Source organism: Diadema antillarum, unplaced genomic scaffold (genome assembly GCF_040938485.1).
Source record: "Diadema antillarum isolate AM-2024a unplaced genomic scaffold, OU_Dant_1.0 seq00000693_RagTag, whole genome shotgun sequence".
Taxonomy (NCBI): domain Eukaryota; kingdom Metazoa; phylum Echinodermata; class Echinoidea; order Diadematoida; family Diadematidae; genus Diadema; species Diadema antillarum.
Window position 1 is genome coordinate 1,080,975 of NW_027271598.1, and position 72,089 is coordinate 1,153,063.

General features: G+C 38.9%; 3 protein-coding genes across 3 annotated transcripts; 2 read left to right on the plus strand and 1 right to left on the minus strand.

Moving 5' to 3' along the window:
- Positions 1-11,459: 11,459 nt before the first annotated feature.
- On the plus strand, positions 11,460-16,446 carry LOC139737469 (esterase OVCA2-like). The gene is made up of 7 exons (XM_071648145.1): positions 11,460-11,564; positions 11,869-11,939; positions 12,805-12,996; positions 13,662-13,727; positions 14,654-14,794; positions 15,375-15,434; positions 16,339-16,446. The coding sequence occupies exons 1-7, from the start codon at positions 11,482-11,484 to the stop codon at positions 16,437-16,439; spliced, it is 714 nt and encodes a 237-aa protein (XP_071504246.1). The 5' UTR covers positions 11,460-11,481; the 3' UTR covers positions 16,440-16,446.
- Positions 16,447-20,630: 4,184 nt separating this feature from the next.
- On the minus strand, positions 20,631-36,212 carry LOC139737468 (3-oxoacyl-[acyl-carrier-protein] reductase FabG-like). Its single transcript, XM_071648144.1, has 9 exons — positions 36,136-36,212; positions 32,281-32,420; positions 28,020-28,112; positions 27,008-27,149; positions 26,534-26,574; positions 25,715-25,784; positions 24,982-25,018; positions 23,862-23,925; positions 20,631-21,160 (listed from the first exon to the last, which is right to left on the minus strand). The coding sequence occupies exons 1-9, from the start codon at positions 36,170-36,172 to the stop codon at positions 21,011-21,013; spliced, it is 774 nt and encodes a 257-aa protein (XP_071504245.1). The 5' UTR covers positions 36,173-36,212; the 3' UTR covers positions 20,631-21,010.
- A 7,579-nt stretch (positions 36,213-43,791) lies between these two features.
- On the plus strand, positions 43,792-55,506 carry LOC139737470 (PAT complex subunit CCDC47-like). Its single transcript, XM_071648146.1, has 12 exons — positions 43,792-44,148; positions 45,075-45,182; positions 45,796-45,970; positions 46,999-47,117; positions 48,015-48,080; positions 48,763-48,864; positions 49,464-49,571; positions 50,477-50,562; positions 51,257-51,315; positions 51,676-51,785; positions 52,405-52,572; positions 54,287-55,506. The coding sequence occupies exons 1-12, from the start codon at positions 43,882-43,884 to the stop codon at positions 54,359-54,361; spliced, it is 1,443 nt and encodes a 480-aa protein (XP_071504247.1). The 5' UTR covers positions 43,792-43,881; the 3' UTR covers positions 54,362-55,506.
- Positions 55,507-72,089: the final 16,583 nt, after the last annotated feature.

Below are 72,089 nucleotides of genomic sequence, written 5' to 3' on the forward strand. Positions count from 1 at the left end.
CGGGAAGATGTCACCAGTTTCTGCAGCTCAGTATCATCTAAGATTCTGTAAAATTGATTTTTAAAAAATAAGATAGAGTATTAATCATGGTACCCAGGTACCCTCTCCCTTCCTGCAAATTAATATCCTACTGACAGAACCCTTTAATAGAACATGTCGGGCATGTTTGTAGGAATTCTTGTTTGCTTTTAAGTTTCTTTGTTTTTTGTTTGTTTAAGTTTTCTTTACTAGTCTGGCATCCATCTTGCGTCCTTATAATTGCAAGATGGTTTGTTTAGAGATCAGGGATCCAGAGATTTAATCAAATACCTCATGGCCTCATGAAACAATATCCACTTGCCATATATTGACATTCAGGAACGGATCCCGGAATTCCATAAAGGGGAGGCACCCTGACAAAATTAAAGGGGGTGCACGCATCCCCCCCCCCCCCCACACACACACACATTTGTTGTCAATGGTATTGTTGTTGTTGATGATGATGTTGTTGTTGTTGTGGTTGATTTTGTTGCTGTTGTTGTTGCTGCTGCTGCTGTTGTTGCTAGGTTTATTTTCTGGTATTCAGAGATATAAGGATTCATAGAATGTTGCATGGTGCATTCTAAAATACAGCCAACCCAATGGGCACACACTTTATGAAATCAACAGGATTTGTTGCTGTTGCTGTTCTTGCTTCTGAACTATTGCAATCAGGGATCCTGAATTGAAAGTGAGTGCTTGATGGGAATCCTTCTGTAGGGAAAAGCAGTTAGCATGAGACACAGAAATTTTTTGTTTACCTGTTTGTGTTTGGCCCTGGATTCATTTCAGTATCTCCTGCCCTGAGAAGAGGACTGGCCATGATGCTCACAAGATGAGACTCAATCATGAATCATGACGAAAAATGGAGACTGGTGGGCAAATATACAGGTGTGCCATTCTGTAAATTCTATAAATAGCAGATGAAACATTGCTTTGATGTATAATACAAGCCATATGCCCATGCAGATCCTCATCTTTGTGCATAGAGTAACATTGTAAATAAAGTTACAAATTTCAAGCATGTTCTATGAAAATATTTGCTTTTAAGAGTGAAATCCTAGCTCTTATGCATGATTACTATAATATGTCATTTCACACAAAGTTAACAATCTCAAAACAGTCATTCAAATTATCTAATTAGGCCTACATCAATGAAATAATTTACAATAATATTTCTTTAGTTTATACAGGTCAGTCATTTTTTAATATCAAATTAACATTTTCACAAATAAGGCAATTTAAGGCATATCTTGTTACCGAAGAGTAAACTAGAAATGTTACACTTACAATGTACCGGTACTGTTTCTAACTCACACTAACTGTATAAATGTTCATACATACCAGACCAAATAAAAAAAAATGAATAAACCATCATGTGCAATAATGATACCAAATTCACACAACTCTGAGAATGAAACTGTAAGAAAAAAAAAGAAGAGCATAAAAAGTATTTTGGAATGTTGTCCATAATTTTGCAATAGTAACCAACCATTTAATGGATGGTGTGAGTGAAAGTCATTTGATACAGTAAAGATGAGACATCCTTGATGGGAGTAAGGGCAGATGGCAGTGCCTGGTCTTTTTACAGACAAGAAGTGAAGTTTCCCATGGTAGAGGATGAGTGCCCCATGCCATGCCGCCACTTGCTTTATTCTGCATAAATGCTACACACTTTTGCCCATCACCAGCATTATCTCCAGAAAACTTGGTAGCTTAATCAATGGTGAATCCAAAGGTGAATCCAAACTAAAATCCAGCAAAATCCTGGTAATCCCATATGTATTGTGGCGTGGGTTTTCCATAAAACATACACGATTGCTAAAGATTCACAAAAGCCGACTTTGTCTTTACTTAGCAAATGTATGTCAGTCAGCAAAAATGGATACATAATAACAGAAAGAAAACTGAAATTTAAGAACAAACTCCCCCTAAAACAGAGACAGGTCAAGCAGGCAGGTCATGCAGTCCAGCACACTGCCTCGGGATCGCAGTTCAGCACCCGTACCTGTTTGATAATACAATTTAATATGTGTATCATGCAGAAATTTGTAGCATAGCAGCAGCAATGAGCTTAATATGCCCAAACAGGGCACAGTTCAAATGGAGCCCATCCCACCACATGGCATAAGGATCACTTAGCTGGGATGTTTCCATCTCTCAACACCTCCCTTTCTATTCGATCTTTCTGACTGGCTTCAGGAGCTCATGCAAGCACCCTGTGCTGGCTGGCGCTGGAACAGGCATCCAATCGCGGCCGATCACACTCTCTCCCTCACCGCATGCCCGACCGACCAGCCACGACGAGGCGACACTCTGTATGGCATGGGTGTATTTGTATCAGCAAAGTGATTTTCCGTGAAAAATCTCATTTAAAAGGAAACACTCACCTGATGAATTAAGCGTCCTGCGCAGTAGAATTGAGAAAGAAAAAAAAACACATTTTCCCACCCACTGCACTGGACCAGCTCCTACCTCTCTTCTAGCTCTTCCTACGAATCCTAGATCTACCGAAGTAGTGGAGCGTGGGACGTTGAAGAGCGCTGTAAATATGGCGCAATTGCGTGCAAGTTCAGTGCAGCAAAGAGCAGCTGCACAGGGAAGAGGGACTGAGTTCTGTGGAACACTCTCTCGCACACGCTCGCTCGTGAGCGAAGAGCGTAGAGGTAGAAACCTCAAGAGGGTGCGCTCTCGAGATTTTGCGTTCAGTAGGGGCAGGTGCAAGCGCCATTTTAGGAAGCACAGCGATCGATAGCTGGCGGACTTTTAAATGGAGCGGTATCTGCCTCCCTTTGGATGGTTTGTATAGGTAGACATATCATGATAAGATGTGAACTTTTTCGCTGTGTTGTACTTTTACAATTTGTGAATAATTGTGTGTCTCTTTTTTAGTACTGATCATAATTACAGACATGAACATGTTAATATTCCTGCATATATGACCGGGTCGCTGTGTTTACTTTCAACGACACCCATGTCAAATTTCATATTATATACATTCCTAGTACATTTTGTTGAAAAAGTTAAAATAAAATCTAAATTTGAATGTGAATTGGAATTGGAATTAACATGGACCCAACGGATGCAGTATTATCATTATTATTATCATCATCATTATTATCATTATCATTATTATTATTATTATTATTATCATCATTATTATCATTATGTCATTGTTAATGATGCACAGACATGAGGAACAGCCCTTTTGGCTGAATCATGTGCCGTCCTGGAGTAAATAGAATTAAGAAATTAAATGAAAAATTATTCTTATCAATCATGGCAATCATGGAATTGATACGATTTGGTGCACAATTTGTGGAACATTTGCAATTCTTAATTAAAAAAAGGAGGAAATGTATATAGGGCCAATGAGGCTAAATTTGTTATTACTCTTTATCCGGGATCGACACATAGCAATACGCAGCTTCATTGTGTAAGAGGAGACTGAAGTGGCCTGGGAGGGAGCCTATATATATATGCATTTTCAAAATTAAGATTCAAGCAGATGATGCACATGACACCTTTGGTGGAATTTTTGAGAACTTTCAATTAAATATCAGTAATCTTCAACATGATTATGTTCGCATTGCAGATCAGATTGTGCCGACAAAGGTCTACTCTCTCTAAAAAAAAAAAAAAAAAAAATCGAGTTAAAATATTCACTCTTTTTCATTCATTCATTCATTTATTTTTCATTTCCAACAGAAACATTGAATATTACAGAAACTGAATACTAGATTTAATCATCATACAAAATAAAGGATAAGTTTACAGAAAATTGCAAGTATTAACGAAAATGTTGGAAATGGGGAGGAATGCTAAAAAGCTGACCTTGTAGTGTGCATTCCCCCCCCCCCCACACACACACACACGTAATACAAGAAATTATATGATCTTGAAGGAGTGAATACAAACAAGAGTGCATTTAGAGTGAAATTAGAGTGAATTTTGTATGAAAATGTTAATTTTCACTCGTTTTAGAGTGACCTATAGGGATCACTCGAAGAGTCTGGAGTGATCCCTGAGGTTACTCCAAAACGAGTGAAAAATGAACATTTTCACTCAAAATTCACTCTAAAATGACCGCTGTTGGGCTCCATGGAGCGAACAATTGACATAAGTAGGCTGAATTCGTAATTTCCAGGAGTCTGTGAATAAATGGTGTTATTTTTAGCCGAAATTTCATCCTCTGAGTACGGAATTCAAAGCCACGGGAAAAAAAAAGCGTCACAAAGATGAAATCTGATACGATTATACCATGCTTAGTGCCGTACAAAACACGAAATGAAAGTTACCTGTGGCATCACTGTTTGAATGCTACGTGATGAAATAAGATCAAAGGAATGATAATGCTAACAAGTCTTAACATTAACCTTTTAAGGCAACAGCTATGGTATCCCTCGTGTTGCTTTAGTTATACTCTTTTTCAAATCCTATAGGCCTACTGACGAATTATAAAAATACAGCAAACTTCATATTCACAGTAAGAATGGAAATAGATATTATACCCTCTTTACAAATCATATTGAAAAACATGAAAAAGTACCACTCATAGGCATAATGCCCAACATCATTATGAAATAAAAAAAAACCACCTGAAAAATGAACAGAGTGACGCTGACAGATCATGAGGCAGTCCCTTTTTGGCTGCGAAATCATACATGAGGAATAAACTGTTAATACACAACCCAATTATCAAAATAAGAAATAATACGAGAAACTTCATAAGATTAAAAGTCTAAGAAAGAAACTTGAATTGAAAAAGAAAATTGAATAGAAAACTGTTGCAGGGGCGTCACCACCTTTTTTTCAAGGGGGGTGCGTTTTGACACTAAATGTTTACGAAATTTTTTGGACAGACATTTGGAATATAGGAAGCTCTCAATCCCTAGACTTTTACTGTGTTTTGAGGGAAACCAAGCGGGGAAAGGGCACCGGCGTAGCTAGGATTTCATCTTCGGGCGGGGGGGGGGGGGGGGGGGGGGGTTAGTATGCGAGGGAGCGAGCAAGGGTGGGGGGAGGGTGCGGAAGTGCCGGAGGGGGTTGTACCCCCTATAAATGGATTATGGAATGACGGTGTGAAACGACAAATTACTGGCAGCGATATCAGGAGAATGGCATCACGACTACAATATGCGAGCGAGGGGAGCGAGCGAGCTTGAAAATTTTGACATTTTACAGTCCAAAAACTGCCGTTTGTAGCCACATTTCATTGCTTTGTAAATTAAGGGGGGCGCAGCGGGCGCAACTGCTGGCAGTTACTGGCAGCAACATCAGGTGAATGGCATAATAATTAGATGCGAGCGAGCGAAGAGAGCGAGCTTGAAAAATTTGACATTTTACAGTCCAAAAACTGCCATTTGGAGCCATACTTTTTCGCTTTGGAAATAAAGGAGGGGTGGGGGCGCAACGGGCGCAACTGCCGGTAATTACTGGTAGCAACATCAGGAGAATTGCATAACAATGAAATGCGAGCGAGCGAGCGAGCGAGCTTGAAAATTTTGACATTTTACAGTCCAAAAACTGCCGTTTGTAGCCATATTTATATGCTTTGGAAATTAAGGGGGGGGGGCGCACCGGGCGCAACTGCTGGCAATTACTGGCAGCAACATCAGGTGAATGGCATAGCAATTAAATGCGAGCGAGCGAAGAGAGCGAGCTTGAAAATTTTGACATTTTACAGTCAAAAAACTGCCATTTGGAGCCATGTTTTTTCGCTTTGGAAATAAAGGAGGGGTGGGGGCGCAACGGGCGCAACTGCCATTAATTACTGGCAGCAACATCAGGAGAATTGCATAACGATTAAATGCGAGCGAACGAGCGAGCGAGCTTGAAAATTTTGACATTTTACAGTCCCAAAACTGCCATTTGTAGCCATATTTTTTTGCTTTGGAAATTAAGGGGGGGCGCACCGGGCGCAACTGCTGGCAATTACTGGCAGCAACATCAGGTGAATGGCATAACAATTAAATGCGAGCGAGCGAGCGAGCGAGCTTGAAAATTTTGACATTTTACAGTAAAAAACAAACAAACTGCCGTTTGTACAGCTATATTTCTTCGCTTTAGAATTTAAGGGGGCGCATCGGGCGCAACTGCTGGCAAATACTGCCAGCAATATCAGGAGAGCATAATGATTACATTCGAGCAAGCGGAACGAGCGAGCTTGAAAATTTTACATTTTACAGTCCAAAAACTGCCGTTCTTAGCCATATTTTTTCGCTTTGGAAATTAAGGGGAGGGGCACCGGGCGCAACTGCAGGCAATTACTGGCAGCAACATCAGAAGAATGGCATAAAGATTAAATGCGAGCGAATGGAGCGAGCGAGCTTGAAAATTTTGACATTTTACAGTCCCAAAACTGCCGTTTGTAGCTATATTTTTTCGCTTTGGAAATTAAGGGGGGGGGAGGCGCTCCAGGCGCAACTGCCGGCAATTACTGGCAGCAACTTCAGGAGAATGGCATTGCGACTAAATGCGAGCGAGAGGAGCGAGCGAGCTTGAAAATTTTGACATTTTACTGTCCCAAAACTGCCGTTTGCAGCTATTTTATTTTTTTTTTTGGAAAGTAAAGGGGGGAGGGGGGACGCCCGGTGCGCCCCTCCCCTTGGATCCGCCACTGGTAGTCAAGGGTGTGGGTTTATGTACATAACTGGGGGAGGTATGACCAGCGAGGTGGCGTCGAAGTGACCAAGCGGGAAAGGATGTCCAAAATCTGCACTTTAGAGCATCCCCTAAACTAATTGTGCGTGTTTGTTCGTGTGTGTATGGAAAAGTTAGGAATTAGCCCAGGTCAAGTCTTTTTATTGGCAATGCAAGACATTTTATATAGACTAGTATGTAAAGCAACACTGCAAAATCAATGATCTAGCTTTGATATAACGAAGCATAAGGTACAAAGGTGTACATTCTACATCACATTGCGCAACATTGTAGCGACTCTTCGTTCGGATGGACTGAGTACACTGCGCACATCCTGCTTATATGCAGAATGCCAACCAGGAATCACAATCTTTTGTCGGGTCCGGGCTTTTTGAACAATGTTTCACACTATATACCTATCTAATTATGGTTAAAAGAAATCATAGAAAAATATCTTATTTTTGGATCACCCTTTCATACAAAAGCAGTTTACTAACACTTGAACTACTATTTCGGTAAATCTTTTTTTTTTTTTTACCAGCGGATTGGGAGGGGGGCGCACCCCCCCCCCCCCCCCCCCGTGGTTACGCCACTGCTTTTGGGTGAAATAATTGGACGGATTTCTCGAATTCTAACAAAAAAGCAAGAAAATCTTTTCATCGCGGGAATTATGATTATGTGGGGTGGGGCAAATGGTGCGCTTGCCTTCCAATATTTTTTTGGGGGCAACATGTTTGTTTTCTTTCAAAAGCAAGAAAATCTTCTCATTTCGAGAATTATTAATTATGGGGGGGGGGCAAAACTAGAATATGCTTGCCCCTCCATTTTCCCCCTTTTTTTAATGAGGCTAAGGCTCGCTCTTGGGCTGGCAATATGGATTGGTCAGAAGTAACGTACAAGGGGACCCTACATACTTGTATATTGTAGCACACGTACATGCAAACGTGTATAAGTGCTCCGTATCGTACGGATGTACAGTACGGTCGATAAATAGTAAACACTGTAGAATACTAATAGATATGTATAAAATCAGTGCTGCCAGAACCAGGGGTGCGAATTGTTTTTGCCGACGATTTTTTTTTTTTTGTGTGTGCGTTTGTGTGTGTGTGTGTGTGTCCCTGGTGCAAAATATTAAAAAAAAATAGAAAAGAATAATTATTTAGCGTCCGGCGTTGAGGTCGCTGGCTGACTGATTTTTTTTTTTTTTTTTGATCTGAAGGGGGGTGCGTTCGCACCCAACGCACCCCCCCTGGTGACGCCCATGTGTTGATAAAACTGACAAAAAATCCCTGCCTCCTCAGAATTCCCGAGATATGAAGATTTTCTTTCTTTTCTTGATAGAAAATTGTCCAAATGTTTCACCATGTCATGAGGAATAAACTGCACGTAATACACAACCAAATTATCAAAATACATGTATGAAAATAATTCGAGAAACTTCATAAAATTGCAAGCCTAGGTAAGAAAGAGAGAATATAATAGAAAACTGTTGATAAAGTTTTAAATAAGAAATGAAGAAAATTAAGAGGCAAATAGATGCTCGCGATAATCCAGCAGTTTGCTTCCTAAAATGGCCGCTGTTTGTCTCCATGGCTTACTGCACTTGCTTACGTGTTATGAGAGAGTAGACCACACACAGACCCTCTTGGCGCCGCGCACTTCAAGAGTGTGTTGTACATTATTGTGTTCGGTTTAGTTATGTGAGCTCTGTACTGTGGGTTACCAGATTTTTGCGGCTCTCCTGTAACAAATAGAAGTTCATACATTTGTCGACAACATGGCAACGACTGAAAATACCCCACAGTTACTCAGAGTGAGTACAGAGTGACGTTAGACTGGGTCGAGGCACGGTCAAGTGTCATTCAACAGCACTGTTGCGCTCGATGTACCTCCAGCGCTGTACCGCACGGCGTCTGGTACGTGTCGGTCTATGGTCGGGATAGTCGACCAGTCATGGACGGACATCCTTACCGGTGCCTACCGGGGCGGCGTGGTGCATGGTGCTGACTCTCCCGGCTGCAGCTGCAGCTGCAGCTGCATGTCATCGATATGTAGAATTTAGAAACTGTAACAGAAGTTACCCGATAGTGAATACGCCTAGGTCCTACTGTAAATTTTACTTCTAAATGCCCGATTAGTTATGCTTCTGCATGTTTGATAGAGCCTCAACATTTGATCGTCATCGTGGTCATGGGGGTCATTGGGGACATGTGATGTAGCTCCGGAGGCCGTGCCACACTTCGTGTGGCGGCTGTCGCAGTTAGGAGGGGCATGGTGCATGCAAAGTCGTCCCCCTTCAACAGGGAAATATTTCCCTTCTGCAGGGAAATCTTGAAGTTGAATATTTTGAATAATCTTAATTATCTTATTGTTTTGGATTTGGCCTTGCCCTGGGCCTGGGCTTAGACATGTTAAACGTTTGGAATATCAGGGATTAGGTCTACAGAGACATTTTGCTTGATTTCAGCATGAGACTTTGTTAAATCAGAGTGAAACATCGGTTTAGAATTAGATAGAGGTATGCCTACCCTACTATAAAACTGGTCATCATGATCACTGCAACAGGGAATTTCGAGTACATATGTATTGTACGGTAGACTGTTCTATTGACACCTAGACTCTAGTCGGTAGAGATCAAGTAAAGTGTCACTCTCAGTCTGTCAAACAATTTTGGTTTAGATGGACTGCAGGTTTCCATCTCTTAATTTTTATTTTGTATGTGTGTGTGTGTCTGTGTTTGTGAATAGATCTACATTGTAAAATGAGAAACTGATTATGAAATGTGAGAGAACATGCAATTCTTAAAGGATTTCAAAGTTCATTTGATGAAAATTGTCTTGAAATGGCACAAATATCCAATCAAAGTGTTTATTATGAAATTCTCTGTGACAGACCACAAATTTTATGAGGATCGCTTCATTTTACCTTGTTTTGGATATTTATATCACAGTTATTTCAAAAACCAGTTTTCATCAAATCATTTTCAGTTCCCCTGAGAATGGTAGGCCTAGATCTATATAGTTGTAATGAAATTATGTGTTTATGATGAATGTTTTTATTAAAAAATGAAATGCGACGGGCCACAAATTTTTTGAGGATCACTTCGTTTTACCTTGTTTTGGATATATTGTATCTCGGTCATTTCAAAACCTATTTTAATCAAATAATTAATTTTCAGTTCCCCTTAGAACGGTATGATCTTCAACATTTCATAGAGTATGTGTTTTTTTAATATCTTGCAAAGCATTAAAAGCTAAATCCATCACCTCAACCAATACTATACCATACCTTTAAGTGCTTCCTCTTCTTATTTTGGTTGCCTGGATTAACTAGGTGTAATAGCTGCAAATTAGGTCTACTACTCGGGGAGTAATTTTTGCTATGCATTTTGTTATGACTGCTATACAAAATGTCATTTGCATAGCAGTTTCATTACATAGACTTGTATACCATTTTGTTGAAAATGTATGTCCATGAACAAAAATTACTATTCAATTTCAAGAAGGAAAATTATTCCCTGCTACTCATAGACCACCTATAGATCGACCACCCTCATGCAATGGCCTTCTTGTATATGAATTGAAAAGTGCGTGTGGGACGGGGAGGGGGGGGGGGTGGGCAATATGCTGGAACTTCGAACATGAATACGTACACTGTATTTGCCATTGACTCAATTTACCTGCTTTATCCATCGAGAACAGGTGGTCGATTAGAATGATGAGCTTGCACTGGCGCACAGCAAAAAAATGTTACTTGCATTTGTCGCTGAGAATTCCACGCATACGATATGAATCAACAATCTGAGCCTGTGGTATGAAACTGTGGTATTTTCTATACCATGGTGAAATTACATTAAAGGGAAGATAAACCCCAAGAGCAATGTGGATTGAGTGAAAGCAGCAACATTAGTAGAACGCATCAGTGAAAGTTTGAGGAAAATCGGACAATCGATACAAAAGTTATGAATTTTTAAAGTTTTGGTGTTGGAACCGCTGGATTAGGAGACTACTAGAGGATATGACGTATGAGTGGACAACAATACCAAGAAAATATAAAGGAAATTCAACAAAAATTCACTTTTCTAGAATTATGAAAGAGCAATGGACCAACCGCTTTCAGAAAGCAGGGGGAATAATTGCTACCCTTAACATAATGTCAATATCAAGTTGATGGAATTTGTAATTTTCATGAAAAATGGATTTTTGTAGAATTTTCTTTATATTTTCTTGGTATTGTTGTCCACTCATACGGCATAACTTCTAGTAGTCTCCTTGTCCAGCGGTTCCAACACCAAAATTTTAAAAATTCATAACTTTTGCATCGATTGTCCGATTTTCTTCAAACTTTCACTGATGCGTTCTACTAATGTTGCTGCTTTCACTCAATCTACATTGCTCTTGGGGTTTATCTTCCCTTTAAGGTGAAACTGAGGAACATTTTTTGAGATACTAGTACAAGGTATTTAATAAAAAAGCAGTTAATGAGTAGTAGGTCCATCCCCTAGAGTGGTATATACTGTAGTCACGGTATTACTCTATGGTACAACCATTGTTTTCAGTGTGTATTCACTGTGTAGTTGGTACCGGTATTCAAATTGTGTATTACAGTCAACCTCGCATTCAAGTCAAATCTATTTGGACTAAAAAAAATAGCTTCGACTTGGAGAAAATTTGACATATGAGGGATTACAGTCAATGGAATATGAAGAGAAGAGGACTTGAAAAGACCTTTGACTTGGACGATTAATCCACCTATGTGAGGTCGACTTAAGCAAGGTTGACTGTATACGGCTGTAATGTGTTTGTGGCCATAAGTGAATTTATGATTGGACTGTTGCTTCTCTGTCACAGTTGCTTTTTGTTCTTTTTCTTTGTTTTGCAGATCCTGTGCATCCATGGTTATAGGTAAGTGTCATATATGCTGCATGAGGGCATAAACATCTCCCTTGTGTTCTTAGACTTCCTGTATTAACAACAAGCAGTTGTTCAAATCATGGGCCCTGGCATTCTGTATATCTCTTGTGGTCCATTTAATTTTTCAAAGTGTCAAAATGGGATGCTGTAGAAATAAGTGTGTATTCTACTTGTCAATATTGATGCTTAATGTAATGAGAAAAATTAATTCCAAAAAAGCTTTGTGGTGCTTACTTGTTATGCTTTTCTTTGATAATATGGTCATGAGTCATTTGGTTGTCTTTTAATTTTACAGGCAGACAGGACAGACGTTCAGAGAGAAAACTGGATCCCTGCGCAAGATTTTGAAGAAACATGCACAATTTGGTAAGAAGTGCAGAAGCGAAGGGACATACCGGTATGATATTTTAATGATAAAATTTATGTGATACATGTGCTGCATATGTATGTGAATGGTAAGAAAAAAAGAAGTACTGTAAAATGAGGAATGTTCAGATGCATTTTAATGTCGCAAATTTTGCGAGCGCCAAGATTCGCGAAATTAAAATGCATGCGAAATTTCTTGTCTACACTATATGCATTGAATGCCAGTGGCAATTCACGAAAATGTCATGCCATGAAAAAGGCCTTCGGTTCCAATTCGCGAAAAATTTCGTGTCACGAATATATCATGTTTTACAGTTTATGAAAAGACTTACAAAACCTATGGAGGTTCCTTCACTTCACACCATAGACCATAATGGGGGGGGGGGGGGGGCTGATTAGTATACTGCCAAATAGAAATTTAGTTTGATATTAACTTCAATTCTGCTATAACTTTAAAGTGATTTAATGTGGGCAAATTGTGTCCAGTTGGTATATCTTGTTTGGTAACTCAATATTGAGTGCTATTTGAGTGAATGGATAGACTGTATATTTGTTTCATTGGAAATCTTTTATAAAGTAATACAATTCCTCTTCCTTTATAACAATGTAACTGAAGACAGAGATAAAATACAAGTTTTCTTCACAGGTTTGCAATAACGAATATAATGCCCCCCCCCCCCCCCCCCAAAAAAAAAAAAAAAAAAAAAAATCTTCAAAACTGTACATCTCATGGAAATGATTATTACTCTTTGAGAAAGAGAGCAACATGTAGATATATTGCAGTCATTGACATGACTGATACAATGCATGTAGATGAGGCAAGAAATTGTAATGTCGATGCTCCCATTTTTTTCTCTCTCTTCAGTGTACATTGATGCACCAAATATCGTGAAGAGCGGTAAAGAGGATGGCAGTCAAAGTGGCGAGGAGAGAGGCTGGTGGTTTTCTGACAAAGAGGGCGGCTTTCTCGCGTCGCAGCACACCAGTGTGAATCCGGGCTACGAGGAGTCCCTCGATACGATTGCCACTGCTCTCAGGGAACAAGGACCATTCGATGGTGAGAGAACAGACCTCTGAATGTCAGGGTCCTCTTCAGCTAGCTCCTTCAATCTCCTTCAATTCTCTGACAGAGTTGTCAATAAGGATGCCTGTCCTGAGATCAGGAGGTCATAGGTTCGAATCCTGCTCTAGTACATACTCCCATGATTTCTTTGATCATGGCTACTACTAAAACACTGATCAATTCAGTGCTTATTTATGTCGATGTAGGGCAATTCGTCAATCAGTTACAATGAAAACATCTCGACGGAAGAATTTTATGAAATTGAATAAGGACAAAAATGTTATCAAAAACTCACACACACCGAACCTTTATCTGCTTCTACTAATTTGTACATTTAATTTCCAAGAAATGTATGCATTCCAAGGATTTCATATTTCATGATACATGTATTTAAATTCAACAGATCTTTTGCCAAATATTTCTATTTTGCCATAAAGAAAAATGGTATGTTTTCTCTGTCTTGACTTGGATCATAAGGAAGAGGAATTATCTTTCTTTTTTATATTTTTTACTACAGTAGTTGGTATCTTTCTTTTTTTATATTTTGTACTAGTTGATGTCTACGATCTGATTCTGCTGAAGTTCCAAAGACCAGTGCATATAGACAAAACATGTGAGGCGCATTTATGCGTGATATATATATTTATATTCCTCTGAAGGTATTCTGGCCTTCAGCCAGGGAGCAGCCCTGTTGGCTCTGATCTGTGGTCTAAGAGAGCAAGGAGGTATGAGTCTACATTATATTTAGCAGCCATCTACATGAAGTAAATCTTTGTCTATATACTGTGCATCTGCAACTGTCATGGGCTATGTGCAGAACTCAAATACAATGTATAATGGAAGCCCTATTAAGTTATCACAATACAAAATGATACATGTAAGTGTTTCTCAGTAAATGAGAACTGTGGAATTATAGTATTTTCTTTTTTTTTCATAAGTTATGCAATTTAAACAAAGAATTCCATGAATGGACTTTTTGAATACCTGGTACTTTGAAATGACTGAGGTGAGACTGGGGAACAATTCAGGTTTCTGCTCATCTTTTTACTGCCATGACATGTTAAGGAAATCCTGATAGCAGGACTGGATAAAACATTCTTTAATCAGATTGAATACACAAGAAAGTTTTAGTTGGCCTTAGCGCTAAATTTTTGTGCAGTGGCTTTCATGTTAGCTTATTTGTTATCAACATTATTTTTTACATCCTGAGAATACCCAAAGAATACAAATATTTACATTAATTAGGTATGTACATGTATTCATAAATTCATGCTAACAATACCAACAACAGTAATAATAACAGTGCAGATAATCATAGAAGTAATGTTATAACATAAATATTATAATACCGATGATGTTACATTTATAGTGTCAAAATGAAAAGAAGGAGTGATTTCTGTTCAATTTTAAGATTTCCATTTACTTCTTCATTCACCTGGCAGATTCCAGATTCATATTCAACTTTGCCATTCTGGTGGATGGATTCAGAAGCCTGATAATAACAATGCAGATAATCATAGAAACAATGTTATAACAGAAAGAGTATGATACTAATGATGTTACTTTTATGGTGTCAAAATGTAAGGGAGGAGTAAGTAATTTCTGTTCAATCTGTAAAGATTGCTGTAATACTTTTTTGTTCACCTGACAGATTCCAGATTCATATTCAACTTTGCCATTCTGGTGGCTGGATTCAGAAGCCTAAGCTCAGGTCACGACAGCTGCTTTACACAGAAGGTCACCTGCCCAACACTGCATGTTTTTGGCAACACAGACCAGGTTATACCAAAAGGTATGCAGATCTGCTCCATTCTGGTGTATTATATTCATTGAATTCTTATGCCTCTCTTGAAGGGTGCCAGAGGCATTCAGTGGCGGATCCAGAGGGGGACGCACCCGGCGCACCCCCCCCCCCTTTATTTTTCGTTAGAGACGAAAGAAATAAAAAGAAACAATTAAATGAAACCTGGAAGTGTCACCAGGAATATTAGTTGCCCCCCCTTCCTTTACAGAATTACTGGATCCGCCCCTGGCATTGTTTTTTCAGGTTCTTCTGTTTGTCTGTATGTCCAGGCATCACTCTTCTCATGGCCTTGATGTACCATAAGAAAAAAAAAAAATCGCTGTTATATATTATAGTCTTTCGTCTATTTTATAATTGATTGCCTGAAATGACATATAGAATGTACAAGATCAAAGTCGGTGGCCAACAAATTTAAGAAATGTCTCTTTCTTCCCATAAACTGCACTAGATATGAACAGTGATAATGTTATTTGGCATCATGGATGGAAGTAGATGTGAGACCTAATAATTAGATAATTTTATTAATCTTGCTTATCTTCTGATTCTTTCTTCCTGTTTTCTTATAAAGAATCCAGTGAAGATATGCTGCAGTACTTTGTGGACCCTACCATCATAAATCACAATGGAGGTAAGAGACCTGAGTTTGCCCTGATATTCTCTGTCAGCCGTGTTTAATATACCAGTTTTAATTTGTTTCATTGTACATTTTCTGTTGTTTGGGCTTATGCGTCAAATATGTTCAAATATGTTGGTGATGATGATAAATGATTTGTTGTGGTAGAGACTTTGCTCTCAATGTCAGAGATGTATACAGTGTATACACAATCTTTATGTACATGTAGTTGACAAATTTCCCTTAATATACACACTATGATGCAATACAGGTCACTTTGCATGCACTTGCATGCAATTTGGTACAATTCAAATGTCCATAGACTTGGTGAACAACATGATGACATCACACAGCCAAAAGGCTACATTTCCTGAATTGTATAGCCTTCCACTTTGGTAATGTCGGTGGACAAGGCGTAGTGCTTTTTTCTCTCCCTTGTAATCAAGAAACTTCAAGTCATAATTAATTGCCAGTGCTCAGAAAAAAAAAATGCATATGCTGTTTATACTCTTTAAATAGATGAATTAAATGGAATCAATATTTAATGTTAAAAATTAGTGCATTTCAAAAACATAAAATCAATGCTTTGTCGAAATCTGTCAGAGGTATTCCGTATCATTATTTGTCTTGCACTCGTATTGAAATATAATGCAGCAAAGTAATTCCCTCTCCCAAGTTACAAAACAGCAATAACACAACACACACACACACACACACACACACACAAACCAGAAGTGAAGAATTTTGCCACTTTCTTGCTTCCTTGAGATGTCTAGTGAAGTTGCACTACCTTTCAGGTTCAATGCAGTGATTTATCACAGGAAACTTGGCAGCTGTTGTGTTCAAAGTAAAACATACCATTGTTTTTAAAGCGCTGATAAATGTGTGTAAGTGCATTTTTATGTCATTTTTACTCCAGGTCATTATGTTCCTGCTACATCGGCAGAAAAGAAAGTCTACTTATCTTTTCTGGAAGCGCAAAAGGAGAAGAAGCAGAAAATGGGAGAATCGACCTCATGACAAAGACCAAATTCCTTGTTAGTTTAACTGACTTTGAAACACTATTTAAACACTTTTTAACATTTGCATTTGTAGTGGCGCAGACACTGACCAGTGTCGTTACTGGTCTGCCAAGTTTTTCATATTTTTAATTACCGTATTCTGGAAATCTTCATTTTTCTTGTGTGCCTGAGATGATCTCCAAATTGTCTTTTTTTTATCATTTGGTGACTTTTGCAAAGTTCTTCTGACTGCCTTCCAACCCAGTTGAGGTCCTGGCCTATAAATGGGAGTGATGGGATTACTGAGAGATTGATGGCACTAGCAATTTATTTGTTTATTTATTTACATGTATTTATTTTTCAGTTTAGGTGAAATCTCACTATTGACATAAAATGATACACTATATCCACTGATCAACAGGACCAGCTAGTGTATGTATACACCAGGGTATGCATACACCATACGTACAAATTGCAGGGGTTTTGTTTTCGCAAATTTATGAGGTGCCATTTGTGAATTTGAATATACAAGTACTTGAAGATATTGTCTCTAATCCTGACAAAAATGTGATGTCCTCAGGTACATGTATGTACTTGAACACAATACACAGTACGTGAGCAAGGTGTGTGATAACATTGTGTAATACATTGTATAATTCATTTCCAATGCAGGATTGTTAATTTTGCTTCCTGAAAATAAGTTAGAGAATGATACATGTACTGATTTCTCTGTCTATTGCTGTACTCCACAACTGTGAGTTTAACCACTTACGAAATCGTCCGATTGGGGTCCTGATTGGTGACGAGTAAGAATTATTATGTTGTAGGCCCTGATATGATATGCTGTACCATTTGTTGTCTGCAAAGTTCCCCAAAACATCTAAAGGATAAACATATGGCGGTAATTAATTCACAAATGCATTACATGACTGTGGACTGAGATACAACAACCTATTTCAAAAAGCAAAAGCTGTACTGCTCCATACAAATTGGTGGGAACAAGGGTTTATGGGTCTAATACAGAGACTCCAACTCTCCCGTTTTCGACGGGAGATCTCCCGCCGAAAACTCATTTTTGCAAAATCTCCCGTTCTCCCGCTTGAGATTTAATTTCTCCCGCCCTGGCTCTGTGTCTCCCGTTGGAAAGGATTTCTTACATATTGCTATTGTATGTTGAAAAAAACAAGCCTTAGATAGCACCAGAGAGCATCTAGAACCCTAGGAATTTCGCGCTTCGCACACATCAACTTGGAGCCTCCCGTTTGCTCGGGGTTTCAGGCCGGAGAATCTCCAGATCAGAAGGTGCTGTGGGTTGGAGTCTCTGCTAATAGTGGGATCAGGCTTGCAGCAATAAATAAACTGTAAGGACTTGTGTACAGTTTGCATGTGTACACATGTTATATAATCTTCATGCTTCCACTAATTGGAAATTTCAATGTGATCTCCTCTGAGCACAATCATTCAATTTTCTTGTCCAACGACAACTATCAAAATCCATTGGTACTGCGAGGTTTATTACACAAATAACACGAACAGTATTCAAGCACTGACATTTCTTATCCAGAAATGTCTGCTGAATGTTTCATTTGGATTTGATATTTATAGGATTTCATTGTATTATTCCTTGATACTATTCCTTGGTACTTATGACAAACACTGTTACGTTTTGTTTTGTTTTTAGTAGACAAATTAAGTTATTCATAAACACTCTGCTCAAATGAAGTCAGTGATAGCTAAATTTATATCAATTGCATTACAATGCACTCTGGTTATAATCAAATTCCAGTTACACTGTGTACAGTGAAGTAAAATTTGAGCCACAACATTATTTGCTCTCTTTTTAAAAATCATTTATTTGTTCGGTTGTAACAAAATTTTGATGTAACAAAAGAAAACTTCTGATCCTGAGGACTTTGTTATAACGGGAGTCCCGTACATTTGCATGTTCAGTATGAATTATGTGCCATATATAGTGTAATATATTTTTCTTAGCCAGCAATGTGTCACTCCTGGGTGAAATAAATTGTAAATACAGTGTTTCACTTTAAAATACAAGTGTTTGAGTGTTTCCTGTTTGTGTGCAATGTGGTGGAGCCTTGAAGTACATTTGTATTCTCCTACACTATACATGTACGGCCTTGTACTTGCTAATGGGTCATAGTTCATTTAACTGCATGTTCATGTGGAAGGTTATAGATAAAGCCAATTCACTTTCACAGAGTTGGACAATCTTAATTAGAATTGGTCTTAACATCACGCATTTATGATTACATGTATAATACAGGTATCACCTCATCCAATTTGCACGTATAGCTTATAATATACTGTACTGTATTTACTCATACATGTGTATATTTCAACTCCTATAATTGCCTTATTCTCTGTCCAAATTCTGATAAACTTCTCTACTATTCAACTTGTTTTATTTCACATTAGTTATTGGTACATGTATAATGAACATGGTTACAATGTATTGCATAAATCTTGATACAAAAAAGTAACGACTTAACACATTCTACATTTGTATAACTCAGTTTTGTTCATTATGTTAGTTATAATTTCCACATAACATAATTATGCATCTTGTACTTTAACTCGGCTTTGATGGCTTTAACACCATAGGCACCGACATGTATAATGAGTTTTACATTGAAATTTGCAAGCATGATCTCTGCAGTGAATGGGTCGCATCATGGACAATTTGTAGACTTGTGTTGCATGAAGTGAGATCATGATGAATTACTGGGAGCACTTTTGCATGAGGCACAGTGCATCATGGAATATGGACAGCTGTTAAGTTCTTGCAATCACAAACTGTCAGACACAGAGAAACACATGCTGGGTAAGACATCGTGACTTGGGTCTTGTTTGAATATTTATAAGCATCCATTCCTTTATTTCAAACATGAAATTACACATCACAACATGCTTGGCATGATCACAATTACAAAGCATTTAACAAGTACAAATGCACATGGATCACATTTAGGGCCTACCAGTTTATAACCCTGCTACATAGCTATTTGGCCTTGACACCATCTGAATGCACACCAGTTTGACTTAAATGTCATCTGTTCACATTTAATGATTCCACCCCAGAATGAGAAGGCATTGTCATTTTGTCATTGTCATTTTATGAAAACCAAATAGAAAATGAAGCTTAGCTATCTATATCAAAGATACATACAAACATTTTCAACTTATCATTCTAGTGATAGTGTAATTGTGCATTTGGACCATGATGATCCCTTTGAGAACTCCTACAGGCCTGCAAAGATGTCATATACACATGTGCAACATACACATACAACAAATCATCCCTGCATAACACTCCCCGATATCACCACTCTGAAATATTGTTCTTGGTGTAGTTAGAAGTTGTAATGACAATTGAGATGCTACAAGAAAAACAATCTGTCTCTCCCCACCCCCCCCCCCCCCCATCAACTTGATATACAATGTATTTTGTGCAGTCCAATAAAACACTAAACCTCCATCAACTTTGATGGATGCAAAATACAACTTAGTATGGGTCCCTGAGATAAAAGATAAGTATCCATTTTACTTCACATGATTGAAAAGTATGTCATGTCATGTCATATGTAATCTGTCATAAGAAATAAAGTGCCTTATACGCACTTTATAGTCCAATCATGTGACTTTAACTACAAATAAGTGATAGCAGTTATACATTTTATCATTTGCATCAAGCCTAATTCATTGGTTATACAGTACAAGTGCATGTATTGCTAGCACCTACACTTATACAGTATGTGCTCTCTGAAAAAAAAAAAAAAAAAAAAAAGTTCACTGGGAGTTCACACAATGTTACATTTTCATCTCGCACAGTTGAATACCAATATTTGTTTGCATACTTTTGGTAATAAAACCAAATTTCTGAAGCTGCTTTGTGGTAGTGTAGATGACCTTTCTGGACCACCAAAATCACATCACTATACACTGTATTGATAATTGCTGTATCAGGGCATTTGGGACAGTAAAATACAAATAAGAAACTTTGAACCTGTGGCAAGAAAGTTAAGGGGTTTTATGATTAAAGTCCATTGTATTTCAACAGATGACTTTGTAATGCAATTGACAATGTACATGTACTGTAGTTCTAGCAATAATAGTTATGACTAGAAGCAAAACGGGAAATCAGTGCCAGTTATAGAAATGATAATCATTATCATATCATTATGAATATAATGCTTCCAATCAATGTATAAGTTCAATTACTTCAAGGCTGAAATATGCATGCCACATTAACAATTATGCATTAAAATGTCATAATGGGATCACAGATGAAAATTTCCCCTTTTCTTCCCAACTACTTCTTTGGCTAGAGTACTCTAAATTCATTTACATAGTCACCTCTCACTTGCTCTATTGGTATTCAAGCTTTGTTCCACTTGCCTTTTTATTATGGTACTAAAAAATACACACAATAATCCATCATTGAAAAGGACAGTAGTGTATGCAAAGAAACAAAAGAACCCTTGCATCCTAGAGGAACTGTCAAAACAAATGTTAGCATATTCCCACAACAGCGAGGAGTTAAAGAAGCTTCTTCAAGGCAGTGCTTCAGTATCAGCGTGCACACAGCACATGTCTGCCACCATCGATGGATAGCGTTTCTCCCGTGATGAAAGAAGCGGCATCCGATGCAAGGAACTTGATGACAGGAGCGACTTCATTTGATTCTCCTGGTCGCCCAAGAGGATGGACCTTTTTTGCCCTCTGGTTATTTTGGGTGAAATTTAAGGAGGGTGAAAGCTTCGATGGTAATGTTAACATGATGGTGGTTAGGCTATTACAAAAATTAACTTTACAGGTCTTATGGAACAACCTGCATTGAAATGTGTGAGTATAGCTATCATCATAAGTAAAAATAATTCCTTACAGACAATCTCTTGTTTCCTCTTCATATCATCATCATTCAAATTAACAATACTTCAGTAGTTGTCCCCGCCGAACGAGTTCGAGCAGGGGACTATGAAACGGGCTCCGTACGTGTGTGTGTCCGTGTGTCCGTGTGTCAGTCCGTGTGTCCGTGTGTGATCAAAATGTTCAATTTGCTACTTCTCTGTCATTTATGAGCCGATTTTGATTCTGTTTGCTTTATATGAGAGCACTACATGGGAGCTTTGAAACTTCTACACAGAATTTCCGTTGTGACCTTTGACCTTGACCTTTGACCTATATTGTACATTTTGCTACAAAATGCTACTCCTTCGCCATTTCTAACCCGATTTCGATTCCGTTTGCTTTATGTGATGGCACTAGTTGAGGGCTTCAAAACTTCTACACAGAATTTTGACCTTCGACTTCTTTGACCTTTGACCTTGATTTTTTGACCTGTATTGTACATTTTGCTACAAAATGCTACTCCTTCGCCATTTCTAACCCGATTTCGATTCCGTTTGCTTTATGTGATGGCACTAGGTGAGGGCTTCAAAACTTTGTCACAGAATTTTGACCGTTGACTTCTTTGACCTTTGACCTTGATTTTTGACCTATATTGTACATTAGCTACAAAATGCTACTCCTTCGCCATTTCTAACCCGATTTTGATTCTGTTTGCTTTATGTGATGGCACTAGGTGAGGGCTTCAAAACTTCGCCACAGAATTTTGACCTTTGACTTCTTTGATCTTTGACCTTGATTTTTTACCTATATTGTACATTGCATGGCAACAAAATGCTACTCCTTCGCCATTTCTAACCCGATTTCGATTCCGTTTGCTTTATGTGATGGCACTAGGTGAGGGCTTCAAAACTTGTACACAGAATTTTGACCTTTGACTTCTTTGACCTTTGACCTTGATTTTTTACCTATATTGTACATTGCATGGCTACAAAATGCTACTCCTTCGCCATTTCTAACCCAATTTCGATTCCGTTTGCTTTATGTGATGGCACTACATTGTAGGTGAGGGCTTCAAAACTTGTACACAGAATTTTGACCTTTCACTTCTTTGACCTTTGACCTTGATTTTTGACCTGTATTATACATTTCGCTACAAAATGCTACTTCCGGCGGGGACATATATTATGCACCGCGTAATTTCTACTTTTCTTTGTTTTTGTTGCAACTGATAGGGTAATTGCCCTAAATGATGTACCAAGGGTACCTGGACACTGACAGTACTGTAAGGTGGACACTTACAGCTGTATTGTGAATTTAACATGCACAGAAACCACTGTAAAAATACAAACGTGAATATTTTTGCCCGTTGTATGCTCCACTAACTAATGTCCAGTTTCTGTGGAATCAAAACACAAGAAATTCATCTTACCTGGCCAAGCACAAAAAAAAAAAAAAAACCTCGCATGAAAATTTGTATCCAATTGTACAGTATTTAATATTTTAGAGTAAAAGCCATGATAAAACTTGATGGTTGACAGGTGCTACACTGTAAGAACAGCTTATTATCTCATTGATAAGCCATGATGCATGAAAGGCATGATGACATTTTTAAAATATACAGACTCGTACAAACTAAATGGCCTACGGCAATATGGGAATATCAAGGCACATCATGTAGTTATGCTGATACACAAATGGTAATCATGGAACTTAACTCTACACAATATGAAATTCTGAATGAAAGCAGTGATGAAATGGTAGCAAAATAGTGTCACTTTGCAAACTACATCCTAACTCACAAGTCTATTACTATTTAAACATTCAAGATTTTTTTTTTTTCTGTTGAAACTTGATGTTAAAAAAGAATGGCATTCCAGTCACCTACAAACATTTGATGTTACACAAGCCATTTTAAAATCTATTTATTTGAAAGGGGATGGCTAGTAACTGATCAGTGGGAATGCTGGGGGATGATTTAAGAGTACATCATCCATCTATTGTGTGAAAATTATTTGCTTCAGAATGGTCTCATATTCAAGGCATGCTAACCAGGAAACATTAAACTGCACATTACTTGAATATGAGACCATTCCGAAGCAAAGAATTTTCACACAACAATAGATATATGATGTACTCTTAATGAATCCCACAAGGATTGGAACAATCATCCCCCAGCACTCCCACTGATTACCACTGATCAGTTACTAGCCATCCCCTTTAAAACAAAGAAGTCATACCACTGATATAAAACTATACGGAAGGCATGACGATATTTGCCTAACACAGCCATCTTTATCCTTGGCATACAAATAAGGTACACGTATGGCAAATTTGATAATTCTCTATTCACCACATTTAACACTTCATCATCTTTTGGCCTGCACTTGCAGAAAACAAATTAACAGAGAGCAGTGTTTTGATATTTGATACAAAATAAGGCGCTCAGTGGCGCCATTTTCTTCATGCACACACTTTCAATATAGGGTATCCTTATACCCCCGTGAGTTATGATACCAGGAACCACAACCTACTTCCTCACGATTCCTTGCCTTCACCTTTTCTCAGGACTCACCTCACGTATCTGTTCGTCATTCATTCCGTAGGCGAACTGTATTGGAGTCATAATTGTACCAGGGCTGTTGGCAACAGAAGAAATAAGTGAACAATCACTACAAATTGAATAAATGGTGACATATATGAATCCCCCATACATTGTGTTAAATTCACCTGATTTTTTTTTTCATAAAATGAATCCTAGCAAAGTATGGAATTTGACTGCCACATCACAGTAACTCAGAACTCCCTGGAACCAACACACAGTTTGTTACATACTGTAAGTGTGCAAAAAGTACAATTTGATAATTACAACAAAATTTTAATCCATCAGACTAATATATTGCAGTATGACTAGTTTTAATACCTCTGCCAAGGGAGGAGGTTATGTTTTCGTTGCCATTGGTTTGTCCGTGTGCAAAATAACTCAAAAAGTTGAGAACGGATTTGGATGAAACTTGCAGGAATAGATGATTAAACTTTGGTAGTGATCTAGGAATTTTTATGGATTTTATAAAGGATTTTCGATATTTTGGCAGGTAGGGTCAATGAACTTGGGAGTTCAAGCTGCGTATTTTTGAGGTTTTCATACGCGCATTAGAGTGCGTGCTCTAGTTTCTGGTCCAGGGCGAGGCGCGCCACGCAGCTGGCATTGATGACGTAACAAAAGGTTTCTATATCACTTGGAAATCTGGCGATTTTCAGCACGCATACGTATGGGTAGAAATCATTGATCTCTACGGAAGAACAAGATCAGTGGTGGAAATGAGCTGCTTGGCAGAGCTTGGCGCTCTCAGAGTGCTTTTCTAGTTTCCTTCTAAATTTCTTACATCATAACATAGTGCATTTTTCACACTCAGAATTTGTTGCATTCATACAACTTTCTGGCAAGCAAATCGAGCATAATTAGGTCATTTCAGTCACTGGCAGCTTGATAATGTGTGAAGAGTTTTACAATCAACTACACAATGTGTTATGTGTTCCTTGAAGGTTTGCATGGTGGAGAGGTTGACAAGTGAGGAGGTTCACAGTATACTATGTGGGAAGTCCTGAAAAGGACTGTATAGAGAACAGAGAATGAGAAGAAAAGTGTAGTAAAGTGTAACACAATGTGCTAGTTTTATTTCTATGATACTCACTTGACTGCATTGACACGGACACCTTTGGGGGCCAATTCTGTGTGTAAAATTCAGTTTAAGAAAAGGCATGAGTCACTACTAAGGAAAAGAAAATACATAAGAGTCATGGAATCTGGGTTGCTACAACAGTTTGCCATAAAATAATTGGGAGTGACAAATCCTTTCCAGTCTTAAAATCACAGCCATGTACAGGGCAAATGCTTAAAAGTTTGGCAAGGTGTTTAATAATTGACACTATCATCACAAAGTGTCAATCATAGCCTCCTTCAGCCCATGTCTCTTTTTATAATTTGATGACATAGTCGTTGTTGTTTTGTTGTTTTTGTATTTGAGTCTTGTTTGCACAAGGTAGCCTCTTCCAAGTATGCACTGTTCTCCCACAGAGCCCTGCCGTTATAATCACCCCAGCATTGCTGATCAAGAGGGCCATTACAAGGCACACTTGTGTGACTGAGTTTTACAATAATCAATCACAAAACCACTGTACGTGTACATGTATTTGTGGAATCACTGTCATAAAAACTGGGGATTTAGCCATCAATACTGTCACTGTTTGCTTGCCCAGTACAACCATTCATCTCTTTCTATAAAAATGGCTGCATAAAACAATAAAAAATTCAAATCATCTATACTTTGTGACTCCAATTCATCTTGAAAGGATGATATTCTCACTAACATACATTGTATGTAAACTGTCATTGGGACTATAAGACTACTTTACACACAGACTTACCAACGGCGGTAACTCTGGTGAATTGATCTATCGTTGCTTTAGCCATGTTATATACAGTCATGTTTGCCATCTGTTGTCATTCAAACCAGGGATAAAGAGAGAAAGAAAAGATGACTGTCACTTACAATCATCAGTGATATTATGCCATACTTTTCATGGCACAACATACGAAGCATGCACAAAGAAAATGTACACTCACACAACAATATAGCCTTGGTAAATTATATTCTTTAAAAAAAAAAATGGTAATCATGCCCAGTCCATCAGCAAGTATTTCAGGGCACAGAGTCGCAAGCATGTTGACTTGAAGTAAAGAAATAATGAGGAAAATTACTGATTAATGACAGTAATCTAAAAACGTGCCAACAATCAGTTTAACCATGTAACAGCTATTAAAGAAGGATCATAAACATGACCAGTCTCATGCAACAACAAAATATGAAAATTACTAAACAGTGTCATAGTGTCTGATCTGTTTCATCACAGGTCAACTTTTTACCTGCTTCACTGAACAAATATAAATGAATGATGATAATGAGAGAAATACAATGTAAGTAGAAGTCAGAAGAAGTTTGTCTTGAGATGACAAAGCAACTGACAGATCAAAAGGCCAGGTTTTCTACACAGTTCAGAAAAATTACATATTTTTATAGAAATTCCTGAGTTGGTTTTTATGAGGCAAGTTTCCTTTCAGACAGTCTCTGTAAGCTTGCATGTTTAGGGGTTGCTTTTTACTGACTTGTTACAAACAACTGACCTGAATTTATCTTACAAACATAAAAATGTTTCCTTTAAATATCAGATTCATTCATCACTCACCACTCTCTTGCCACAAACACTTGACACATTCACGATGGCACCTGAGGTGTAAACAAAGCAAACATATATACATACATCAGTGAAGAAATCAAATTTACTTTCATACAAATGGCTGAACATAGACGACATAGAAAATATCTTAATCATACTTCATCTTTTACTCATCACTCCAAATGTGGTCTTGAAACCTTTTTCTTCAAACTAATACATTCTTGTTTCAAGTTGTTTTTATTGAAATTGATTGACACATTGCTCTCCATCAACATACAGCTTACATAGGTTGATATGTTATTCATGCTGATTAAGGGCAACTGACATCCATAAAGGTGAACTTATCAATCAGTTGCAACAAACACCAATTTTTGTGCCACTTTTTGTGAGATCAAAAATCAATCTAATCCCTTTACGAGAAACAAATTGCATACCAGTCTACTTGAAAATGGAAATGAATATCTAAAAGTCAACTTAAATCACCTTTAGTCGCTATAAGATGGGGTACTGCCAGGTTACTGAGCTGGAGAACTGATCTAACATTAAGCTTCATGACCCAGTCAAATGTCTTCATCAAGTCTTCATTCAGTAAGTCACAGGGAGCGCCACCACCAGCATTATTTACCTAGGCAGAAAACAATGTGATACTAGGAAAATGAATTGTGAATATGAGTTAACACCATTACAGTATTGATGTCACACAGTTCTTTTGCTTAACAGCATGAAGTCTGTGAAATGGAATTTGTTGAATACTTGATTGCTGTCATTGTCTGACCAGTTTCTTACTCATGTACATAAAGATCTTCACTGAATTTCTTTTATCTTACATGAAATTCAGAAGAACTTGTATCATTTCCATCGAACTTATTGCGTTGTAATAAGGTAGAAGTGGTGACTTTACAGGGGTAGAGTTGTAGTTGATATCAAAATAATCTTCATGATATCCTTGTACACAAACCAATGACAGAATTGTGAGCTGATGACTTCATTACCTCTGCTAGTTTGCAAACTGTATGTGGTCATGACCAAAATGCAGAGACTCCAACTCTCCCGTTTTCGACAGATCTCCTGCCGAAAACCCAGTTTTGCAAAATCTCCCGTTCTCTCGCTTGAGATTTAATTTCTCCCGCCCTGGCTCTGTGTCTCCCGTTGGAAAGGATTTCTTACTTATTGCTATCATATGTTGAAAAAATAGGCCTTAGATAGCACAAGAGAGCATCTAGAACTCTAGGAACTACGTGCTATACACATCAACTTGGAGTCTCCCGTTTGCAAGGGGTTTCAGGCGGGAGAATCTCCAGATCAGAATGTACTTTGGGTTGGAGTCTCTGAAAATGAGGACTTTATATTCAGAACATTTAACATTTCCTTACTTCTTCATTTCAAGGCTAAAATTGATAATTTTAAAATCATTCCTTTTATCTGATTTTGATTAACAATTTTCAGTCGAGTTGCATATAGTGCCCCCCCCCAAAAAAAAAAAACATCAACTCACCAGTACATCCAGCTTTCCAAAGTGGTGTATGGTGACATCCATGATACGTTTCACATCCTCCTCCTCACACACATCAGCCTTGATGGTAAGAACCTGCCTTGCCAAACGACCAAAAAATATCATTAATCACATCAATATGAATGATAAGTGGCACCTACACATCATTATTTCTTAACTACTAGTATCCAGCCACCACACAGGAACATTCATGTACAATGTAAGATGCCTCTGAAACAATGTCAAAGCAACAATGCCACAGCAACAATAATCATGTTAATCATGATGATCAAAATTGTAATCATTGTGGAAACAACACTGTCACCACCATTGCCAATATCTGCATTTTATAAAAAAAACAATGACAACAAGGAAAAGTAGAAATTACGCGGTGCGTAACATATGTCCCCGCCGGAAGTAGCATTTTGTAACAAAATGTGCAATATAGGTAAAAAATCAAGGTCAAAGGTCAAAGAAGTCAAAGGTCAAAATTCTGTGTAGAAGTTTTGAAGCCCTCACCTAGTGCCATCACATAAAGCAAATGGAATCGAAATTGGGTTAGAAATGGCGAAGGAGTAGCATTTTGTAGCCAATGTACAATATAGGTCAAAAATCAAGGTCAAAGGTCAAAGAAGACAAAGGTCAAAATTCTGTGTTGAAGTTTTGAAGCCCTCACCTAGTGCTATCACATAAAGCAAACGGAATCGAAATCAGGTTAGAAATGGCGAAGGAGTAGCATTCTGTAGCAAAATGCACAATATAGGTCAAAAATCAAGGTCAAAGGTCAAAGAAGTCAAAGGTCAAAATTCTGTGTAGAAGTTTTGAAGCCCTCAACTAGTGCCATCATATAAAGCAAACGGAATCGAAATCGGGTTAAAAATGGCGGAGTAGCATTTCGTAGCAAAATGTACAATATAGGTCAAAAATCAAGGTCAAAGGTCAAAGAAGTCAAAGGTCAAAATTCTGTGTAGAAGTTTTGAAGCCCTCACCTAGTGCCATCACATAAAGCAAACGGAATCGAAATCGGGTTAGAAATGGCGAAGGAGTAGCATTTTGTAGCAAAATGTACAATATAGGTCAAAAAATCAAGGTCAAAGGTCAAAGAAGTCAAAGGTCAAAATTCTGTGTAGAGTTTTGAAGCCCTCACCTAGTGCCATCACATAAAGCAAACGGAATCGAAATCGGGTTAGAAATGGCGAAGGAGTAGCATTTTGTAGCAAAATGTACAATACAGGTCAAAAATCAAGGTCAAAGGTCAAAGAAGTCAAAGGTCAAAATTCTGTGTAGAAGTTTTGAAGCCCTCACCTAGTGCCATCACATAAAGCAAACGGAATCGAAATCGGGTTAGAAATGGCGAAGGAGTAGCATTTTGTAGCAAAATGTACAATATAGGTCAAAGGTCAAGGTCAAAGGTCACGACTGAAATTCTGTGTAGAAGTTTCAAAGCTCCCATGTAGTGCTATCATATAAAGCAAACAGAATCAAAATTGGCTCATAAATGACAGAGAAGTAGCAAATTGAAGATTTTGATCACACACGGACGCACACACGGACACACGGACGGACGGACGGACGGACGGACGGACGGACACACGGACGGACACACGGACACACACACGTACGGAGCCCGTTTCATAGTCCCCTGCTCGAACTCGTTCGGCGGGGACAATGATTGCAATCATGCTTATTACAATGCTTTCAAATCCTTGGCCCAGTCATAAATATGAAATTAATGATGCCTCATTGTTGTCTCATTTCCAATTCTTCAAGAATGTGTCTCACCAAGTGGTCCTCCAAAACAGTTTGGCACATCATTCCCAAGTGACAATTTCTTTCTACCTGGTACCCACCTACTCTCTGCATAGGGCAATAATGTACACCTTATGGGAACTATTTGATCAGTGAGAAGAGCCAAAATGTCATAATGTGGAACTTTAACAGTTAGAAAACAAACACAAGGCAAGTGCCATAATGTGTCTCGCCCATTCGCGTACAGGAAATTGTACGCAAATGGGATACAACAGATAAAAACTAGAAATGTCGCTGTGGCGACTGGTATGCCTCCGCCATAATGCATGATTCTCTTAATAGGTCTATAGTTCATGTGGACAATGTTTGATTACATTTTTACAAAATTGGCAAAATATCAAAATGACAAGTTTGTCACAAATGTGTTGAATGTTCAGCTTCCTTGACCTAGCTTTAATTAGATGAATAGGAGAGCATGTATTTGGGGATTTAAGGAATTAAACTTGACTTTGACCCATTCATAAGTTTATGCATTGAGTACCGTAATTTTCAAGGTAGGGAGAAAAAGTGCAATTTCTGTATTGAATAGTAAATTGTTACCATTTTCATCTGGCCTTTGACCCTAAGATTCATACGATAATCACTGTCAGGTAGAACATGCATAAATATGTAGTAAGTTTCAAGATAACTTGAGCCACTTCCGAGATGTGGAGGAAAAAGCTAGTTCAGCACTTTCACTAGATCTTTGACCTTTTGACCTTTAAGGCAAAAAAAAAAAAGAAAGTTTCCAGAAAATCTCTATTAGGTTATACATGCATACACCAAGTGTAAAAAAAAAATAATAATAATCCTGCTGGCATTGCATAAATATTAGGGGAAATAGTAAAATTTTTAAAGTGTTGCCTTTGACCTTTGACCCCTGACCTTTGACCCCATGAACCCTAGATTCTCTAGATAATCACTGCCAGTCAGTACATGTATACTATGTTCCATGAAGATACCTTGAACAATTTCCAAGGTACGGAGAAAAAAGTGAAGTTTTAATATTTTTACTTGACCTTTCACCTCATGACCCCAAACTTTCACCAGAGAATTTAAATTGGGTAATACATGTATACACTAAGTTTCAAGAAAATATCTTCAGGCATTGCATAGATATGGTGGAAATAGTGAAATTTTACATATTTGACCTTGACCTTTTGACCTTTGACCTTGAGCACGTGCACCCAACAGTTGATAGGCACAACTTCATCCCCTAATACACATACATGCCAAGTTTCATTAGGATACATCAAAAGGTTTGTAAGTTACGCTGTCCACAAAATTCATTATGGACGGACGCACGGACGGAAGGACGGACGGTAGGACGGACGGACAACCCGAAAAAATAATGCCTCCGGCACCACTTCGTGGCGGAGGCATAAGAAGAGATATAACAGATAAAAAGAGATAGAAAAGGGTAAAAATTTATGGCAACAAAGAAACGTGCCATAAAAACTTAACATTGGGCCCTTTGCCTGTGACCTTTGACCTTGTGGTGACCATCCACTCCCCAAGGGACATCTACCATCCAAGTTTGGTCACAAACGGACCTATGGATCAGAAGTTATGACCCATAATAGAAATGCACCATAGTAACTTAACATTGGGCTCTAAAAGTTTTTTGACCCCTGCTTGTGACCTTTGACCTTGTGGTGACCATCCACTCCCCAAGGGACATCTACCATCCAAGTTTGGTCACAAACGGACCTATGGATCAAAAGTTATGACCCATAATAGAAACGCGCCATAAAAACTTAACATTGGGCTGTAAAAGTTCGTTGACCCCTGCTTGTGACCTTTGACCTTGTGGTGACCATCCACTCCCCAAGGGACATCTTCCATCCAAGTTTGGTCACAAATGGAGTTATAGATCAAAAGTTATGACCCATAATAGAAACACGCCATAAACACTTAACATTGGGCTCTAAAAGTTTGTTGACCCATGCTTGTGACCATTGACCATGTGGTGACCATCCATTCCCCAAGGGACATCTACCATCCAAGTTTGGTCACAAATGGAGTTATGGATCAAAAGTTATGACCCATAATAGAAACGAGCCATAAAAACTTAACATTGGGCCCTAAAGTTCATTGACCTCTGCCTGTGACCTTTGACCTTGAGGTGACCTTCATATATGGTAAAATGTGAAACTTTGTATGACCCCTCTTCCCTCGAAGTTTGATTGCAATTGAAGCCCAGAGTAAAAAGTTATTGAAGTTTCTGTAGCGTTACGGACAGACGACGGACGGACGGACAGACGGACGATGGATGGACAGACGCCGCAGGCGATCCCATAGTCTCCCCTCACCTCCGGTGGGCTCAACAAAAAATGCATTATCTTTCAAGAAGCCTTTGAAGGTCTGCCTGCAGTTCATGTCTGGTTCCTGTCAGCTGGCTGTGCGGTTATGATATGAACAAATAAAACAAAACGTTTTCCACCACTAGGGAAAAGAGGAAAATCTGTATTCACACCTTGTCCTTGGACAGGCCTTTTCCAAAGCACTCTTTGGCAGTATTTTCCAGCCGTTCTTCATTGCGTCCCACCAGGGCCAAGCTTGCTCCATCCTCAGCAAACTGAATGGCAGTCTCCGCTCCAATGCCTGAACTGGCCCCTGTTTAGATGCAAGAACAACATTCAATCAGCTATGGCTTTGGGTATTCGATAGCCTCCACATCAATACGCATCCACAAATGTCATCCCTGTATATCATACAACATATTTATTACGGTATACAACTGTATTGTATCAGTCAAATTTACTTGAGCGGCCTTCTACAGTGCATGTACAGAGGAATATGAAGCACATGAAAGGCTATGAATGTAAATTGGGCCTTTCATTTGTGATTGATGTAGCTGATTATTTGACACATAATGTGCCATTGGCTTACGTGGTAGTAACTGTAACCCCAGAGTCACAACTCACAATAACAGACATATCTGTATTTCTTCTTTTTTTTTTCTTTTTTTTTCTTTTTTTTTGGGGGGGGGGTGGGAGGGGTGCATTTTACATACTCATGTACATGTGTTGAAGTATTTACTCTGAGGCATCATTGTGAAATACATTGTAGGACCCCACTTATGGACTCAGCACAGCTGTTCACTGCATGTGCCACTCCACCTCCATTCATATTCACTTTCTGGTGGATTATCATAATTTTAGTATCATTTATCTTGAAAGAAGACTACAAACACAAGTAGCAGAAAATATATGATTGTTGATTATGGGCAGCTAAAACTGAGGCTAGTGAGGGATACTTATTTGGTGTAAATATATTATTTTTTGAATTATTTTTAGTAAATAACATAAAAATAATAATATATAGGGTAAATTTTGAAATTTAAAGCATAGTAATTTTATGATTAAATAAAGATTTGGCGTAAATATTCTTCGGAGAATGATAACAACAACAACAACAATAGATCTATCTATCTATCTGAACTCCTAATCTGTAGGAGTTCAGGTAAGTTTTAGTTTACAAACAAAAGATTTGTTTAACTGGGCTGGGTGAGTGATACATAATTGATTGGTACTCAACTACACTGTAGCTACTGCAATTGTATGACTATGGACAATGCCAATTGCAAATAAACAAATTCAAAAAAATAAATAAGTAAATACACAAGTAAATAAAATAAATAAATGATAAATTATGTATCAATACCTAAATTAAGAAAAAGTGGCTTTTGGGTAGGCAAGTTGTCATTTAATAAACTTAATAGGTCTAGACTTGTTTGTTTGTACACATAAAAATCTTGATCTGGAATCTAATTCTAGTTAAGTAATTTCAATGTAACACCAGTGGTCTTTTTCTTTTTTTCTTTTACATTTGTTATTCTTTGGCCCTGGATTTTTGCAAGCACCATAAACAGTTTCAGTTTGTTTTTGCCATCATTGCCAGGTGCTGTGTGTACATAATGGCTATTTGGAGTCAAATGAGCTATAAATCATAGCAGGGCTCCCTGCTAACTTTTATTCTTTTTTTAAATCATTGATTTTTATTTTTTGGTGGCCCGAAAGCAAAATCTGGTGGCCCGAAGAAAATCAAGAAAAACATAAGAAAAACTAAATCAGTCCTACTTAACAAAGAAAAATAAATATAAGTATAAATAAGTATTACTGAAGTGATACAGGTATTCATGTCTAAAATAAATGAATAGAAAATTTAATCATCTTACCGTTATTCTGAGTTCTAAGATTTTGCAAAGAGGCTTAAATTTATATATTATTATAAAAGTGTGTGCGTGTGTGTCACACACAAACACAAGTTGCTATAGCTTCTGACCATCTGAGCATTGAGAATTAAGGGTTTCTGGGACGAACACTGAACTAGGGCTTTCTACAGCTCAGTCGGTAGTGCACCGGGCTAGCAATCTGGAGGTCTCGGGTTCGAATCCCGATGGAATCCCATTTTCTTTGCTCATTTTTCCACTAAAAATTAATATTCTTTCTGGTCAGTTTATTCTGTCTTTATTTGTTACATACTCAAAAAGCTGCATCACTTTGGTGATCCCTTGCATTTATCCCCAAGTTGAATTATCCTTCAGGTTTATGCCAGGTTTAAGTGTGTGCGTGTGTGTCACACGCAAACACACTGCTATAGCCTCTGACCATCCGAGCATTGAGAATTAAGGGTTTCTGGGACGAACACTCAACTAGGGCTTTCTATAGCTCAGTTGGTAGAGCACCGGCCTAGCAATCCGGAGGTCTCGGGTACGAATCCCGATGGAATCCCATTTTCTTTGCTCATTTTTCCACTAATAATTTATATTCTTTCTGGTCAGTTTATTCCGTCTTTATTTATCATAAAAGTTGATACCAATGTAGGTGGTCAAAACTTACGTTTGAAATGAGAAAGTGGGAGCATTTGCAGACATCTGTTAACATCTGACATTCGTCTTAGCATTGTAAAATCAAATATCTGACATTAATTTTATTTTAGCACCGTACGGAGCTGAATCTTACCATTATTCACTTCCATAAGGATTAGCAAACATCCAACATTTATTTTAGTATCATATGGAGTCAAGTTTACCGTTATTTATTTCCAAAATTAAAAGCAAACATCTGACATTTCATCTCAGCATCTTACGGAGCCGATTGTCTATACCGCTCTTCATTTCCAAAAGTAAAGGTAAACATCCGACTTTTTTTTGTGGCCCGACGTGCGTTTTTGGTGGCTCCGGGCCAACGGGCCACCGTATAGTGTCAAGCCCTGCTCAGTCATAGTATGAGAAAATGAGGTTCAAATTTTGAATGTTATGGTAAAAATAAACTGTATGTAGGCCTAGATCTAGTAGACTACTGTAAATTACTCTTATTCTTTAATACTCTTACGTATGATTCTTAACTTGAACATTTCGAACAATTCATGATCATCATGCGGCGGGTTGATATACCGTAGTTATGGGTAAACTCGGCCTAGCGGGTAAAGTCGGCCGCCAGCGCGCACAGTACAATTGTATGTACTGTGCGCGCTGGCAGCCGACTTTACCCGCTAGGCCGAGTTTACCCATAACTACGGTACATGTGTAAAAGTATTTACAATCAAATTTAAAATTAATGATGTTAAATTTAAGCTTCTTGTGTTGTGATAAATTGACATCTCAAATTTAACTTAAATAAAATCTGAAGTGAAAACTGAAATGTGAATTTCTCTGCATGCATTTTTGTTTTTAAACATTTTCAAGTTGTGTTTTTGTTTTTGTTTTTGTTTTGGGGTTTTTTTTCCGATTTCGGCCTGGGATTTCGGTTGGAAAGTCACGTTGGCTGACGTCGGGGGCCCGTTTCATAAAACTTGTCAGTCACAACTGCCACATTTCTATGACAAATTTGCTCTCAGCCAATCAGATGCGAGGATTTCAGTAGCTTGTCACATCTAGTATGACAACTTGTCACTACACACTGATGACAGTTTTATGAAACGGGCCCCAGGTCTCAGCTAGGCCCGGGTCCCAGGCCCCCCGCGCCGGGCCGGCCTCCCCCAGCATCGGCAGCACACAGTACATGCACGCGACGGTGGGTGTGTACACGTTGTTGCATGCACACCACTGACTCGCTACATAAATAGAGCTAACGACAACGTCAGACGAGGGTCTATTACACCACACAGTCAGTAGAAATTAGAATTGTATACGCGAGACCACGGATCCGAGCGAGGCAACATGAACATGAACATATGGGGCTAAGTCAAAACTTCAAGGGTTCTAAGACTGTAGCGGGTCAAATACATGTACAACGGAAATTACACATGTTATAAAACACTTGAGATTCACAGTGACACTCCAGTTAAAAAGAAATTTAAACTACCCTAGTAGCAATCGGATTACCTGTAATTAGCACAACTTTTCCATCAAATAGCCCCATCTTTCCAGCTTTCTCAATCCGTACCGCTCAGATATCTGAACCAAAAAGCGTACGCGTGCGTGCGTTTCAGTCGAAATAATTTCTTCGTCGCTTCTATACTTTTTGATCTGAACCTAGCGTCCAAAATCAGCGGGGAATCACACCTAGCATGCCTTCCTGCTATGCTAGCACCTTGAACCAGGGAGGTGGAAGCCCACCTCCCTGCTTGAACTTTGCATGTGTCTCACATTTACGCTCTTTTTACTTTTATAAGTGAATATTTCATATTGAGGAAATTTTAAACCATGCTGGTCTTGGTGTTGTATGGCTAAGAAAAGGGGAAGGATTTAGTAATAGCTGGATATTGAGCACCTTGAAGATATGTCTAAACAGGATTTGTTGGCAAATGTTTGGTCAAATTAATAGAGTATGTTTAAATTATAGGATTTTTAAGACGAATAGTCTCTTTGAAAGGTATTTAGTCCAGTTGAGTAAGAGGGATAGAATTTCATTGAGCAGTTTTAGATGTAGGTAAAATCAGTTGCCAGTTAATAATAGAAGATTTGTACAGTCATTTGATGAAAGGGATGTTCAATGCCCTTGTTGTGATAGACATGAAACAGGTGATGAATTTCACTATGTTTTCGTATGCCCCTTCTTTGAAAAGGAAAGACAGTTATATTTAAGCAATCATTATTTAGTTGAACGTCCTTGCTCAGTAAACATGTCCAGATTATTTTCATGTTCGCATTTAGGACAGCTTAAAAGATTAGCATTATTTGTGAGGCTGATCATGTCATATTTTGCAAATTTGCAGAAGCCTGAACAAGTTGAGTGTACTTTAGTCAAGAAAGAAAATATTGTAACTCGTAGTAATTAAGCATCCAGTGTTACGATTGTTTGGTCGTATGGTTCATACGATTAGTTAACCTTGCTTGCCAATTTGTATATCACTGTATATATGTTTAGTAGGTATAGACTATTCTATCTACATTATTGTAATATATCACAAATATGTATTCTTTGTTATTGTAATGACCATATCTTGTATTTATGTGTACTCTATACCCCGTACGGGGGTCGGAAGAGTCAATAAAATCTCTCTAATCTCTCACCAGTAATCGATTTTGATTTTTTAGAAACCATTTATCAAATCTATTTCTTAGAACACTGTAAACATCACTTGAATTAGTCAATTGATAAATCTTTACTTTAAACTCTTAATATTATGTTTGTTGCCCTACAAAAAGACTTATTGATAGATTACCTACAGCATTATTACAAGCGCTAGGTTCAGCTTTAGGTAGCATGTGTGATCGCGATCAGCGAGTGCGTGTACGCCACGCGTATTCTACATTTGTATCTAACGCTAACGCGAACGTCAGGATATCGCTCATATGAAAGCGACTCGGCCGAGCAGGTGTAAGTACACACTTCATCATGTATTTCTCTCTCTCTCTCTTTGTGTTATAATTGCATACTAATTGTGATAAATGTGTTTTTCGACGCTTAGACATCAAATATGACCCCCAAACGTTGTTGTGAGAGATATAATGCCGAAAGCAGGGTGCTCTATACGTAGGCCCTACCGTCGTAGTCGCGCGACTCGTACCGTACACTGGCACTGCACTGTACAGTATTTATCCAGTATTTGTACAGCAAAGGGAGGTGAGCGTGAGACACCAGCCCGAACGCGAAACTCCCACACGCATACGGCATTACACGGGCCACAGTAATTTACAGCACAGTACCGTATTAGGCCTAAGCTAACGTTATGTTAATAATAGGCTTAAAGGCCGTACAATACAGTAGATATAATCCTGTGTAGGAAGAGTAAGAGCGCCCCGGAGTTAAATCTGCCTCTTGTTCAGTGCAGTGGCTTCTTGATCTTTTTGTCTTGATAACTGTCTGTAATTTACTGTCGTGAGTGTCGGTACAGCTACAGTCAGACTACAGGTAGACTAGTACTAGGGTGTCTGGTAGATTTTTGCAAGTGGAGAAATACAAGTCATTTCACACTAAAACATACATATCCATAATGTCCATAGTTAACATAATACATGTGCAAAATTTCTCACCATAATCATGAATAATGGTGAAGTTATGAGCAAATAAAAACAGGGTATTTTTCATCCTCACGCTGTCAAAACCTTGGCGAAAAAGTGGGTCGCGAGCGTAATGAAATTCACTGTCAAGCGCACTCCAGTGGGCGGTGCTATTCACTGCGTTTATCACATTCAAAGCGCGCGTGTTTCTAAGGCTAAGCGCGCATCCTTGTCAGCTAGCACACACCGACCCAGCCAGCTGTGCGAGGCCCGCTTCGATCCCGCGGCACGCACATGTACTTGCACTCGCACGCGATTTGTACACACGGGTTTACGAGACCGATGACCCATCATACATACAAACGTATCACAAGTAACGTAGGTATAACAGCGCGGCGGAGTAAAAGCGCACACAGTAGTGGTGCATGTGCGATATGTAGTACAGTGTACATGAAGACGCGCACATGTACCGGTACTCACATTACGTACCGGCGGTGCGCTATAGCAGCTCTGCGGAGGCTGAACATCGTACCTATGCATGCAAAACCGACTCGACTGTATGGAGCTTCGCGTAAGTGCGCGCCGTAACCACGAGTCATGGCGTGTAACTACGTGTCTAGACTTGTAGGCCCCGCCTCGCTTAGTTCGCTGATGCTGTTACTATGCTGACAAGGGTATCTTAATCGCTATTTCGCGGGTTTATCCTGGGGAATAAGCGAAAAACCAATGCTATTTTTGGATTCAGCACCATTGAATCCTCCTACGCCGGTATGGCCAGTTTCACAGTCGGACGGAACAGCCGAGTTGTAGCGATGTTTAGGCTTAAATCTGAATTTAGGTACCAATACGTCTTGATATCTAAACTCGGCGTAGGACGAGAAGAATGAGACCACCACAAGCTTTCATATGATACCAAATTTATGGAGATTTGTTCCCGGGATAAACCCGCGAAAATGCCTGAAAGGTGATTTTAAGCCAAAATTGTGGGTCCACTTTTTGACCGAACGCGCGCCCTACGTTTGCCCATTGCCCAACACGCACTGAACGCATCTGGTAGTCGTAAGTTTATTTGAAAATGCTAGCGCTTTTGCATTCAAAATGTGACTTTCGTGATATCATTTAGTATCGAAGATAATATGATAGATTTCTCTTATTGTAAAAAATGTTTTGAAGTAGTTTTATGTTCTGTAGATGCATATAGACCTAGAAAATCTAGGTCAAAGATGACTTGTGAACTCGCGACTTTTGCGTGAATTTCGAAGGGGATGAAAAAGCGCATCGCGCTACCGACGCCCTACTAGTACAGTAACTACCGTAATATGGGTAAATTCGGCATAGGGGGTAAACTTGGCCCCCAGCGCGCGCATTATAACTAGGTCTAGTTGTAAATCAAAGATAGTAAAGTAGAGATAACAAGATACGAAGGAGCACGATAATAATGGACACAAAGTGGCTACCCTACAGGCTACATTACATGACGATACAAAAGAGAGCTACAATGTGTATAAAGTACAAACTCAGTACACCTAGAGACATTCATTTCCAAAGGTAGTGTTATTTTTATTATCTTAAAAAGATTTAGAAATTATAGTCGTAGCTTTTTGTCGATTAAGGGGATTATTTTGAAGAACGAGAGTTGAAAGTAATAAGGATTATTTCGTGGAGGTAAAAATTTGGCAACAACATGATCTCACAATCAAAGACGCTTGATAAACAACATCTTCTTCACAGACAGCGTGTCTCAGGCAAAGACGCACATCACCTGAGACGCGCTGTCTTCAAATTAACTGAGTGGTCTCAGGTGATGTGCGTAATGCACTTGTCAATGTAATGACTCACCCCACTACCCCCGGACATGGGTGCGTCATTTCCTCGTTTGGTCCGTCAAATTTGTGACCCAGGTGTTCGTCATTTTGCCAGCTTTGTCCGTCAAATTTTTGACCGAGGGGTGCGTCAAAATCCCATCATTGTCGGTCAAATTTTTGACCGAGGGGTGCGTCCTGGTACGTCACTTGGCTATGGAAAACTGCACGCATTTTTGCACGCTACCAGTACCGGATACACGTACCGCGAGTGAAATTACAGTGAGCGGTGTCCCGCGGCAAGTGAAAATCAAATTCGGGAAGTGTTTTGGAATAGAGGGAAAAATGCTTGCCAGAATCTGGCAAGCACATAATTTAAAAGCCACCCTTTCTCCTTACATTTTCCCTCTAACAAACCCATGAAATCTGTGGTGACAAAGGCGAATTCTTGACAGTAAAAGAAGCGGCAGCAGAAGAAACTGCCTGCAGCATGCCATTTTCTGCTCGCGGGATAGCCCGACCAGACGCGCAACGTGTGCGAATCTCTACGTACAGCGACTAGGCTGTATGTAGTTACTCGCGGGAATGCTGTGGCGTGGTGTGTACCTGCGCTGCAGCAGTATGCATCCACTGCACTAGCAATGGCTGCGCACACACAGCGCATCTGCACACATGTGATTGTCATGTATGGATTGCATGCACAGGGCAGCAGCGTGATGTACGGTGAATGATGGTACGGTGCTTACAGGGCCATGGTAAGGGAAACTTGCCGAAACTTTTACAAATTATGTTTACGAACCAAAAGAAAATGAAATTGCGTGAATAAAACGTATGCAAAAATCGTTTCAGTATTTACGGGGGTGCGTCAAATGTACCGGGGATGTTCGTCAAAAAAGTGACCGAGGTGTGCGTCACTTTCAATGTGTTGTCCGTCAAAAAAGTGACTGTGGTGTTTGTCACTTGCAGCGTTTTGTCCGTCAAAAAAGTGACTGTGGTGTCCGTCAAAAACCCTGTGTGGTCAGTCAAAAAATGACCATGATGCACCCATGTCCGGGGGTAGTGGGGTGCGTCATTACATTGACAAGTGCATAATACGCATGAGGACCGCGCGCTGTCCATTTGTTTTGTACAGGATTAGCGCGCACTTTCCTGTCTTATCAGTTAAGCGTCTTTGTTGTAAATGCATGCTCGCGCTGGGGGCCGAGTTTACCCGCTAGGCCAAGTTTACCCAGGCATAACTACGGTCGGTAGTCATAATACCTGCACAAAATTGAAATTTGACTTCTAAGGTCTTGTTCGAAGACTCAAATCAGCGCAGTGACACACTTACACAGTTTACTTTACGCAGTGCCAGTGGACTGGAATCTAGTAGAAACTAGACTCTACTTGACGCGGAAGTCACGTCTACTTACACTACAGTTACACTTCTAATATTAAACCTCTGCGAGGGGCACTGTGACTAATATTCCACAACATGGTAGCAGTACATGTTTGGGTTGCTGGTGTGGTTACATCCAATGCAATACACAAACAGTCTTCAAACAGAGACTTCAAATGTGAAACACTCCTGCCCTGCACATGCACGACCATACTAATTACAACATTGGTGGAGTGCAGTTAAAGGGAAGCAGTCCTGAGATTTTCACTGTACTGATAATTAAGAAGAGTAAAAAACATAAACTTTCACCAATTTATACGCTTGGACATCAAAAATTGTCTCCGTACGCGATTTTTGAAAAATAATTCCTGCAAGCGATCGTGAAAGAGCCGGCAAAAAGATGCTACGTAGTGCATGCCCTACTCACCAAGTTGACAGCCGTGCCTCTAAAAACCAATTTAGGTGTTCAAATGATTAGTTGCAATTTTATCATATAATGTGAAAGTTTGTGGTTTTATAATTTGAAACAAAATTTGTCAAGCTTAGATATATATAATTTACGAAAAATTAATATTGTAAACATAAATTTATATGTATTTCTAAACCAAATATACCATGAACTTGACATCAAATAGGCACGGTCGTTTTCTAGCTTCCGTCCGTGTTGCATACTTCTTAGCGTAGAAACCACTCTCGCGCGCAAATCCTTACCATATATACCAGTGTATACATACACAGTACATACACTCGACTCCGTCCAGTCGATTTTGGCATTCAAACCGGAGATAACCTGTGCATGAGAGAGTCGAATTCTTCAAAGAAAATATTGTTTGTATCTCAATGTTTCTGTAAGTAGTCAGATAATCGCCTTTCCTCGAAAAAAAAAAAATATGACGTGAGCCGGGAAGGGTAAACACAGGGGGTCGTAGGGATATGATTTCGCTCCACTTTGCCGTGCATGTCCAGTCGGCACTGGCAGCAGCTAGCTCAGTGGCACTGTACTGCAGTCCAACCCCGGCTGCAGGCCCACGGTAAATTAAACATAGCTAGCCACTTTCCTTACCTCTCTACGCTTTTTTCCCTCGGTTCTCTTCGAAGACGATGCTCGAGGTGTTTCTGTTTTATAACTCATGTGAGCAAATGGTCAGGATTGCATCTGGTTTCAGGAGTTTTTTCGGTTTATAACCGAGGGCCACAGCCTGCCGGTCCACGTAAAAACATCGCTTCACAAATTGTCCACGCACAGGTAGGTCACAACACGATTTCTAGATTTTGTAGGCCCTAAGTTTCTTATGTTCGGCATCGTTGTACCGATATTTCCCAGCCATACAGCTCACCTTTCACGATACTTTTGTTGGTCTGGGACGGAAAAAAAAGATTTTCCTGGGAAATTTTCTGCACGATTCGAGCAAAACTACTGTACTGATGTAAGATAGCCTGACCAGACGACGCTGAATGCGGTCGCCCCTGTAGTGTACTAGCAGGCCTGTGTAGAATCGTTTCTACCTACAAATATGTACACTCTGTACGTACTATAGAACATGCATGAGCGGCGACAGGTAGGGCTGCAGCTGCGCTTGAGACTGGAAAAGTGCGAAGGGCAAACCGCGTACGGGGTGCGTACGCGTATCTACCGTAGATCTATCATCTAGTTGTACCGTCCACACGTGCGAATATAATACACAATACATACACACACACACACACAACGTAGAAACAATGTCAAATACGAGTCGGAGTAGCCACCGACGTCTTCATGCATCCGGGTAAACTAGGGAGCGTACGGATAACGAGCAGAACACGGCTGGGAAGAGTTGTGCATCGACGACGTATGACTCTCCGCCAAGACTTGCTCATTAGCATATTCACCATGCAGAGTCACACTTTTTCAACCAAAATGTACAAGCTTATTTGGTGATTTTAAAGTTTGTTTTTGGTGAAAGTAGTTCATTGGAGGTACCAACAACAACATATTTTTTTTAATTTCGTGAGGACTGTGTCCCTTTAATTCTGAGTATACCGACGGAACAGAAACAGAAAGGGACCATTTACATGTACACCAGATCCAGGGGCGGATCCAGGAATTCCATGGGGGGGGGGGGGGGGGGGGGGAGCGCAAACAATATTTCTGGTACTACATGTACTTCCGGGTTTCATCTCATTTGTTTTCTTTTTATTTCTTTTCTTTTAACAACAAATAAAGAGGGGGCGCCTCCCTCTGGATCCGCCACTGAGATCTAGAACATGATCTGTTTTGTGTCAGAACAATCTACACCTGGAATTCTAGGGCATCTATTTCAGAACTGCAAGATGATTTTAGAGGTAGCAAAGCCAAAGGACAAACTAGCACATACGTCTAGGGCCTATTCTCCCAAATGCAATGTGCCTCTTAACACCACTAGAGCCTATTGCCTATATTACCAGTGATTCTTTAATGTTTTACTCTGTCATTTGATACACAAGACTTGTTTAGTCAAGTGTGGACTCCTTCAACCTCCAGCCAAGATGCATCCAAGGCAGCTCTTCATCATGGTCATTGTCATGGGACTGGTCTCCCTGACCGTTGCCGCCAGGGGCTCGCCCCACAAGGCCGAGATCGAGGACAACGAGTTTGCAGAGTTTGAAGACCTGGATGATGATGAGGAGGAAGAGTTCATGGCCGTGGAGACGGAAGAGGAGGAGGAGGATGGAGAGTTTGACGATATGGCCAGAGAAGATGGAGACGCCATGGACAGAGATGAGTTCTTGGAAGATGGAGATGAGATGATGGAGGTAGGCATCATATTGTAAAAGTGTAAACTTTTGCAGCGAGGAAATTGTCATGCATTTTGCACAACTTAAAGCTAGTGCAAAATAAAATCACACACACTTTTGTCTTTTCTAAATGTTCAGTGTATGTCATAGTAATACTATTTTGTACTTTTCCATGGCAGATTAAAAATATGCAGAATTGATCTTACCAAGCTGAGCGCTATTTTACAGACCGGTCTGCAAATGTTCTACAGAGAGAAGAAAAATAATAGATGGTTAAACTAATGCCAAAGTTATTAAAATATAGAACAAAAAAGAAGAGATTTTATTTCTGCAGTCTAATACATCATCTATCAAAGTTCATTTCTCAGTGCAGTCTTAATAAGTGTCACATTTTAGGTAGCTGTAACTGACTTGTATCAGTCTCAGGTTTTTGTTAATGAGTACTGAGTTCACGTAAACATACCGTATCTCTTTAGAGTTCATGGTACAATGGGCTCTAGTATATTCAGTGGAAATACACTGTAGGTTCATGTGTGAATCTCTGAGAAACCTTGCAGGTATGATTGTCTTGTCAGTCATACTTGTACAGCTGAAAATGTTTTCACTTCTCTTGTGCTCTTGTGCTCTGATGAAACACATGTTTGCAGCACTGTGGAAAAAGGAAGGTTTGTATACATCATACATTTAGGAGTCAGTAACTTTGATGGGATAAAAGGCAGTTACCAAAGTGTGCATTCGGAGTACAAATGCGACATCTGATGTCATTGTACATGATAATCTGTGCTTTACATGAGTTCAAATGTCTCATAATAATTGTAGCATGCATGGTTGATTGCAATAGTGACGAAAATAATTACCAGACCAGCTTGTAAGTTGTGCGTAAAAGGTAATTGCATTGATGTAACTGTAGTCCTGGTGTAACCATGGTCCCTCCGTCTCTGCAGGATGAAGATGAATTTGACCACTTCCAGGACACAGAGGAGTTTGAAAACTTTGAAGAGCGTCCAGCCAAAGGAAAGGGCAAGGAATCTCCAGATCTGGAAATCACCAAGGTATGTATAAATGTTCTCAACATTGCTTTTAGTTGAATACACTCTTGTTTCAAAGGCTGCAAAAGCAGAAGAGAGAGAGAGAAAAAAAAAATAACCTCAAAATCCATGAAACATGATGTTCCTTCTTCTGAATAAGAGGCAAACATCGAGGTATATGTGGTCAAAAGTGGGAATTTGCCCATTCACATTTACTCACCAAGCTCTGAATACTCAGAATCAGTGGGGTATATTGAAAAAAAAAAGATGCAAGCAAACATGTGACAGACAGCTATCACAAACATAGATTAATGCAATAAAATATTTGCCTTCCTCCAAAATGATATGCTATAAATTCTGTTGGATAGAATAGACATGATGTGTCAAAGAAACATAAAATATTTCTTTGACACATCATTAACTGTACCCAATCATATCATAAGTAGGTCATAACAGTAAACAGTTGCGGTCGCTCAAGAAACTTTTTGAAATGTGTTGCCCACAAAGTGCATCTTGTGGCATCTCACTTTTTCCCTACTGCTACTGCTATAAGTAAGTAATGCAGATACTTCTTTATTATGTACCATGGGTGTAATGTGTGGAAAATGTCATTTTGCTTCTCCTTGATGTACCCTAGGTACCACTGCATCTGCGCAACAGCTGGGACAGCTACTACCTTGAGCTGCTGATGTTGGCTGGTGTGGCAGCCTACCTTCTCAACTACATGAATGGCAAGGCGAAGAACCAACGCCTGGCCACAGCGTGGCTCAACTGCCACAAGGAACTCTTGGAGACAAACTTTTCCCTTGTGGGTGAGTATGCATACTGAGTCTTCTGTCAAACTCACTGTTGTTGGTATTACTTTTTAATTTCTTGAAAGGGATAACGAAGACTTTAACGTAGTTTTATGACATCACTGCAAAAGAAAATGGAATATCTGTTAACAAAAACAACACGCTGCAAATAAAATGCAAGATCAGAAAAACCTATCAAAAACATCTCTATAACAAATTTTGCTGTAGCATGTACATAATAGGGTAAGTAGTCGTAGCGGTCCCAGGTGTGTTTTTCTGTGTACTTATTCTGAGACAAACATGGTCTTCACCAGATACTCAAGATTTTGTATCTTACTACTATTCATCCACTCAGTTTGATTTGGAGTCCATAATATATTCCATAGTGTAGATGAAAAGATTTTGAAGACAACGCAGCCGTGGACTTACACTTGCAAATCTGTAGTTCGGCTGTCAAGCCCAGTCATGTTTTGGAGCCATTTGCAGCAAAACTATTGTGAACTTTTTTCCCACAATCTCATAATCAAGTCACTTTTTGTTCATTAACACAAAATACTTCGTTCAGACCCATGACTAATATAGTTGTGCCTTCCCTATCATGCTTATGTGATCTGTTGCAAACGCTTATTATGCTTGTTATGGTGCTCTTAATGTGTTTGGTATTGCCAGTCTGGGATTTGAAGGTGTGCACACCATAGGAATTTTTGCATTTTGCCCACATTCTGTTGTTTCTTTGGTACTTCTCAATATGAGTTCTTGTCGTCAAGGTTGTAAGTCAGGTTCAACCAATTTAAGTATTTTCCTCATATTAAAGTGTCTTACTAAAATTCAATTCAAGTGTAAAATTAATAAAAACTGAAGGGGAAAAAAGCGAAGCAGTAAACTTGAAGAGTATAATCAGCCTACATGGTATTATACACTCAAAAAGAAAATATAGAAATGTGTTTTGAGTATAATTGTAATAAAGTTACATAAATTTGAGCTCACTTCCTCTTTTATCTCCTCCATCTCCTCTTCCTCCTCTCTCCTCAACCTTGACCATCCAGGAGATGATGGTCAGAAGGAGATGCCAACCACGGTCAATCTCCTGAAGCAGAGCGAGAACAGATACTGTCTCTGGTGCTCTGGCCGTGTCTTCTGTGAAGGCATGCTGGTAGAACTGAAGGTAAGCTCCGGCCCCAGATGCCAGCTCAGTGGGGGCAAAGGTCATGTCAGGACCAATTACATGCTAACAATTAATGCTACTCCCAGGACAATAGCTGATATGATAATGTTTAGTGCGTAATAAAAAAAGAATGTGTAACCTACAGATCATTCCTAGGGTAGACAGTATATACCCAAGTGGTTGTGACTTTTAACGTTGGGGGAGGTGTGGAATACATGACCTATCTTCATTGCCAATTGAGGGTATCGGCAATACGTAGGTTCCGTGGGCAGAGCAGCGTTTTAGATGCATTGTGGGATAGCTCGGGTGGCAAACTAACCCCGGTTTTGGCTGCACATGCACTTACAACACGCTCTGTCTTTATAAAGAGGTATTTTTTGTTGAAGATTTCTTCGCTTTGCATCATGTGACCAGCACATTGAAGCCTTGCAGTAGTGAACCATGACTCTAGTGACTGCAAATCAGTAAAGCTTAGACACTTTCAACTCTTTTGAGCTGAATTATAGCCAAGAAAAAAAGGGCTAACAATGGAAAAGCAGACTAAGAACTCCATTGAATCGTATGGGAACTGCGACTCGCGTTAGACAACCGGAAGCGAACAATGAACCGAGGAATCCCACAGTGCACCTGTGACAGAGCTCTTTCGCGTGCGCAGGAGTTTTTTACGTCATTGGCGATAGCGAGAATTGGCAGTGAAGATAGGTAGTGGCATTAACTTTCAATAGCATTTAGTTTTCTTTCAAAATGGTGTGTTGCATTATTAATGAAGCTTGTTTTTCCCCTAAAAATGCAGGAAATGTTTGACTACATGTGCTTTCATTTAGAACTTGTGACACTGATGTACTCCAGACAGTGTTGAATTATATTGCCATATTTATATCTTCATTCTGCTTACAGTTTCTGAAACGACAAGACCTTCTGAGTGTTGTGTCTCGTACTCTGCACCCGGCATCGGATGAAATAGTAAGGTCTTATCTTAATGTTGGAAAATGTATTGCTAATGACTTTTATATGTTATCGTTACCATAAGAAGCATAGGCAACAGAAGAGGTAATCAATAGCTCTGTTTCTTTTTCTTTCCTCTGGTCATATTTTCTCTCTTTCTCTTTATGTTGTTGTTGAGCATTGTTAGCTTTTATTCCACTGTACCATCATATCATTGAACACTGAACACATTAGACATCTCATTGTGGGACATATTGATATCTCTTTTTTTTTTTAATTGTGTCTTTAAGAGGGGATTCCTAGTAGTGTTGATATGATCTGTGGGATAATTTTGCAAAATGCATAACTATCTGCCTGCATGGATCATATTCTTCTTGAACTTTATATATATCTCTCTATCCATCTATCTCTCTTCCAATCTTACGACATATATGCTGTTGATGCATCTTTCCATCCAGCCATACCCATTATCTATATGTCTGACCTATCTTATCTCACTAATATTTATCTGCTTATGTGTATCTATGTTTCTATCTGTCTATTTCTCCACCTATCTCTTTCATCCAACTTAACTACCTATCTGCTGATGATACATCTGTCCATCTATCCATCCATACCCATTAGCCTATCTTATCAGAAATATCTGTTTTTATGTATCTTTCTATCACTCTTTCTATGACACACTCTATTTATGTTCCAGAAAGTGACAGTAACTCTTGACATCGATGCCATGGACAGCTTCATTCTCTTCCTTGGAAGCAAGAAGGTGGCTAACCGCATGCAGAAGGACATGCAAGATCTGGTGAGGATACTGGAAGTGTGGATGAAAAGCATTACGGCCTTACACTTAGTTTTTTGAAGCAGGAAAAGACATCCTACAATTGTACTATGTGTATCTGTACACGAGTCACAAGCAAAAATATATGCAACTCTGTTTCAAAAGTTATAACAATGTGGAGTTACAACCTTGTGCAGCCAGGAGAGGAATATTCCTCTTCTGTACAACCACTTGTCATATTACTCTTTTCTGTTAATACCTTTCTATTAGGTTAGATGTAAAAAAATTTTAGTGATTGTACTTTGTGTATTTTCAAATCACAAATTGTTTGCAAAGACACCTATGTAAATGTCCGTCATGAACATAAATATACACATCTAAAACAGTGGAACATTGATGCTGAGCAAGTTATTACACAAGGCATCTGGTGTTCTTAAAAATGTGATAAGTGAGGATAGTACATGTAGATATGAATGACATTATTGTCCTTCAGGAAAGCATTCTTGAGCCATCATCTGCATTATCTCCTTTTTTGAGTCAGCATTTATGCTAGATTTACTTGTGTCTGATTCCTAGCTTGTTTCTCTAATTCATACTTTGTTTTCTTGATGTTTTCATCGCAGAGTCAGTATTGTGGTGATAAGAGAGGAGGAGAAAAGTACGGGTTACCGCCATCCACCGTAGTACTAGCTGAATTAGGGGAGGTGGTCAACGGAGTCTTGGACACTAAGGTCAGTGAATATCTCTGTATTTCTTTTTGTCTAAAGGTTTGTGTTTTTCTAATAAGCTAAAACATTTTTAAATGAAAGAAATATACTATTCAGAGGGGTGAAGGTTCAGATGCGAGTTTCTTCTCCGACATGTTTATTAATCGCCGCAAAATTTTTGCGTGAACATAAAGCCGGATGGAATATACAAGACTGTTAAGATCAATTTTCAAAAAATTTGCATTTTCTATTTTAAATCAATTAATTATGCAAATATATGCAAAAACCTCATTTTTGTCTGTAATTGGCTGATATAAGCTTATGGAACGCTGATTTTTGGTGTAAATATTCCTAGTGACATTCCAAACATTTGTGCGTAAGAAAAAATTCAGTATCAAAATTAATTTCTTATGTTTTTTATTGTTTGATCAATTTTTTATGTATTTCCCTGTTTTTTCGAACTTTTGTTTTTGTTGTCTTTTTCAGCAGAATTAGTCATACACATTTTTTGAAGCATAATTATACTAAAATAAATTGATTTCAGCCATTAAAATTAAAAATATGAATCTTTATATGAATTAATTGAAAAAACACAATTTGTATTGACTTTGTACACAAAATCATGTTTTTGAGCAATTTTGGGGTTGATGAAAATTTTTTGAAGGGGCGTGGATTCGGAACGGTATGCCCAGGCGTGACAAATTTGGTCTCAAAAGTTGCGCGAGACTTGAAAGTAAAAAGTCAGCGAGCGGCGCGGTCAAAAAATTTTACGCGCCGGAATAGTCGCGGAATTTGTCGAGGGGAGGGGCCATTATGCCCCCCCCCAGGTAAGTTAGAGTTAAGCATGCAGTTGTATAATGAATAAACTTGGTTTGTATGCCTGAAACTAGTTCTTATCTTCATTTTCATCTTGATTTGTTTTCCAACAGGTTCTGAACTGCCTAAACAGCCACCCTGAAATGTTTGATTATATGCATATCTCGGACCAATTCTCTGGCCCAAAGCCTTCAGCTGAGTAAGTAATGATCTGGACATAGTCATGCACTGGGGAACTTAATTATTAGAGGCTGATTTGGACCACTGAAATTTCCTTGCTTATCTTGCTGTATCTGACCTCATTTTATCAATTTTCACTGTAGTACTTGTAGAACTTCAGTCTCATCTTCACACTCTGTATTTGTCATGACGCTTTGTGTTTTATTTGTGTACAAGAGACATTTTCTTCATAATTTTGCGGCACATACACCTAGGACTTGCTCATTAGACATGGCACAAGGGGTCATATTCATATATATATATATATATATATATATATATATGATTATTTATATATATATATATATTTTTTTTTTAATTGCTTCTTTGTGTTTTCTCATTTTATTTCATTTTTTTTTTTTTGTACAAAAAGAAACATTGAACAACTGTTAAAAAAAAACCCAATCCACTCCTGGTCAAGACTTATTTTGTATGCAATGCAAGTAGGATACCATTCTGGGTAATTTCTCCATTTAAATGCAGCCCTTTTCCTCCAATTTTTTTTTTCTACATTTTTGTATAAAGATGGTTATAAGGCTTATTTGCCAGCATAATAAGAAGAGAAAGTGATGGAAAAGATGATTTATAAATCATTTGTTAAAATCGAGCAAAGACAAAAATAAGTTTGTGATTGTCCTCTTTTTTTTTTCCTCTTCACATTTCTTCATTTCCAGAGAGGAACAGCCTACCAAAATGCCTGAAACTCAAAAGGTGCTTATTTGTAATTTCAAAGGTGAGTATAGAAAGATACAGATGGCATATTGTCCTCAAGATCCATTTGGACTGTTTTTCAAATATTTTTGCCTTATCTTTTCTGCTTTTTTCTTCTTTGCAAGGGAAAACTTGTTGCAAACAATGGAAAGAAATTGAAAAATGTGTGTTGTGATTTGTTTTAATAGGGTAAATTACATCAAGCTCGCTCTTTGTATTTTTGTAGCATTATTTAAAGTTGTGATTTTTCCCCCATTGGAGGGAACTAATGGGGAGGGAAATGCATACTAGCAGTGTAGTACTATATAGATAAATGTATGTTGCACCAGAAATGTTGTTGTTATAAGTTGTTATGTGACTCCTATTTGATCTCTACCACCAGTCCCTGGAAATGGGCGTTGCTCCAAGAGTGACATCGAAGACATGCTTCCCATGATGAAGATGGTCATCTACCTTGTGGACAAGATCAAGCGCTACCGCCTCTCCAAGGAGGTAAGGATCAAAGGTCAAAAGTCTTGACCACACCTTACATGAGAATTGCTGGGGAGTGTAGAGTACTATGGACTCTATTTCAAGAGGTTATTGATTCATTGCCTACGAGGGGCATTCCCTTCTGGTCAATGTACACTGTATCCAGGGCTGTGCACTCACCCATTTTTCTCCTGGTCAGACCTGTCAGTTGGACCAGCAGGTACCCAGCTTTTCCGTGTTTCACTGGTCAGGGACCGTCAGAACAGTGCCAGTGTGCAGCGTTGCTGTATCATACTCTTAGTGGTCCCCCTTACCATGGGGTAGAGTGAGTTCTTGGCAATGCTGGTGTGATAATGGTAACAGATCCTCCAAGAAGAGTGGTCACAACAATAAAGAGGATACCCTTTGGGAATGCAACCATATCATTTACCCACCAAGTAGGGGGCTAAATTAAGTCATGTGTGGAGAGTAACTAACAGAACTTTGGTGGGGAATTTTTCCATCGTTGTACTCTGAAATGTAATATCAAGGCAGTTACCAATCCACTGAACTAGAATGATATGCCATCAAGGCTGTATATCTCAGACATAACATAGAGGGCTTTGCTGATAGAGACCGTGTGATGTAAACTTTGTTGCAGGGCAAGATGAAGGCGGAGAGAAGCCGCGCCAAGGTGGCGGAGTCCTTCGTCAAACTGGCCCATGCCCAACGCCAGGAGCTGGCCCAGCAGCGCCGTGAGGACAAGCGCCGTGCTGAGAAGGACCGCCTGCTAAATGAGGAGGATCCGGACAAGGCACGTCGCCTTGAGGTAAGGAGGAACAAGCAGCTTGTCCACATTAAAGGGATCGTATAGTTTTGGTTAAGAGCTAACTTCAGGTTTTGAACATTTTTGGGTGAGATAATGAGAAACCTCTTAAGAAATGTGAAGGTGCGTGTAATTTCAAGAGGAATGCAATGTTTATTTGATGAAAATAAAAGGTGGGACCCACTTTTTATTACGATTGCTTTTTTTTTCTTTGTTTTTGGATGTCTCAGACATTCCAAAACTGATTTTCATCAAATAAACTGTGAATTCCTCTTAGAATGGTATGCTCCGCACTATTTCATAAGTGGTTTCTTGGTATCTCACAAAAAGTTTAAAGCCCAATCCTCACCTCAACCAATACTCTACTATCTCTTTAACTATGTGACATACTGGTGTGTAGTGATTGCCTGTGAAGATAATACCCAGTATCATTTTGATTTTATTGTCCCCCAGGTACTGTATATGCCAAGTGAACTGCAAATATGGACTTGCAAGGCAATTTCCATGGGTAGTTGAATTGGCATTTGCTGAATGAGGAAGAAGTATTATCAGGTGTTTTTTTTTAAAGAAAAGTCAGCCATTTCCCACCTTGAAGTGTTGCAAAATGTACTTTTGTAAAGGGAGGCACGTTTTTGTGAGTTGTGTATTTCAAAAAAAAAAATAAGTTGACTTTAGACATTTTATATTACAAAACACCACGAAAAAAAACTATGGTATATCACATATACATTACTTTTCACTGCATTGTTTGGTTCTCTTTATCCCTACTTGTTTGTAAGGATCTTATATTGGTCATATTCTCTTAAAGGAAAAGTTTGTGATATTGTGATTATCAGTTTTGTATACTTTTACGTACGATACATTATTCATGTAGTATTTTAGATAGAGAAGGGAAAACCAAATCTGCCAGTATTTAGTAGGCGCCCATTACAATGTCTTTCATGTTAAATGGATATATGACAATGTAAAATGATGTGAACCAGACAAATATGTGACATGTGATTACAAGCCAGTTTATCTTAGTTTATCTAATGTGTGTGAATGCATCTGTCGCTGGGGTGCCAAGACCTTGTTTCTGCAATTTTGGTGAAAATGACTTTTTTGGGGGGGGGGATTAAAGGTCAAATAATCAGTTAAGTGATGTCCTGTGTAAATCTTAGATGTCTTACCCCCAAAATGAAGCCACCATTGCATGTTAAAGGAATGTCTTAGATCCTATTGGATACAGTACTTTGGCTGCCATGTTTTTTTGCTCTCCTGAACATTTGACATTTTGTAGATACAAGGTCTTGTTGCCCCAGCAACGATAATCATCTGTTCAGGACACTCAACATTTCCACAAGCCAAGATTTAAAATCCCCCACAGTATTAAGGGCCAAGGTTAAAACCCAGTTCTCTATCAACTCCACAGTTGAAACGCCCTCTGCAATAACGATATATAAAATATATTTTCTTTGTATTGAAAATACTGCTATGGGCTGTTTGGACAAATAGTCAGAATTGTACACCAAACCAATAAAAGACGAGTTAAAATATACAAAGTGGATGTAAGGCCAGTAGAATTATGGATTTAGAGGCTCTGCAGTCATTACATTTTTATTGTGTCAGTTTTTGACTGCAGTGGCCAATCATGTAGGTAGCAATACACAAAAAAATCAAGTTTGTCTTCATATACCTCAGTGTGATTCCTTGTTATCTCATCCACACACCACACCAGGACAAGCAGTACAAGAAGGAGATGCGCAAGCGTATGAACCCCAACATGAAACAGATCAAGGTCCGCGGGACATAGATGTGCGAGGGTGCTCCATCCTTAGCCGGCCTCAACAGCCCTTGTAGGGTGATCAGCAACCCTTGAGTAGATTTCTGTGATGTCCCCTCTAAGTTTCCACTAAAAATATTCATACTTTGTATTAAGCTGATATTTTGGTATTGCAATAAAGCAAACTAAGTTTATTTTGTGAATTGCCTGCATATCACTTTTTGTTTTGCTACCTAGTACACGTATGTGTAAAAAAAAATTTGTGTCGCCAATGGAGAAAAAGACTCCGATTAATCATGTGAAATTGTACATTGCATCTCAAAAGTTAGTGGAAATAAAAGCACAGTATAAAAATGTTATCAACGTACAGTACCTTACCAGTGTAGGCCTGATACTAACGGTGTACACCTACATACTACTATATTGAAAGGCATAGAATCTTGTTATATCAAATACTACCAGTTGTAAATACGGGGTGACTCTACGTATAAAAATAATCATAGTATAACCACTCTTGTACTATGCATTACCCTTCTGTTGTTCTTCTTGCATGCTTGCTCATACGCTTTTGAAATCAACAAACGTGGAGGAAGCGTACAACTCTACAGGTGGCAACGCTTGCTGTACAAAGCCACCTAGAAGGGCATGAGAAAATAACTAAGTAATCATGAAGGTCCAGCTTGTTTTGAGCTTTTTAGAGGGAAAACACATCTTGATCAGCATGTTCAACCTCAGTTTGCAATATTTCAGAAATTTAAAATGAAAAAAAAATAATAATAATTTGTCTACGTTGTCATGTAGTAAGTAGTAGATTTTTTTTTTTTTTTTACATTTCATACTTGAACAGCGAAATTACATTATATCTTGCTTTCTATTCTGCATCTACAATTCTTTCTTCTCCACTGACGTTTTCTTTGCTGATTGAGGTGGGTTTGGAGCTTCAATCTCAGCCCATTAATAGTCTTCTTGTACTGCAAGTAAACTCTCCAGATACTGTGCAAAGACAGAACGATATAACTTTGGCCTCATTGATGAGTTGCTATTATATTTTTTTTTCAGAGTTATGTTAACTTTCCTGCACTCTTAACTTATTCCAAATCATATGAATTTTCATGAAATCCTTGTGTAGATATATGTGGTGCTGATGCCACCATGGCAAAGTTTCATTAGGCTTCCCTTGTAACATGTAAGTCACAAAGTCCAAATTTTGCACAGAAATGATTGTAGGTACCTGGGTATTTATTGTCCTAATTATTCAAAAATAGAATCTACAGTAACTTGTATGCTACATGTGTAACATACAATGTTAATGTATCATGGAGTGAAAATATTATGTTTCAAGGCATTTATATACCATTTCCTTTTCTGTTGAATTTAGTTAGCCCTTTGTACTCCCTTCAAGATACATGTTTACTTTTGGCGGTAAGTCAGTGTTTGCATGGCATAGTTATGTCAAAATTGAGTTGCCAAATATCTTTAGTGTCCCTGTACAAAATCATAAATGTATGCTTATGTCCACTGCTGTGAATTTTTCATCCAGCTTGCACTGAAATTTATTCATAAGTGATGACAGCCAGTGTGTCATTGACAGGGAGTGGAGCCTAGAGGGTGTTTTTGTTTCCTCTTTGTTTTTGTTTTCTATCTCCAATATTCAAAATGTGTGAGTTTAATACAAATGACATTGCATGTCCTGGCTTTTGATTGAAAAAAAAGCTATATCTTGGTAATTGAGTCTGAAAAGCAGCATATGATTGACATTAATAGCATGTACATCATTTTGTCAATGACGACAAACATAGCTGTGAAATTATATCATATCATTACAGGTAGGAAACAACATTGCATACCTATATCAGGGTGCTCAAATATACATTAAATGTGTCATATTGCTTTCTGTAATATTTTTTCATTGTAATTGAATTATGTAATTTTAAGTGGCAAGCTACGACAGTTCTTATCTTCTTGACTTCTCATTGTGAAGGAATACATTGTATATGTCAGTACGAGTTAATGTTTGTAGTTCTATGAGCATTCCTTTCAGTTTTGTTGTAAGTTTGTCAGTCAGTTATTGAATTGTTTCATTTCTTAAAAATTTTTTTCATGGCTGTGCCAGTCTTTCCTTAAAACGTTTACACACTGTTCTAGATCATATGCAGAGTTTACACAACTGCTGGCCTGCAAAACCCAGTTATACTTTAGTGGTCATTTCATACTTGTACTTCTGCTATAGATAAATGAAGAAGAAAGAAATGAAATGCTAAGTTTTATATTTGCAACTGAAAGAGCCTTGACAGATCATTTATGAGCTTTCTTGTGTAAAGTAGGTAGTTTTGGACTGAACAGAAAAATCTTGCATTGTTGAGGCATTATACAGAGCTCCCATTTACAGTACATGATTTAATTGTCACTGGTGCAATCAATGTATTTGTGCTGTTGGGTGGGGCAGGTAAATTCTGCATGAAACAAACAATATTGCATAAACTGATGTCATTATTGCATTTCCTACTCATCAGTTTAGCTGTTGGAATAAACCTCTGTTATTACATATATTTTAATTTTGTGTTAGTGATTTATTTGTCTTGTAGCACATATTTTATTGTTTGTTTATTTTCATTCTTTATGATCTGGCAATGTGATGAGGAAAATGTATTATCACATAGTTTCAAGATTTATGTCAAGGCAAGGCTACAGTGAATGAAAATTTCCTTGATTGATGTGCTCTGGATGCTTTGAGTCAATCAGCAATCTATCAACCTCTTTGTCTAGTAAGGTACATGTGTCTGCCATGGAGAAGCTAGGATAAGCTTGTTACTGTATAATTTCCACATGGATGCTTTGAGTCAATCAGCAATCTATCAAAAGATATGGATTGAGAGGGTAGAAGAAGAAGAGGGGAGGGGGCATCTAGTGTACATGACAATACAATGTATATGAACCACAATATTACATTCACAAGCGTTTACTCCAAAACGCGTTAAAGCATTGTCAGTCACCACGTATCAAGGTGTACTGTTAACTGGAAGCAGCCATAGACATTACGATACATCATCAAATTGTCTACTTTATCTTTTAACCAGTGTTTCCAGCAAGTTTGTACATGAACATGTTACACATAATTACAGGCCTATAATCCTCCAAAATCACCATGAAAAATAGCCCATCATGTCCTCATGAATAGCCTATACGGTAACTCCAATCTGTGCTATTAGTCACATTACTCGTGACTAATTCACAACTCCAAAGATATGGAAAGGTAAAAAAAATAGAAAAGCACTTTGAGAGCGCAGACCTCTGCCAAGCAGCTACATGTACTTTCCACCAATGATCTTGGTCTTCCATAGAGATCAATGATTTCATCCACTCATACGTAGGCCTACAGATTATCATTTTATGCAAGCTGAAAAATTGCCCAATTTCCCAATCTGTCAAAGCCTTTGTTACATAATAAACCCTCAGTTGTGTGGCGCATTTGCGCGCCTCGTCTACCAGACACTAGAGCACGCACTTTAAAACCAAAGATCACATTGTAGAGGTAACAAGATAGGAAGGTGCGTGTAAAAATGGAACCAAAACAAAATGGCTACCCATACCTTACATGACGATACAAGAGAGAGCTAAGTACAAACTCAGTACACCCAGAAACATCATTCATTTCCAAAGATAGTGGTATTTTTATTATCTTCAAAAGATTGAAATATAGTCCTAGCTTTTTTTCGATTAAGGGGATTATATTGAAGAGAGAGATATTAATATGGATTATATTTCACGGAGGTAAAAATCTGGCAACACAACATGGTCTAAAAACAATCAAAGACACTCGATAAACAACAACGTCAAAGACGGCGCGTCTCAGGTGATTGATGTGCGTAATATGCTTGAGAACCGAGTGCTGTCCATTTGTTTTGTACAGGATTAGCACCCACTTTCCTGTCAGTTAAAGGACAAGTTCACCTTCATAGCATGTGGGTTGAGAGAATGCAGCAATATTAGTAGAACACATCAGTGAGAGTCGGACAATCCGTTAAAAAGTTATGAATTTTTGAAGTTTCTGCTCAGTCACAGCTGGATGAGAAGACTGCTAAAGCTTGTGATGTCACATGAGTATAGCGGTATAAAAAAGTATAAAGAAAATTCAACTTTCACTTTTCTCGCATAAAAGAACACTCGACTTCTCTCTTTCAGAAGGAAAGGGGAATAATAATATTATCCGTAACATACATCAGTTACAAGTCCAAGAATATGCACTTTATTCAAAAAGTAACATTTTGTGAAATTATCTTTTTATTTTCCTTACATCGTTGTACGCATGTGACATCACACACGGTAGTAGTCTTCTCATCCAGCAGTGATTGCGCAGATACTTTGAAAATTCATAACTTTTGAACGGCTTGACGGATTTTCCTCAAACTTTCACTACTGTGTTCTACTAATATTGTTGCATTCAGTCAGTCCCCATGTATATGAAGGTGAACTTGTCCTTTAAGCGTCTTTGGTTATAATTGCATCGCTGGCACTTGAGAGGCAAGCACTGTTTGGGCACCTGTCCTGCTTCATCATGAATATTCATCAGTACCAGGTAAGATACTAGTAAGCCAAGTGCCATGGAAAAATTTTCAGTTTTGCCAGGAAATGTAAAAATCATCATGTAGATGATGAATATTCATGATGAAGCGGGATGGGTGTCCCAACAGTGCTTACCTTCTTAAAGGGACTGTATAAGTACCGGTACTGGTTGAGGTGGGGATTCAGGTTTAACATTCCTAAGGAAGATAATGAGAAATATCTTATGAAATATGAAAGAGCATGTAATTCTAAGGATTCAACATTTATTTGATGAAAATTAGTTTTCAAAAGATATTAAAAAAAAGTGATAATAATAAAAGGCGACAGGCCACGCCTTTTATTAGGATCTCTTTGTTTCACCTGTTTTTGGATATCTCAGCCATTTCAAAACCGAATTCCATCAAATAAACTTTTGATACCCCCTGGCGTTAGAATATATGCTATGACATCTCTCATACTGTTTTCTGAATATAACAATCTCGCAAAACGTTAAAAGCTAAATCCTCACCTCAACCAGTACTGTTTCATGAAAGTTATCAGCGCTGACAAGTTGTCAGTCTCGGACAATTACCATAGTAACAGTCAGTGACCAAAGCTTCTCAGCCAATCAAAACCAAGTACTTCACTGAAATTGCCAGAGACTGACAACTTGTCAGCGCTGACTTATAGATGAAACACCCCCAGAACTCTTACGTGAGCTAGCTATGAGAATAGTGAACACAAGAGGGCGACATGTAAATCCAATACAGGTACATTGTACTGCCAATACGGACATTCGTACATACAGTGTACATGTACACCTGTCCATCTGTCAACCTCACTCCATATGCGCGCGCCAATAAGCTGTGTTTTCATTGCTACATGCTATGCTGCGACTGAAGACGGTCTGTCGAGTCGCCGCGCTAGTATGCCCGACACCAGACGCCGTACAAAATTTAATGTGCGAAGCACTGTCGCTATTTATGCAGCGACTGCATGCCTGGACTTTGTGTAGTTAGTCGTTGTCGTGAGCGTACACACATGCATGAGTCACGGAATCACGAAATCAAGATATGAATAAAACAAGCTTTAGTTCTGAATTTCAAGAATGGATGAAGGCGGAGGAAAGCACGGGCAAGAAGAGGAAGCCCCGTGTCCCGTCATTACAACAGAGAATAAAATCGAAAGAAAGGCAGAAGAGATATCGAGCAAGAAGTTCGGTAATTTCTGTTTCTCGGGAGATTGTGCAAGAACTGCAGGCTATCGGTCAAGAAAATGGCATATCAAGCAACGGAGATGTCATAGCCCTGCTTATTTCGACGTGAGTAGCAAGATACTTTATTAAATTTATGCTGTCGTGGCCAGACTCTAGAGAGTAAGAGCCTCCAAAATCCGGACCACTTATCACAAGCCAGCAAATTCTACTAGCTGTCACAACACACGCATATCACATCGTTTCACATACTGGCACACTCGTTCACCACAGGAAAGTGCCCGAGTCACCTCCAAAAATTCCATTTAAAATCCCAAATTTTGCCGTCAAAAACGCAGAATCGCCGCAACTTTTCCAAAGCGCGCGCGAATTAGGTCCCGTGGAAAGAATCGGGGTCGCCGAAAAAGCGCTAAAAATTGAAAAATTACGCCGTTCTGTTGCGAGATTTTTCATTTATCGCAAGCTTAGAGTGTGATGGTATCCTCAAAACACAAAAGAAAAATAAAATCTCCGTACGTGCCAATGCAGTGAATAAATGCAGGGGCTGAATGCAAGTGCAGAGTCCCCAAAATTCGGACACGAACGGGCGCCGCAACATCCGCGATGCAACCTTGCGCAAACAAGGTATGATGCGCGCGGATTTTTTCAGCGGCCTTTTATGCGTATTGACATTGCGCGCGTGCCGAATTTTGGAGAGGCTGTCCGAATTTTGGGGAATTGACAAGGTGATAATATTTGGGGATTCTGTGAAATTTTATGATCTATTCAGCAAAATCAATAATGGGGAAAAGCAGGTTGATATATTCAACATACATTGTTGTTGTAAGCCGGGTTAATGATGACACCGACGGTCTCCAATTGACGTTGCATGGATTTATTGCAGAAATCAAACAGTCCTCTGCAGTCTGCCGATACAATATTAGTCAATAAACTCCGTATTATCCTCATGCGTACATGTCGTAATGCGTCTATACAGAATAAAAATTCTATTTTGATTATTCGACATCAGATAGTTCGCAGAGACTATGTCCATGTCCATTTGTCTCACAAGTAAAAGTCAAAGTCAAGAATCAATTAAATCTGCGTCATCTTATCCCATGAAAATAAAAGTTGCGTTGTGCCCATGCCAACCACACACACACTGACCATTGGCATGGACACAACGCGCCTCAACGCATAGACGCAACAATAACAGACCGCATTTCCATTTACCACATTATAGATATAATTTTGTAGGGTATTAATTTTGAGTTGAGCAAATATTGCAAAAAAGTGTCCGAAAATTGGGGCTTTTACTCTATATCTTTTATCTCTGAATAGACCGTTCTATATGTCAATAAATGAAATCATCAACTTCACCAATATTCCCTTTGCGTCCATTTTGTTGTAGCATCAGCTATCTACTGACAATAGATGCCAAGTTCAAAACATTTTCATGAGTGAAATTTTCATGACTTTTTCATGAGAGAGAGCGAAGTGACTGAGCGAGGGCCGAGAGGAGGGTGTGGGAGGGGATGTCTGCCCGCCCTCCCACCATGCTGACGGTAGGGAGGTTTTTCAATTTTTAGCTCTTAAAGGGACTAACGTTTATAGGATATCTATAGCGTATCATAGGCCTACAGTAGGCATACTGGTTGAGGTGGGGATTCATGTTTTGAACATTCCGAAGTGAGAAACCTTGATTGAAATATGAAAGAGCATGTAATTTCAAGAAGGATTCAATGTTTATTTGATGAAAATTGGTTTTCAAATGGCTGAGATAGGTAGGTGTCTATCCAAAAAAGTGATAATAATAAAAGACGACAGGCCGTGCCTTTTATTAGGATCTCTTTGTTTATTCTTGTTTTTGGATATCTCAGCCATTTCAAAACTGATTTTCATGAAATAAACTTTTGATACCCCTTAGTTAGAATTGCATGCCTGCGCTTTGACATCTCATACGAGAGTCATAGAGAGTGGTATCTGCATGAATATCTTGCAAAACGTTAAAAGCTAGTTAAATCCTCACCACAACCAAAACTGTACACACCCTCTAATGGTGCAAGCTGGTGCATACGTAAGTGACTATTTTTTACTTATTTTGAAAAACAAAAGGGAAATATGCCTTCAATTGCAACTCTCACTTCAATCCTTTAAAGGGATCGTATAGTTTTGGTTGAGACCTAATTTCAGGGGTGGTATTCTGAGGTCGTAATTAAGTCTGTAATTAACTTCGTGATTAAGTCGTGAAGTTAATAGGCCCTTAATCATGGGCAAAATCGGTATTCTGAGGACGTAATTAAGGTATGATTAAGTCCCCTGTAATTATCTTAGGTCCCTCCCATCTAATTGTTATTCCATCCAATCAGATGCGTTGTTAGAAGCCAAAATGATGATTACACGCGCAAATATGCCCTGAATGCGCGCTCCTGCACGCCCCCTGTACTTACAACCCAAGAGCTCCGTGCGCACACTCCGGTATTTGGTTACAACCCCTCACCTACGCACGCGAAGATCTCAACCTCTTTGCTCACATAAAATGACAAAATTCCTCGAAGATCGGCTGTATTTCTTTTTTTCTCTGAATTCTACGGATACCATGATAACAAGATTCAACCGCTCCTCGGTTACCGAAGACGGTAAGCATTATTGTGGCAGAGAAAACACGATGTAATGCGTGATGTCGGAGTAGTTAATGTCACTCTTTGGTATCATTAAGTTTTCCATTAACTTTCATACTTAATTACACCCTCAGAATACCGATTCGTAATTAACTCTGTGATTAAGTCCTCTCAGAGGTGCACGCGCATTGATACGCGCAAACGCGTAGGTCCTTCCCGCCAAAACGCTTGTTGCTATGGTAGTTAATATACCCCCTACTTAATCATGCTCTCAGAATACCAATTCGGTAATTAAGTGCTAATCAAACACTTAATTAGCTCTCAGAATACGGCCCCAGGTTTCTAACATTTTTAGGTGAGATAATGAGAAACCTCTTATGAAGTATGAAAGAGCATGTAATTCTATGAGGAATTCAACGTTTATTTGATGAAAATTGGTTTTGAAATGGCTGAGATATCCAAAATAAGGGCGATTCTAATAAAGTGTGGGACCCACACTTTATTACGATCGCTTTGTTTTACTTTGTTTTTGGATGTTTCAGTCATTCCAAACCCGATTTTCATCAAATAAACCTTGAATTCCTCTTAAAGTGGTATGCTCTGTACTACATCATACAAGTGTTTTCTTGGTATCTCGCAAAAAGTTAAAAGCCCAATTCTTATCTCCACCAATACTGTACATTCCCTTTAAGCTACTGTATACGCTATAATTTTCGCGTACATAAATTTTCGCGAATTGCCGCTGTCACACATTTTCGCGAGTGGTTAAATTCGCGATTGGGGGACCAGAGAAAATATGATGTGGCAAAGAAAGTGTGAATTTTCAACTTACTAGCAAATGAGAATGATACAATTTGTACTAGTTATACACTGCATGAAAAAGACTTGCCAAACTCTGCGAACTAGTAAGTTAGAATTCAACATTTTTGAAGTGGTTAAGTTAGATTTAAGCTAGATTTCTGACGAGTGGTCCCCTAGATTTCTGACGAGTGGTCCCCTGCCTTGCGATAATGGATTGGCTCTCTACAGTATTCGTAAGTAGACGTGGACGTGCGGAAGAAAGCTTTAATAGCCAGTATGGTCTGTTCGGTATGCCGTGACATGGTAGTACTGAAATGTTCGTATCATCAAGGCAAGGGATTCATTTTGGAAGGTAATATTTTCGCGTGTTGTTAATTTCGCGAATAGCTCCCGACTCGCGAAATTCGCGAAAATAAAACCCCCGTGAAATATTATAGCGTATACAGTATGCTCCTATCCCAATGCGTGAGAAAAATGGGTGTCATGCGTGAGATCGTGAGACAGACCCTAAATGCTTGAGTCTCACTCACAATGCATTAGGGTGCGTTCGAACGCTCTAAAGCGAACCAAAGCGAACTGAACTAAAGCGTACCGTACCGAACTGTGCCAGTTTTGGAGCGTTCGAGCGCTCTGTTGAGAAAGCGTACCTCACGAGCTATTTTTAGAAAAGGTCACGCTTGTTTACAGCAAGAATGTCATTCATCTTGCGCTTGACCTACTTACAACTGTCCCGAACAAAGAGAATGATGTCTTTGCATTGTGACGTATGCGCATGATACGCGCATGCTTTACAACGAACTTTTGGTACGCTTTGGTACGCTTTTGGAGCACATCAGGAAGTGGCCCACTTTTGGCTCGGTACAGTACGGTACAGTACACTTTAGGAGCGTTCGAACGCTCCTCTGGCGCGGGTACGGTACGGTACAGTTCGCTTTAGGAGAGCACTCGAACGCACCCTTAGACTTAGGTACCAGGTACCGGTAGCTCTGTACTGGTCGACTACTGTATTAAAAACCAACCGCACCAGCGACGACCCAAACCCGTACTAGTTACAGCGCCAAGCGCTGGGGTTCTACTGTAAAACATTAAGATAAATTAGCGGCATGAAAATTTTGCGAATTGGAGCCGACGGCCTTTTACGTAGCATGAATTTTTGCGACTTGCCGCTGTGGCACCAACGTCCAGTACAATGGCGTTAGCAGCCTTGAAGTGGGGTGGCTTGATATGAGGCCAAGGTAGTGATCCCATCACTTTTTTCCAGATGATTTTTCACATAAAATATACAAAAGTTCATCCTCTCTCGTACATAATCGGGGTGCTACAGAACCTTATTTTTCCACTTGCCTGTTCGAGCAAGCAGACTTTCACATTTGCTGCAAACACATGCCCGAATAATGGCCAAATATTAATTTTACTTGCCCGAAAAGAAAGAAGTCCAAAAATATAACTTATGGGGAAATGAGAAAGAAACTGTAAGCCAAGGGCTTATTGAAACACAATCATTTCAATAAATAGCACACATTGATTTGCATGCTTTATAACACAATGGAGTTGCGTAAACTTGGTTCGATCAAGTGTTGCCATTACATTGCATTGGGGCTTATTCATGTACCGTACAGAAAAAAATGTAGGTCTAAGTGTTGGGAAGTTGCGAAAAAGTGTGTTGCATTGATCACTAAACAGCCATTAACTTCAAATGGGCTTCTGTATGGTTGAATCTGCTACATGGGTTTGTTGGGGGAATAATTGTAAAAAAAAAGGTGGCATCAAAACTTTTTGCTTGCCCAATTCGAGCAAGCATTTTTCGACCTGTGATTAGTTTAATATCATGCACCACGTTTAAAAGGGATTTGCCATGAATGCAACACAGATGATCCATCAAGGACTCCTTTTCTCCTTCGTTTTATGTTACATGTAGATACCGACAGGTGTCAGCGTCCACACCAGGAGGGGCACGACAACAGAATGAGTGAGTACTTGACAGTCCCGTTGTAAAACTATTCTAACATTAAAAGCCGATATTCTAGAATCTACTTGTGTTTGTGAAGCTGTTGCAGTTGTTTGTGTATAAAAGTATTTACTAGCAAGAACCTTGGTTATTCAAGTTGGTATCTGGTATCATATGATATCTCTTTCACTGTGAAAGGTACCAATAATGGTGAAATCTGGTTGATTCAGCATTGATATTTTTATCATGTATCAATTCAGACTGTTAGAATGTCTAAAATAGTTGCTTTTACAGCCAAAGGCAGTCATCAGTCTATAGAATTAGCTACTTTTTTTTTTCTCTCTCTCTTTTCACTTATGATATTCAAAGATTAATAGAGCAAGAATTCCGTCCTGATGCCCCCTCCCCCATACTTGCCAAATTTATGTTGCGTGCATGCATCCATGACAAGAATAGGGTACATGTCTCGAGAGTGATACTACATCACCAAAAATTACTGGGGCTCGGGGAGGGGGCCGCCCTTGAGCTGGCAAATTTTGTATTGTACGTCCAAGCTCATTTCCAGTAAAGCAAATTTGAAGTTTCACAAACCTACAGCTCTTTTTATGCCTCCGCCACGAAGTGGTGCCGGAGGCATTATGTTTTCGGGTTGTCCGTCCGTCCGTACGTACATCCGTACGTACGTCCGTCCGCATTCGTTTACACGATAACTTGAGTAATATTGACTGGAATTTTACCGAACTTGGTCCAAGTATGAAGTATGATGGGGCAATTAGTTTATTAGATTTTGGGTGAAATCGGCCAAAGGTCAAGGTCAAATCATGAAATTGCATCCGTTTACGCGATAACTCAAGACTGGATGGCGCAAATTTCACCAAACTTTGTCCGAGAATGATGTATGATGGGACAATTATTTGATTAGTTTTTGGGTGAAATTGGACAGAGGTCAAAGGTCAAAAATCAAGGTCAAATCCTAAAATTTAACTGTTTACGTGATAACTCAATACTGGATAAAGCAGCTTTCACCAAATTTGGTCCAAGGATGATGTATGATGGGGCAATTGTTTGACTTGATTTTAGTGACATTGGCAAGAGGTCAAAGGTCAAAAGGTCAAAGTCAAATGCTACAAATGTTTCAATTTCCCCATATCTATGCAGTGCCCAAAGGTTTTTTTTTTAAACTTAGTGTAGACATGTACTACTGCGTGAAGATTCTCCAGAGAGTTTCATGTCATAAGGTCAAAGGTCAGAAGGTCAAAGGTTAGGTGAGAATGTTTCAAATTGCAAATGGTTCGATGTATCTTCATGAAACTTGGTACATATGCATACACTGATTGGCAGGGATTATCTAGGGAATGTAGGAGTCATGGGTCAATAGTCAGGGGGTCAAAGGTCAAGGTCAACTCCTCAAAATTTTACTATTTCCCTCATTAAGTAGTATTATATGCAATGCTTGCATTATCATTTTTAAAACTTGATATATATACATGTATTACCTAATGTAGATTCTCTCAAAGGTTAAGGGTCAAAGGCCAGGTTTAGATGCAAAAAAAAAAAATGTATTTTATACTGTAGTTACACTCTTTCTTCATACCTTGAAAATTACTCAATGTACATGTATAAACTTACAAAAGGGGCGGTCAGAAGTCAAGTAAAAATCCTCACTTCCCCAAATGTGTGTACCTGCACTCTTAGACAATTATAGCAAACCTAGTGAACAAGGAATGTGAACATTCAAGATATTTCTTACAAACATGACATTTCAATATTTTGTCAGTCATCACACATTGTGAAGACATTGTACCATACACCTATTGGGAGAATCATGCATTATGGCGGAGGCATCAGTCGCCAGAGCGACTTTTGTAGTTTTTTGTTTTTGTTTTTCCGTTCGACACTTCATATGTATCTTAATACCCTAGAAGGACCTACACTATCAGTAATACAGAGCATGCAAATTGATCTCACTAAACCTTTTGGCCCGAATTCACGAAGGTGGTACAAATGAAACCTTGGTTTAAACCATAGACAAAAACCATGGAGCGCCAAGTGCCACCTGGAATATTTTGTTATGAAATTGATCATTTCGTCAACAAAATGACCATTTCGTTAATGAAATTATCATTTCGTTGAAGAAATGTTCATTTAATTACAAAATGTTGTCATTTCTTTAAAATAACAATTTCATCGACGAAATGACTGATTTCGTAACAAAATATTCCGTGCAACACTTGGCGCTCCATGGTTTTTGTCAACACGTATAATGTATTATGTAGGGCGCAGTCTATTACTGTGTAAACACGGAGATGGCAAAACAATGTATCGCATGTACATGTATATCATTGGTTTGCCAAGTCCATACCTGTCGTGTGTTGAGCAGGGGCATGCGTATCGCTGCTCACATTGTTTTGCCAGCAAAATTTTGGACATTTCCAGTGGAAGGGAGCACCATACAAAAATGTATCTCAGTAACGGAATGGCTTCTGATTTCAAGATTTGGTCAAGAGGTAGATTATTCTAAAATAAGGTGAAATGTGTGACTAAGTTGATTTTCATGACTCTTAGACATACAGCTGCACATTGTTTTGCCATCTCAAGGCCGGGAGGTGGGGGGAATTATAATTCAAATGCATTCTTTAATAATAATTTGAAGAGTGTGCAATCACTCTTCATGCTTTTTCAGCTGTAATGTTTTATTCTGTATTTGCAAGCACATTGTATTGTAAATGACAAATACATGAAGAGACACAAGAGAGAGAAGTAGTGGGGTAGATTCAAAGAGCAGAGAACTCACATTTGTGACATTTGTTTTTCACATCATTCTTTCAGAGCACACTCAGAGCGATGTCAGCTTGATTTAGCATCTGACTGGGGTGACAGAACAGTCGCCATATTTCATCCTGTTGAATTGGCAGATATTCCTACCGACGGACAAGAACGAAGACAAGAAAAGCACAAAAGATGGAAGCCAACACGCATCAAAGCAAAACGAGCAAGGGTAATACCTCAAAATGATTTGGCAGACACACTCACACACCCAGGCAACAAAAATAGGAAGCGAGATGCATCCACATTAATCCGCAAACGCATTACCCTCGCCATAAGATTTGAATCAGGGCCTGATGTGACAGTTAGGGGTGCCAGTATCTGTGAGGCGAGAGCTGAAGCTGATGAGGCAAGGTCAGGATGCAAGAAAATGAAGATTGAGAAGCAAGAGCAGAAAAAGCAAAAGGAGGAGGAGGAAGAGAAGGAGGAGGAGTGGTTGGAGTCAGAACCAGAAGAGCAATATGATTCCAACGATCTTGATTACCTTTCATCTCCAGCTGCTGAAAAGGATACTAATGAAGGTGAAGAACCTTTCAAGAGGAAGAAGGCACTCAGGTGAACACACATTATTTATATCTCTGATCTTTGTGTGATGGTATGTATTATGTAACATGAAGTAATTATATGTTTTGACATAGATCTCAACACTAAATTTATTCTATACTTCTGACTTTTCATGATTTTACATGCCAGAAAGAAAACCTACTCGCCTGAAGAAAAAAAAAAAAAAGAGGAAAGGAAGAAAAGTTAAAAAAGTGTTTTCTCTTGTTCTGATATCAACCAGTTAGGCCTCTCTTAATTTAAAACCCTAAATCTGAAGAGTTTTGATTTCTTATTACACCCCAGCCCACACATAGTGTGTATGAGGGTACAGGAATCACTCTGAGGTCGGCTGGTTGATCGGTCAGTCAGTGGGTTTCCCGTCTCAAAATCTTGTGGCTCGAACTGCTCTCATTTTTTAGCTGTTTACCTAACATTTGGCTGATGTACATTGTATCTGCTATCATAGGTAGATGTGCAAGATAACCTCTTTCGTTTGTATGGAGTTATGCATTGCCATGGTAACAGCAAATTTTATAAAAATCATGCAAAATGTCATGGCTCAACTTGAGCAATTGATCTCAAATTTTACATAATATGTGACTGCTATCATAGGTAGATGTTCTAGACCAGTGCAGCACACTAACACTGGTCTGACAGTCCCTGACCAGTAAAAATCACTGTCAGACTATCAGACTAAACCTTTTCAGGAATGGACCACTAAAACATGAAAAACTGGGTACATACTGGTTCGAGACAGGTCAGACCAGTAGAAAAAATGGGTTAGTGTGCACAGACACCATTTTTTCGCATTGCCTTGACAATGGCAAATTTTGCACAAAAATCACAAAGTGTTGTGGATGGAACTACATGTAGTCGCAGTTTTAAAGCAATGGAGCTGAAATTTTGCACATGTGCAGTCAATCAGTGTTATGTGTAATTGTGCAGGACTCCTTTTTCTCGAGTGTTAAGAAATCTGTTGTCATGACAAGAGCTGTTTTTATGCCAATCATCCAAAATATTTGGATTAATCTAACTTCCTCCAGTTTTGAGTAATTGACCCCAAATTTAGCATGCGTGGCCAGCATCATAGGTGGATATGAAAAACACCTTTTTTCATCATGTTAGTGTATAATGCATTGCCATTGCAATGCAAATTTTCATAAAAATGGCATAAAATGTTGTGGATGAAACCACTCAATCAGTTAGAAAGCAATTGAGCTGAAATTCGGCACCTGTGATCAATGTTACAATAAGTATATTTAGTTAAAGAAATTGTTGAGAAATTTCATGTACAAATAGTTGCATACAGTAGCAACACCTCATTTTCAATCCTATGTAAATTAAAAGTACCGGTACTATCAATTCAGCTAACTTTATCAGGCTGAGCATTTGGGCTAAAAGTTGGCACATGTGACCACTTTAGTACATCGATGGGCACGCTTCATCTTCTGTCATTGTTGAACGATGTGTTGCCATGGTAACAGCACATTTTTGAATTAAAATAGTACAAAAATACTATGGTTTCAGCTAATTCCCTCAGTCTTTTAGCCTTTTGCTTGAGACATGGCTCATGTGACCGCTTTATTACATAGATGTGCAAACTTGACCTTGGCATATTAAAGATATTTGCGTTTTATTGTGTGTGGTTTTTATGTACCCCCCACATAACAGGTACACAAAGTGTATAGGAATCAGCGTGTGGTCAGTCAGGGGGTCGGTCAGGTGGTCGGGCTGTCTGTTGCAAATCGTGCATCACAAACTTCTACAGTTTTAAAGCAATTTTGATGAAACTTAGGCTATACATTGACATTGAGGTGTGGATGTGCAAGACATTTTCCATGTTTGTTGGAGAAAGCATTGCCATGGTTACCGCAATTTTCCCAAAATCTTGTGGAGTGAATAACATACTTCCACAATATCTGAACAATTTATTTCAAATTTGGTATGTAGGTGTAGTTATGCCAGACACATATTATGTTTATACCCAACAAGGCGTTGTCATGGTATCGGCATATTTTCTTGAAATCTTGTGGAGCGAATTGCTTCCTCAATTTCGAAGCTTTTGAACTCAATTCACTTCACAGTATGTAAGCAATTTATTTCAAATTTGGTTTGTATCATGATCTATAGGTGTATTTTGTTCAAGACACATTTTGTGTTTGTATCCAACAAGGCATTGCCATGGTGATTATCTAGGGAATTTGGGGGTCATGGGTCAAAGGTCATGGGTTAAAGGTCAAATTCAACTCCTCAAAATTTTACAATTTCCCTCATATTGATGCAATGCCGGCAGGATTTTTCTTGAAACTTCAAGCAAATACATATGTACATGTTTTCCCTAACAGAGATTCTCTGGGAAGGTTCTTGCCAGGATACCGGTCAGAAGGTCAAAAGTAAAATTAAAGTGCTAAATTTCACTTCTTCATATTTCGAAAGTGACTCGAGGTATCATCATTGAATTTAGCACATGTTCACGCATGTTCTACTGACAGTGACTCTCTTGGGAATTTTAGGGTCAAAGGTCAAGGGTCAAGAGCTGGGTTAAAACGCTAAAACTTTACTGCAGTATCAAGAATACTGAACTTGTACCTTTTCTCCAAAATTACTCAATGCATAAACTTATAAAAGGGTCAAAATTCAAGTAGTCAAATCCCCAAATACAATCACTCTTGGACAATAAGGTCTTTCATCCAATATAATTCTAGTTCAAGGAAAGTGCACAGTCAACACATTTGTGACAAACCTGTCATTTTAATATTTTGCCAGTCACCACAGCAACATTTCAAGTCTTCACCTGTAGTGCAAATGATTTGTACTTTCCATTTTTTTTCTGGATATCTGTGATTGTGTTGTTTTCTTCTCTGTTGTTAATTCTTTATGCAGGAGACAAGGATGGCTGAAGAGCTACCTGATGAAGTGTATGAATCTGCCAAAGTGTTTTAGGTGTACCATTTGTCAAGCATTGCTCTCATCTGTACAGCAATTTGACAAACACATGGGCCGTAATCATGAGGCAGAGGGAAAGGTGTTCAGGAGTGAGCTGCTGCAGCTGCTAGAGAGGAAGAAAACACCAGAGGTCCTGGAGAAGTACAAGGAAGAACTCCGGAAGAGAGGGCTCAACCCAGAAGCAGAGCTGAAGAGACGGAAGTGCCTAGAGAAGCCAAAAGATTTACATATTGTAGATCAATGTCAGCATTCACCCATAGCAATTGAAAGGAGCACGAGAATGCAAGCAAGGGCATCAAAAAGGAGGACTGAACAGGAAGGGGCAATGATGAAGAGAAT

Excerpts from the sequence above, each read along its gene's own strand:
- LOC139737469 (XM_071648145.1), top strand. The coding sequence starts at position 11,482 with ATGATTGGACTGTTGCTTCTCTGTCACAGTTGCTTTTTGTTCTTTTTC. Across the intron at positions 11,940-12,804 it reads GAAGAAACATGCACAATTTG|TGTACATTGATGCACCAAAT; the intron begins GTAAGAAGTGCA and ends CTCTCTCTTCAG. Across the intron at positions 15,435-16,338 it reads CATCATAAATCACAATGGAG|GTCATTATGTTCCTGCTACA; the intron begins GTAAGAGACCTG and ends TTTTTACTCCAG.
- LOC139737468 (XM_071648144.1), bottom strand. The coding sequence starts at position 36,172 with ATGGGGCTATTTGATGGAAAAGTTGTGCTAATTACAG. Across the intron at positions 25,785-26,533 it reads GTGTTTGTGGCAAGAGAGTG|ATGGCAAACATGACTGTATA; the intron begins GTGAGTGATGAA and ends GAATGACAACAG. Across the intron at positions 21,161-23,861 it reads ATGACGAACAGATACGTGAG|AGGGCAAAAAAGGTCCATCC; the intron begins GTGAGTCCTGAG and ends CAAAATAACCAG.
- LOC139737470 (XM_071648146.1), top strand. The coding sequence starts at position 43,882 with ATGCATCCAAGGCAGCTCTTCATCATGGTCATTGTCATGGGACTGGTC. Across the intron at positions 45,183-45,795 it reads CAGATCTGGAAATCACCAAG|GTACCACTGCATCTGCGCAA; the intron begins GTATGTATAAAT and ends GATGTACCCTAG. Across the intron at positions 49,572-50,476 it reads ACGGAGTCTTGGACACTAAG|GTTCTGAACTGCCTAAACAG; the intron begins GTCAGTGAATAT and ends GTTTTCCAACAG.